General features: G+C 50.1%; 3 protein-coding genes across 3 annotated transcripts in view; 1 reads left to right on the plus strand and 2 right to left on the minus strand.

Moving 5' to 3' along the window:
- The first annotated feature begins 2,529 nt into the window (after positions 1-2,529).
- LOC150010681 (pancreatic lipase-related protein 2-like) lies at positions 2,530-22,568 on the plus strand. Its single transcript, XM_090278661.1, has 13 exons — positions 2,530-2,610; positions 2,884-2,932; positions 5,182-5,336; positions 7,159-7,284; positions 9,481-9,615; positions 10,335-10,446; positions 11,307-11,426; positions 12,655-12,774; positions 15,845-15,963; positions 16,518-16,647; positions 18,722-18,833; positions 19,937-20,104; positions 22,446-22,568. The coding sequence occupies exons 2-13, from the start codon at positions 2,884-2,886 to the stop codon at positions 22,507-22,509; spliced, it is 1,410 nt and encodes a 469-aa protein (XP_090134787.1). The 5' UTR covers positions 2,530-2,610; the 3' UTR covers positions 22,510-22,568.
- An 11,330-nt stretch (positions 22,569-33,898) lies between these two features.
- On the minus strand, positions 33,899-39,154 carry SPMIP5 (sperm microtubule inner protein 5). Its single transcript, XM_090279563.1, has 5 exons — positions 39,112-39,154; positions 36,555-36,785; positions 34,713-34,899; positions 34,163-34,263; positions 33,899-34,041 (listed from the first exon to the last, which is right to left on the minus strand). The coding sequence occupies exons 1-5, from the start codon at positions 39,152-39,154 to the stop codon at positions 33,899-33,901; spliced, it is 705 nt and encodes a 234-aa protein (XP_090135689.1).
- Positions 39,155-44,462: 5,308 nt separating this feature from the next.
- The window catches only part of HSPA12A (heat shock protein family A (Hsp70) member 12A), a 27,628-nt gene continuing 2,042 nt past the window's right edge, over positions 44,463-70,048 (minus strand). Inside the window, exons 2-10 of the mRNA XM_090278662.1 lie at positions 69,265-69,451; positions 67,126-67,230; positions 63,054-63,170; positions 54,502-54,673; positions 50,875-50,961; positions 50,185-50,289; positions 49,000-49,258; positions 47,094-47,197; positions 44,463-46,226 (exon numbers count right to left, since the gene is read on the minus strand). Of these exons, the coding sequence (XP_090134788.1) occupies positions 45,589-46,226; positions 47,094-47,197; positions 49,000-49,258; positions 50,185-50,289; positions 50,875-50,961; positions 54,502-54,673; positions 63,054-63,170; positions 67,126-67,230; positions 69,265-69,451 (1,774 nt within the window). The 3' untranslated portion in view covers positions 44,463-45,588. The remainder of the gene's footprint in view (positions 46,227-47,093; positions 47,198-48,999; positions 49,259-50,184; positions 50,290-50,874; positions 50,962-54,501; positions 54,674-63,053; positions 63,171-67,125; positions 67,231-69,264; positions 69,452-70,048) is intronic.

Here is a 70,048-nt window from a genome sequence, read left to right on the forward strand (position 1 = left end):
CCAGAGAGGGGAGGAATGCTGAGCTGGCCCTGTCATGGGCTGGCAGACGGGCGACAGCCTGGTGCCTGCTCTGGGCCACCATCCCAAAGAGCCAGGCAGGCTCAGGACTGGTTGGGACTGGTGACTGTGGCAGGGGTGCCCAGCACTCGTTGGGGGGCAGCTTGATGCAGGAATAATGTTCCTAAATCAGTGGCCTAGATTCCACCCAGGTCACAGGTCATCAACCTGAGACTTACAGGAGAGAGCAGCAGCACAGGAGTAGGAGGTGGAGCCCGAAGGTCAAAGGCTCCTCTTCCATTTGCCCTTTAACTGCGCGCCTTAACCTCTCAGGGCCCAGTTGTTTGGGCTGTAACGTGGGAATAAACAAGGTCTCTATTTGTTGAGCATCTTACAGCTCTAAGAGCCATGATTTGATCGCTGTCATTTCCTCCCAGGACAGCTTTTGACCTGAACGCCACCTAATTCCTTTCCGGTGCTCAGCTCTCTCTCTCTCATGGCCAACACCTGTTCTTGAGATTACATCCCCCAGATGTGTTTGTTCAGTTTCTTTCTCACGACCTTGTGACTTGTCACCTCCTGGGTGAGTTCTCATCCTCTTTGAAGGGGGGGGGGGGGTTGTATGGTGTGCTCCTGCAGGGTGACTCTTGCTTAAATAGAAAGGTAGAGTCTTTTCTTAGGTTCAGGGTTCCAGCGTTTCTTGTGGGATCCCAGATTTGGAAAGGACCTTCAAAGTAGATCACCTAATCAGCCCTCACCTGAGGCTTGGCTTCTGCCTGCCCCCTCAAGGCGCGATGCCATCCATGTAAGGCAGGGGCTCACTTCCCACCAGCAAAGCCTATTGGGAAAAAATTCTATTTTCCAACGATTCTAATCCCTGGAAAGTTTTCCCTACATTGAACCAATCTGCCCCAATACGTCCCTCGAGGAGAGGGGTGACCACAGTCTGACCTTGGCATTTAGAACAAAGCCTGGTGACCTGGAAATAATAAGAATTAAGCTAGCACCCTCCTCCAGCTGTGCCCTCTGGGGGTGGTTGTGGACCAGATAAAATGTCACTCGGGTGAGCAGTTCCCTGATTCCTTGACTAATCTGCGGCTGGAACCAGGAGGGCATGAGTGATGGACTCACTGATTATTTAAAGGTAACTTATTAAATCTTGGGCAAAAACTTCAACCGCAGCACAGAATGGGTTGGCTGCTACTGGTGGGGTTGCAAAACCAAAATCCCAACAACTACACAGCCTGAAACCCTTTCCTAATAAGGAAAGAAATGCTCATTAGGAATGCGGAGTTAGGAAAGGAAGGTGCCCAAAGCCTAGCTAATCCCCACCCCCCCAGATAGACTACAGACCTCAGAAACACACCCTCTCTCAGAGGGAGTCCAGTGACCAGCTGTACCTATCAGGGGCCCCAGTGGCAAAGAGATGGTCCCCTCAAAGGCCTTATCCAAGGGACTCTTTACAGAGGCGTGGTCAGGGTTAAGGGAACCCACCAAGGGTCCTGGAGTACCCAGGGATTAGCTAGCAGCTCTGACATCCCCATGGCCTGAAGCCTGGAGGGAGGGAGCTGTCAGAAGAATCTGGAAGGAGCTGCAGCCTTGGGGGAGCTACCTGAGAGAAGCTGCCGTGCTCAGGAGGGAAGTGCAGACATTGCCCAACCGCAGCACAGAAGGGAGGGAGTCTGGGCAGAAATACTCTAACCAGTCCCTCCTCCCCTCCGATCTCCTGGAGTCGCTGAACCCAACCGTAAGGCCAAGGGTGAGTAGCACAGGGAGGCCACAGAATCATCCTCCAGGACACAGGAGCAGAAGGCAGGAGAGATCTGGAAGTTGTCCAGCTCACCAACCCCAGCTCCTTATCATGGCCTTTAGGGCGCAGTGTTACTGGGACCTTGTCCCCTTCCCTCTCTCCCCTTCACCTGGTGCTCAGAGCCCAGGCCGTCCGCTCAGCGGTAAAGGAAAGAAGCCACCTCCACCTTCTTATCTCCGGGCCGAGGTCCAGTCAGTGCAGCTCAGAAATCCTTTGAAAACAAACTATATTTTTTTCTAAGCAAACCTATATTCAAACGGTGTTTATTCTGTTCTCTCCCTGTCATCAGAGTTGCTTTGTTTTTATTCTCTGGCCGGGTTCTTTGGAGGGCTGCTCTCCACCCCCACCCCCACCCCACCCCCGAAGTAGAGGAGACAAGCGTCGTCCTAAGCAGGCACGTCCCAGGAGCAGCAGACCTTCAGACGCCCCATTTCTGCCAGTCCCTGCAGGGCAACAAGACGGGCTTGGGAGCGTGTTTCCGAAGCGATTGTGAACGGGTTTGATGCTGCCCTGGGGAACACAATCTTTTGGCAACTGAACCTGTAACTGCAGATTAACAGGGGCCTTGCTTATCCCCAAAGTCCGTTTTTCTTTCCTCTAACCGCACTTGGTAAACAGCCCTGCTCCCGGGCTGAGCTGGCTGTATGTGTTTATGATAACCTAGGTTCAAAGCGCACATATCTGTCCTCCGTGTCCTTTCCTCTGAGGAGTCCAAAGGATAAAGCCTGGTTATAAAAGGCCCCGGCCGGCCTGCGGGCTGAGTGGAGGCCTGGTGTCGCACAGTGAGTCTCAGCTCTGCACAGGTAGGGAGCTCGGCGGGACAGGGGCTGCCCCAAAGCGGGGAAGCCACGCACCGGGGAGACCCCGAGCTGGGGTCCTACAGAGGTGTCCCCCGACTACCTGTGTGTGAGGAGGGCCTTGGCCTCAGGGTCCCCACCTTGAGGGAAAGTCCGATGGGACCCAGGTGCTGAGCTGCTCTTGCACTCACTGTCCCCAGGGTGCTCCGGGCCACCTGCCCTGTCGGGCTCAGTGGCTGTCCTCACTGTGTGTTTGTGCCTGTGCTTTCATCCATGCAGATGCTGCCCTCCTGGATCGTCGGCCTTCTCCTGCTGGCCACAGTCAGAGGTGAGGATGCTGTCACTGTCCCCTCGGGGAGAGAGTGACCATGCCGGGCTGGCCTTTGGGTGGGGCAGTTAGAGGCATCATCAGCATCATTATCATCGTGACTAATAGCATTGGCATTATCTCAAGAAAAACAACAATCGCCACCATTCAGGGAGTGTTGGCACCGTGGCAGACACAGGGCAATGTGCTGGACACAGATGCACCCAGTCATCCATCGGTCCCGTTCCTCCTGCAAAGGCACTAGTGGCTGTGAGGGGGCAGCGGAGGTGGCATGCTGCTGGGCCTGGCAGGTGGAAGGTGGTGCTCTCGGCAGGCCCCCAATGCCCTCAGTCCCTTGAGCGGACAAGTACGTGTCACCCGGAGAACTCCTATCCCGCCGGGCCTGCCACATGTCCTGCCCCCTCCCCCTTCCCATCATTCCCCTCACAGTTACCATCTCTCTCTCTCAAGCTCCAGCCTGAATCGCCCCTCGGCACCCTTCTGCTGGGCTTCCCTCTGCACCACGGGCCCTCCCTCCTGTCTCCTTGGCTTGTCCTCAGCCCAGTCTTGGCCTTCCCTTCCATCCTGGCCATGTAGCAAGACTGGGGTCCTGAGAGCAGAGCCCACATGGGTCTGGCTGCTCCTCGGGCCTTTCTGACCCCCCATGGTCTCCTTTGCTCGTCTGCTGCCTCCCCCTGCCTTAAACGTGGGCATCCCCCAAAGGTGACTCCCAGGCACCCCCCTCATCCTCCTTTGCCTCTGGGCTTCCCCTTTGCCCCGCCCACCCCCCCATCCCAGGCAGCCCCACCAGGGACTCCCACTGCGTCTCAGACTCCCTTGTCCAGGCTTTGGCACCACTGCCCACCCTCCTCCCCCCGCCACTTCCTTCCCACTGTCATCCAGGATGGAACCCCTCTTCGTACTCAGACCCGCCACCGCTGCACTGCCTGCCTCACGCCCCCCTCCCAGGCTCTCCTGCCTCTGAGCTGCTCACACTTGACTCTCCCAAAACACCCTCATGGGGCACAAGTCCCCACCCCACTCACCAGCTCAGCACCCCCCGGCACCTCACCGCCGTGGCCTTCAAGCACCTGCATGTGCCAGTCAAGGCCATCGTGGTCCCTTCCCTGTTAGATTTTCCTTCATGCAGGGCAGGGCTTGTCCTGATTTGTCTCTCTGCCTCCTCAGTGTCTAGTAAACTTTCCAATTAAGCTTCCCCAGTTCAGATCCTGGCTCCACCGCCGGCTGTGATCTTGGGCAGCTTATCCTGTCTCTCTGTGCCTTGGTGTTCCCATCTGTAAAATGGAAGCGATTCCTTACTCATGGGCTGTTTGGGGGCTTAAAAGGGACCATACCCGTAAAGCACTAGTGTGGTATCTGGCACAGGGTAAACAACAAGTGTCAACTATTAGTTTTTGAGCAAATGGCCAACATCTGGCACCACCAGTTTAGGAGCTGGAGAAGCCTGAGAGAGAAGACCCCATTGAAATCCTCTGGGTGATCACGTCACCCCTCAGTGGCCACTACCTGTGAAAACATTTCTGCTGCAGGCTAGAGAAAGGACCCTCAGACTTGGATCAGGTGGTCTGGGTCTTCAGTTTCATGTATTGAGCCCCTACTATATACAGAATGATGTGACAATAAATCATCCCTGGTTAGGAAATGTACCTTTTCAAAAACCAACAGGGAAAATGTGAAATGACAGAGAATAAGCTGGGAGACAATGTGAGTAAAAGCGTGACCTGAAAACATGCAAATTGGACAATACCCATGAATGGCTGCTGTGTACATGGGCTGTGCTGGGTGCGGGACAGATGTCAGGACACACCAAGCGGCGTCACAGGCACTTGATAAATACTTGATGCTGGATGAATGCATGTGAAGGGGTTCTACATGGGGCTTCCTCGAAGGGGTGGTTTTAGTCCAGAAGAGTCCCAGGAATGCTCAGCCATTCCCCCACTGGCCTGATGGGGAGGGTTAATTAAACAGCATTAAACATGTGGTTCCCAGCACCCTACCCCCAGACCCTCTGACTCAGAATCTCTTAGGAAGGGGCTGGGAATGTGTACCTGCGACACACATGTTCAGCCCCAGCCCCGAGGTGATTCTTGTCACCATGACACTTGGGGAACGCTGAGAGCAAGGGAAAGCCCAGCATTGGCCTCTGCTGGCACCGGGCTGCACCCTAACGCATCGTCCTAGGGCTGAGGTGACACGGCTCCTTTTCCAGAGCCTCACCAGTGCCATGCCTGCTGCTCTTCCTGTCCCAGGAAAGGAGATCTGCTATGGACCCCTCGGCTGCTTCTCCGATGAAAAACCATGGGCCGGGATCCTTCAGCGGCCCTTAAAGTTATTTCCCTGGTCTCCCAAGGACATCAACACCCAGTTTTTGCTGTTCACAAATGAGAATCCGAACAACTACCAAGTAAGAGCGAGCAGAAAGTGACTGCAGGGTTGGGGGAGGTGGCCACCCATCCTGGAGCCTTTGCGCAGTTGTCTAAGGAGCACTATGCTGCCATGGAACATTCCAGGGGCTGCTCCCTCAACAGGATCAGCCGCCGTTGCTCTCAGGGCCAGAAACTCCCGGTGAGATCTGTGGATGCCCAGCTCAGGAACTCACACATTCCACACACCTGTGCACAGAGCTTGTTGCATTAGAACCTTGATCCTGGGAGGAAGGGGCTGTGAGCAGCATGTGTGGAGGAAATCCAGGCCTGATGGGTCTGTCTTCTTCCTGCACTTGGCAGTGGAAGGAGAGAAGCTGCTCAGGGAATGAGCGTGGGGGGATGTAAATCCTTGCTGAGGAGCTAGACGACGGGTGGAGGAGAGGGGACATTTAACCACAAGAGCAAAAAGGTAGGGACCCTGGGAGCCATCTCTAGTTGCCAGAAGGCCTGCCAGGTGGACTCAGGACAGACTTCTTCCAGGTGCGTAGAAGGGACCTGGCTGGTGAAAGGGGCCTGTACAGACCCTGGCATGTGGGAGTCGGTTCTAATGTCCTACAGGCTTGTGCTTCTCCTCTCGGCTCCACTGAGTGGCATTCCCCCACCCACCCCCACCCCCGCTGCCCTTCACCTTTTCTGCTCCAGGGCCTTCCCCTACCATCTATAGGCCCCTTCTCAGGACGACATGTTAAATACATAAACTCAAATACATTGGGTTACAAAGGAAGCCAGTTCAATTGAAAAACAACTATCAGAACATTAGAAAAGATAAAATGTGATATAGTCATATAAGTGCTGCTTTATTATTATCTCACTAAATAACAAGACCTAGGGGTTGATCTAATAACTACTGTCACTTAAAATGGTAATGAGAATCAATGATTTTTTTAAATTTCTTTTTTAATTGTTGTTCTATTACAGTTGTCTCCTTTTCCCCTTTGCTCTCCCCTGCCCCGCCCACCTCCCCTCTCTCCCACAGTCAATCCCCACCCTGTTGTCCCTGTACAGGGGTCATTTATACATGTTCCTTGACTAGGCCCTTCCCCTTCTTTCCCCCTTTTCCCCCCGCCCCTCTCCCCCCTGGTCACTGTCAGTCTGTTCCTTGTTTACATGCCTCTGGTTCTATTGCGCTCATTTGTTTGCTTTGTTCATTCGTTTTCTGGATTAAGTGAGATTATATGATATTTGTCTTTTGCCATCTGGCTTATTTCACTTAGCATAATACTCTCAAGTTCCATCCATCCTATAGCAAAAGGTAGGAGTTCCTTCTTTCTCTCTGCTGCATAGTACTCCACTGTGTAAATGTACCACAGCTTTTTGACCCACTGATGGGCACTTGGGCTGCTTCCAGCACTTGGCTATTGTAAACAGTGCTGCTATCAACATAGGAGTGCCTAGGTTCTCTTGAGTTGGTGTTTCAGGATTCTTTGGGTATAATCCTAGCAATGGAATTGCTGGATCAAAAGGCAGTTCCATTTTTAGTTTTTTGAGAATCAATAACTTTTAAGATGTCTGCAACAACTGTAATGTGACATGAAAATATCTGTGACTTCTATTGGTGACAGTGTTGCTACAACCACTGCGGCTTGTTGCCCAATTTCATAATTAACAGAAATGCCAGAAAGTCCATGAACTTGGACTTTCTGGATTCTATCCCCAAACCCCAGGTTGGGCACTCCTGTTTTAGCCTGACCCAGCTTCAAGGGAGTTGAACCTGTGACCTCAGTCATACGAAAAATGACTCCAATAGGTTTATGGCTTGAAAGGGCCAACATCCAAATTCATCTTTTCTACTTCAACCAGCGGATCTCCTCTACGGACCTATCTACCATTGAGGCTTCGAACTTCCGACTGGACCGGAAGACACGCTTTATCATCCATGGCTTCATAGACAAGGGAGAGGAGAACTGGCTGACTGACATGTGCAAGGTAGGGGCCCACCTGCCTCACCTGAACACTCCCTGGTGAGACCAGCACCCAGCACACAGATTCAAACATGGCAGCTTCACTCCCCTGAGACTGGGCAAGGAGATACTCCAGAGACAGGTGGCACTTTTCTAAAAACACCCAGGAAATCCTGGGTGCTCACGAGCATCCATTGTCAAGTTCTCCCACCCATCAACTTCTAGCCAACCATCTTCTCTTGAGGCTGAAGAGACCCAGAGTCCAATCCAAAGGTCCCAGAAGCCCTGACTGCATGGTTCAGTGGGTTGAAGCATCCCATGCACCAAAAGGTGGCAGGTTCGATTCCTGGTCAGGGCACATACCCAGGTTGCAGGTTTGATTTCCAGTCAGGGTGCATGCAAGAAGCAGCCAATCATTTTTTAAAAATATTTTATTTATTTATTTTTAGAGCGAGGGCAAGTGAGGGAGAAAGAGGGGGAGACAAACATCAATGTGCAGTTGCCTCTTGCACACCCCCAACTGGGGACCTGGCCCACAATCCAAGCCTGTGCCCTGACTGGGAATTGAACCAGCAATCCTTTGGTTTGCAGTCCAGCACTCAATCCACTGAGCCACACTGGCCAGGGCCCAATCAATTTTTCCTTCTTACATTGATGTTTCTCTTCTCTCTTTCTCTCTCTCTCCCTCCCTCTTCCTCCTCTCTCTCTCAAATCAATAAACATATTCTCAGGTGAGAATTTTAAAAAATTTTCCAGAAGCAGAGACTACATCAAATTACCTGACATTTGTCTCTGATGGTTTATATAAATTCCTATATAACATTTTAAAAAAATTAAACTTTACCCTCTAAAGCCCTGATGTCTCAGAACTTTCTGTGATGGTGGAAATGTTTTGTGTCTTCACTGTCCAGGTCAAGAGCCACTAGCCAACTGTGCTTACTGAGCACTTGCCATGCAGCAAGTGTGACCAAAGAATTGAATTTTACATTTTATTAACTTTAATTAATTTTAAATAGCCACATGTGGCTAGTGGCCACGGTATTGGACAGCGCAGTTTTAAAGTTACCAAGAACATTAGTAATGAATTATTATCTGTAACATCTACTTTCCGAGCACTTTCTATGAGCGTGACACTTCCAATCAGTATTGTTCCCATTTTATAGATGAGGAAGTTAAGGCACCAAAAAATTCAATACTTGCCAGAGCTGAATCCAGAGGTAGAATGCAAAACCAGGTCTTCTGTCCATAAGATACCACAGTCTTTGTGTCTGCAGAGTTCATCTGTGGGAGGTACTCATGGGCATGACTTTTACCTTAGTCTGCACTGGGGTAGACCTCAAGTAGCTTCTTCCCATGGGTCATCTGAGGTTAGTGTGTTCACATGCACCCCCAAGTCCCAGAAGGAATCCATGTGAACCTGGAGCTGGGAGAGCCACGGGGGTGTGGTCCTTCACAATGCCCTGGCCTCCAACTAACCCCCCCCCGCCTCAATCCAAAGTGTGGTCTGGGGCACCCCCAAATGAACACAGGATCTGGAGTGGCCCTCTCTGACATTTATTTGGTCTCCTCAGGGGACCAGTATCTGTGCCTGAGCAGTACACTGTGGCCACACCACAGAATATACAGGATGCATGCATCCAGGAGCGCTGTAGCCTCTCTCAGCCTAAATCTTATCCGGTCCCTCAATACCTTGTATCTCCCACTGACACATTGCTGGGAACATAAAAGCAGCTTCCCTGCAGCTTCAACTACCTAGTACAAGAGTCAGGAAACTTCCACAAAGGGCCGGGTAGTAAATATCTTAGCATTTGCGGGTCATATAGTTTCAACTCAACTCTGTCGTACGTAGCTCAGAAACAGAGAGAGAGAATACGTACACAGATGGATGTGGCTGTGTTCCAATAAAACTTTATTTATAAGAGCAGGTGGGTTTGGCCCTCTGGTAATAGTTTGCTAAGCCCTGATCTAGTAAGTGATCTTTTTGATGTGGCTATGTCATTAGCCATGGGGGAGACCTTAGACAAGTCATTTACTCTATTCCAAGCCTCTGGGTCCCCATGAGTTGAGTGGGGATAAGATGCCCTGTTCCTCGTGATGTGGTGAGGATGAAGACAAGCTCTCACACCAGCTAGGTGCTTGATGGGCGTGAATTCCTATCTCTGGAGTGTACAACCTGTGCCTCTTAATATATTGGTTTCTCCCTCTTGTTTTTCTCCCCCAGAAAATGTTTAAAGTGGAGGAGGTGAACTGCGTCTGTGTGGATTGGAGACGTGGGGCCAGGACAGATTATACCCAAGCCGTCCATAACATCCGAGTCGTGGGAGCGGAGTTAGCTTTCTTAATACAAGGGCTTTCGGTAACACCCTGCCTGACCCACGTCCTGTAGGGCCCTCCCCAGAGAGGGGGGTAGGCAAGCACTCGGAGCACCCAGAGGCAGCCTGGGGACCAGTGGGCAGGGGCTATGCCTGGAAGCCTGGAAGCACAAAGGGGCTTTTCCTAAAATGAAGCCACAACCTTCTGCCCTCCCTAGATCTGGGGCAAATCTGGTGCCTGGGGCAAATGAACCACTTTGAGCCTCAGTTTCCCCCTTTGGAAACAAACTTTCCTTGCAGGCCGTTCTGGGGATTCTAGAGCAGGCTGGGCTCTCCAACAGTTCTCGGCGCAGAAGATGAGTCTTTATTCTCGGATAAGGGAAAGCCCCCGGCAGCCTCCTGGGAGGCCTGTCCGGAGCACCCAGAGCTGGGCCCCACTGCCCACGCTGTGGCAGACAGGCCCAAGCCCTGCGGGGAGGCGGGGAAGGCCCGCGGTGGGCGAGCACGGAAGCAGGTAGCGCGCTGTGCAGGCTCCGCTCAGGCGGCCTGCAGTTGACGCGGTGGCCGCTGGTCAGCACTGTTGGCCCGCGCACCAGCCAGCGCGGGGACTCGGAGACGGCGGCGGCCACGGGGCCAGGTCGCGCTGTCCTAGGCGGTCCTGGAGCCCGGGGTCGTTCCTCCCGAAACCTGCCCCCATCCCCGATCGGCGGCCTAGCGCATTCCCACCCCAGCGTGGGGGACCTGACGCGCCATCCTTCCGCAGACCGAGATGGGTTACGGCCTGGAGAACGTGCACATCATCGGCCACAGCCTGGGCGCGCACGCAGCCGCGGAGGCGGGCAGGAGGCTGGGGGGCCACGTGGGCAGGATCACAGGTAGGGGCCCCGGCGGTCCTGCGCGGGCGGGCGGTGGAAGCCCAGACACGTGCACTTCCCACGGCCAAGGGCGCCCCTACTGGTCCTCCGGGAACTGATTTTAGGGGCTGCCAGACTTAGAGTAAAAATTAATTGCCCATATATTTTCATGTGAATTACAAAATACGTGTATATGATTGTAGATAAAAAAGGAAAAAATATAACTAGCACATTAAACCCATAACTTCAGGATTAATATCGCTCGAGTACTGGCAGACTTAAAAAATTAAGTGGTTTTTTACCACAAATACTGTCTGCTGTGTCAAACAGAGGCAGAAAAGGGAAGTGCCTAGCTGACTTGCCATAGGAGGTACTCGGTAAATACTGAGAATGCATGAATGAATGAATGAATGAATCACTAGGCCAAATGAAAGCACACAGACATAGCCACGTTTGTACATAACTGTGCAGTTAATGAATGTCCCCTTTGCTCAGGGCGCTGTACTAGGCATTGGGTGAAGGATGAGGGGATTAACAGTTTATGTTTATGGAGAACTTTTTCTGTTTGCAAAGTTCGTTCTCTTACGTCTTTGCATGGGGTTTTCACAATAACCCCGTAAGGCAGGCTGCTCTTATTCCCACTTTCTGGATGAGGAAACCTGAAGCTCAGGGAGGACAGATGTTTGACCTTGAGTGGAACCTGGGCTAGAAGAATACAGGTCACTACGGCCTGTGTACCATTTTCCCTCCACCCTCTGCTTCTCTGAAGATGAGCTGGGCACAGCCCTGCTTCAGGCAGAAATCCCCGTGGATTTTGTGGGTGCAGGGGTTAGAGCCTGGTTTCTTAGACTGTGGCCTCACTGTCCACCTCCCCTGCTCAGGACTGGACCCCGCAGAACCATGCTTCCAGGGTACGCCCGAGGAGATCCGCCTGGACCCATCTGACGCCATGTTTGTGGATGTGATTCACACAGATGCTTCGCCCATAGTCCCTTCCCTGGGTGAGCTGTTCTCTCCACCTCTTGGGGACCAGGGCTGGAACTGGTGAGAGTAGGTCAGGGTGCTCCCACCCGCCTCCACACACACATATTGCAAGGGTGGTATGCAAAATGGTTAATACAGGAATAGCTTAGACACCAGCCGGTCAAAGTGGGTGCCGGCCACAAATAAGCAGCCAGTATCATGCCAGTGGTCTCACCTGTAGCCCGTGGAAGGTTGTTGCTCAGTCTTCAAATCCTGTGCCCTTCCCTAGTCTGCCACTTACCCAGAGTGGCAGATGCATTTATTATTGATGCTTGACCTATGCTTGCAAAATGCAAAGTTAATCTTTGAATTATTTACTTACTTCTTTTGTGAAAGCTTTGGTTATAGTTTGTGTCATTGGAGATTAAATATATTCCTTTATTTAATTCTAAAACAGAATGGGTGAATTGCTTTTGTTGTTTTTGTTGTTTTAGTTTAAATAAATTAAAATTTTTAAATAAATCAATAAAATAATGTAAAAGTAAATAATAAATAAAGTCAATGTTCTTTTTTCAATATTTTCTTATATAACCACTCATGAAACATGACAATAAAGAATGTTTTTAATAGTGATGATAATTACCATATGCTACATCCAACATTTTGTATATATTAGCTCATTAATCTTAGTATTGCCTACAGAGTGGGCAATATTATTATTATTTCATAGCTGAGGCAACTGAGGCTCAAAAAGCTTCAGTAATTACCCAAGATCACAGAGTGTGTAAATAGGTCCAGGATGTGATCAAAGGTCTGTGCGCTTAAAAAGCCAAAGTGCATCCAGCAATTATGCTGGGCTCTCAGTATAACAATGTAATGTTATGTGGTCTCAATACAACAATATAACATAGAACTCAAATTTTTAAAATGAATAAAGTAATAGAAGTTGGACCAGGCCTGATATGTGTCTGCTGATGCATAATGGGATCAGGGTATATCACTGTTGTTCAGGGCCCCCCAGATGGATGGACAGACAGAGACACATACAGATATGCATGTGTGCGTGCTCACTTCCTCTGCTCTCTCCTCCCTTCCTGTCTTGCCAAGGGTGCACCTTTGAGACTGTTCTGTGAAGCCAGACAGGGTGGCTATGCTGTGGGGAGAATTTGCCCAGAAGACTCTTCCACTGGTTGGAAGGAGTTGGACAATCTCTATGGCCAGGACCTCGCCTTGAGAACACTTACCTCTCTGCTTCTAATGTTTCAGGTTTTGGAATGAGCCAAAAGGTGGGCCATCTGGATTTCTATCCAAACGGAGGAAAGCAGATGCCTGGGTGTCAGAAAAATATCCTTTCAACCATTGTTGATATAAACGGACTATGGGAAGGTATGTAAATTGGGAAAGCAGCTGCTCCACTTGGGGAGAAAGCGGGACGCGGGGTCTGGCCCTCGTAGTACCGAGTCTGCCACAACTGCTCCTTCTGTCCCAGGCGTTTTCACGGTGTCATGAGATCGTTACTCTGGTTGTCCCCATTTTATAGATGAAGAAACTACTGGATGAGAAAAGTTATAAAACTGCCCAAGGCCACCTTATATTGAAGCCCAATTTCTGGCTGCAAAGCCCCGACCTCATACCCCAGCCTGCGTCACGCCCCCCTTAACGGGAGGCTGAGAAATGAGCTGAGCAGGCACATTGGCACATACTCAGCTCTAGCCTTGGCCCCCCCTCCCCCCATCCTACCTTCACTGCGTGCTTCTTAAAGGGCACATGCCAAGATTTGGAGGGCTTTGATTTTCTCGCCCTTTGCTGCTGTCAGGTGCTGGGACGGGAAAGGGACTGGGCCGGTAAGAAGACCAAGTGGGGGTGTGCTCTGTGGGTTTGGGAAGCACATGCCTGGCGGGGGAGGCCTGGAGGTCTGGGCAACAAGCCTTGTGTGTATTGATGTCATAAACATCCAAACCTGTAGAGAATTGTTATGAGTTTATTTGAGCCAAACTGACAACAATTGCTGGGAAGTACAGTCTCAATGGACTGAGAAAATGCCCTGGAGAGTGGTGGTTTTTCAGCTTATTTTATACATTAGAATCAAAGGAGGAAGACATAAGGGGTTACATGAAATCTGTCGGTGGTAGATTAAGGGGGCAGGAGGAAGCAAACGGGGAAATCTCTAGAGCTGGATAAAAAGTAAAACAGCGAAACACATACTTCTTTTACATTGGTGGGTACAGAACAGTTGATGATCGACATTTACAGCACATGGGGCTGGTATTCGGGGAACAAGGTAACAATCAGGGGTTCTGTGGTCTGGCGCTCTTATGGTGGGGGATGCTCTGAGAGGTCTAGAAAAGATTGTCCTGACATTTTAAAGGTATGTTATCTTAGATGCAAAAAGAAAATAGTTTCACTTAAGGTAAAGATTGACCTTTGCCAGGAAAGCCACAGGCCTGGGACGTGACCACCCACATGAGCTGCTTTTAGTTAGGAAGTTTTATGTTCAGACCATCCTATGTGGCTACTGTCGGCCTCCGAGTTTGTAAGGCCCGCCACAAAGGTCTCCCCTGAGCTTGTCAGGTTCAGTATGTGGCCCCTTTGCCGTCCACATGTGTGTGTCATTAATCTGAGAGAGCGGGCTCAGCACCCCTAAAATATTAGGTGAATGAAAGCAACATCTCCATTAGCTGCCCTTGTCTGGCCTTTGCCCTGTTCCTTTGGCCTGTCCCTTGAGTCCAGGCTTCATCTCCTCCCTGAAAAAGGAGGCTTCGAGTCTGTGATCATTTCGTTTTAGTATTTAATTTTCTGAGCTGGGAGTTCCCCGAGACCAGGGAATATATCCTGTGCATCCCAGACACCCTAAAACCCTGCTCAGGGCCTGGCCCAAGGCAAGTGCTCAGTACAATTCAGTCAGCTGAGCTGAGTGGACTTCTGTGGCGTTTTGATATTCCATGTGCTTAATGTGAAAGAATAGAGTCGATAAAGCAAGAGCCAGCATCCGCCAGTGGCAAATGAAGCCTTTGACCTCCTCTCTGCGCAGCACCAGGTAACCCCAGGGCTGTTCCGCTGCCCGAAGGAACACCAGAGTCACAATGAGGGCTGCCCCCTCTCAGAAGCAACTGAGGGGGACACACATAATAGAAAAGAGCCCAGGTTTAATTAAAGAGGCAATTTAGAGTGAACAAGCCCATGCACACTGAGTGTGCTTCTATTATGTGGGCCTCTGAGTCACCCGGGCACAGGGCGCTGCGGAACAATGAAATCCACTAGCTCTGCTATTATGGGATCCCTGGGCAGCAATTTTGGATGAAAGAAACAATTAAGTTTGAAACAGGTTGTATCCTCGGTAATGAGCGTTGGTGTGGGGCACGAACCGGCTTGGCTGGAAGTCGCTGGACTGTGGGGCAGGCAGAGCTGTGGGCTGTGGCAAGCTAATCCCCCAGCACAAAGGGGCCCTGTCTTTTCTCCATGGGTGGTGGATGAAGCCCACCAGACCCCCCAGAAGTGGCCCCCAGGTATGTCTGGGGTCACTGTGGATCACGCCATGAAAAGTTCTGTACCAAGTAGCTGGAGAAACAAAACAAACAATTTTGCAAATGAGGACTTTGGTTTAAAGAAAAAGGTGGTAAATAAAATGCAGTGAAAGAGTGGCCAGACAGCCATGATGACCTTGATCTCCACTGCTTTTACCTTGTGCCTGGAACTGTAAGGAGGAGGAATGTCTCAGCCCGAGCCCATAGGCCAGAAAAGCTTGGTTCATGCAAAAGGCCTGCGGGTGAGGTCTGCAGTTCTCCCACTGTGGCCCTCCAGCGGAACGTGGGTGGCCTTCACAGTGACGGGTTTTAAAATGGGAATGTACAGCTATCATTTAAGCATGAAAACGTTTTTATGTAGAAGTCAAAATGCTGACTTCTGATGAAAAATCAGAAGACGAAACAATTTGGGCCTTAACATTCAACAACAGGCTGACCAATGGAGGAGTCCTTTTTCAAACTATTGCTATTCTCTCTCCTTCTCTTTCTCTCTCTCTCTCCCTCCCTCCCTCCCTCCCCCTTCCCTCTCTCTCTCCTCTCTGTACATAATTTTTCTCACCCCACCCCGGCCCTCATCATTCACTTATGCCTGATGCCTGGCCCCTGGAGGGTTGGACAAACATGCTAGGTAGACCTTGTCACTCCCCAGCACTTGCCTAAGCCTGAGTAGGTCCTCCTCCTCAGCAAATGGGAGCATGGTGGGGAGACAAAAGTGACTCTAGCCAAACGCCATTGTTAAACAAGTCCCTGAATTTCCTACTTGTCCCTATCTATGTCCGAGTCAACGACAGAAACTTTAAATGGTAACCAAGGCATTCAGGAGTGCCGACCCTCATCTGTGAAATGTGGTGGCGATTCCATACTCGGACAGAGTGGGTCAAGCTTCACACGTGAAATGCTCCTGTGAGCTCCTATGGCTTTTGCTTCCCCAGGAACCCGAGACTTTGTAGCCTGCAATCACCTGAGAAGCTACAAGTATTACGCAAGCAGCATCCTCAACCCCAACGGCTTCCTGGGCTACCCGTGTGCATCCTACGATGAGTTTCAGGAGGTAGGTCACACCAGGAACCTGGGGGAGATGTTGCTGGTGGCTCTGTTGTTGTTGGTTTTACCCCTGTGGCTTGGAACAGCACAGAGATGTAACTCCACAGCTAATAAGAGCAGGTACTGATAATGCTGAGTCTCATGGAGCATTCTTCCCTCCAGAAGCAGGGTGGGCAGGAGGCAGATGGCACAGACGTGACTGTGCTGGGCCGCTCCTAGATCCCCAACTTCCCATTCTGAGAAATTCTCGAAGGATGCATGGATGGCATGGGGAAGATGAATGCGTGAATGCATTATTCAGTGGAGGGAGGGTAGGATGGGTGGATGGATGGATGGATGAATGGATGGATGGAAAGATGGATGGATGGATGTGTGTGTGGATAGATGGACAGATGGGTGGATGGAAAGGTGGTGAGGTAGATGAGAGGCTGGATGAGGGATGGGTGGATGGATGGATGGATGGATAGATTGATGGATGGGAAGATGAACTGATCAGTTGGGTTAATGAGTGATTGAGTCAAAGGTCTACCACTCACAGAGAAATTATCTTTTTTCCACTAGAGTAACTGTTTCCCTTGTCCAGCTGGTGGATGTCCCAAAATGGGGCACTATGCTGACCAATTTCAGGAGAAAACCAGTGCTGTGGGACAAACGTTTTTCCTGAACACAGGAGAGAGTGGTAATTTTACCAGTAAGTTTCCATGTTACCCATTGAAAAGTTGTGAATAATTTTACAAGGTATATCAACCTTATTGGTTAGGACCCCTGGTAGCAATTGACAGAAACTCAAGTCCAACCAGCTTAAGCTATAATGGAAGGACAGTAGAATGGCACTTGTCCTGGGTCTCGTGTTCAGCGAGTGGCCCAGCCTGGGTCACACATCCACCCTATCCTGTGGCAGGAAGGATGGATGGATCCATTAACAGAAGAAGGCAAGATGGGCCAAAGTCACTGTAACTCAAAAGGTCACCCCATGATTATCCACCACCCTCGTCCCCCCATATACACAACAGGAGCATGCTGTGTTTTTGTTGTTGTTTTGTTACTTAAAAAGTAGAAGATAGTAAAATCAGCAAGATTCATGTGTTATAAGTAATATTACATGGTGCTGAATAGAAGAGCAGTTATTTTCCAAGGGAGTTTTAAATTTTAAAAATCATATGACCCTTTACAAAACACTTTTTACACACAGTATATCATGTAATCTTCATAATAGTCACATGGAAGATAACAGTTTGGAGGCATCTATGAAGGCTTACATACATTTTGCTTTAACCCAGACCATACCTTAGGAAAATCCTTGCATGTGTGTAGAAGGTATGCTGAAGGGTGTTCGTTGCAGCCTTATTTTTAATGCCAGAAGACTACAGGAAGAAATCTAGATGTCTACCAATTGTTAAACAACCAAATGCTGCATATAACCATTAAAAGAAGGAGAGAGAAAACCTCTAAGGTCTATTAAGTGAAAAAGCAAATAGCAAAACAACATGTACTATATCATATACCAGTCAGGGTCCCTACAGGAGACAAGACTCATCCAATTGCTTCCCATGAGGAGCCCTCATGGCAGGGCCTGCTTTTGGAGGCGTGAACAGGGCGAAAAGAACAAACCAGGGATGCTGAGGCACCCAGGATCTAGTGGCCATGGGGCCCCCGGAATGGGGTGCCATTGGAGAGGAAGCAAGTTACTGCCAGACACCTGGTACTCGAACAAGGATGGTGCCAGGGAACAAATACCCCCCATCCCCCTCCTCCTTCCTTCTGACCCCCCATGCAAGCCTCTTATGGGCTGAACCCAACAGAAAGCCCATGGCGAGGATCGCCGGTGAGGCCCATCTTCTGGAGCACGGGACCGGACAGAGAAGGGCAGCGAATCTGTCTGGCATGGGGATGGGGAAGAGAACAGATATAATAGTGCGTGCTATCTACAGAAGGGAGAGAAGCCTGTAGTTTTTATATATTCGTATATGTGTGTGTAAATGCTCATAGAACGCTCTAGGTTGGGGTACTCCAACCTTGGCTCTGTTGACATTGGGGATTGGGTGATTTGTTATTGCAGGGTGAGGGGTGCTGTCCAGTGCATTGCAGTACGTTTAGCAAATCCATGACCTCTACCCGACAGATGCCACTAGCCCTCCACCCACCCATCCCATCCCCCTGGTGTGACAATCGACAATGTCTCCGGACAGTGCCCAATGTCTTTGAGAAGTAAAATTGCCCCCTGGACTTATTAAGTATAGAGACCAAACTGGTGATTTCAGGGAAGCTCCTGAGACAGAGGACAGGCAGACGCGGTACTGATGAAGGGTTTATTTTATTATTTTAAAATGTATCTGGGTTGATTTTCCACGGAGAATATGTCTGCTGCATGGGAAAATAACAAACATTAACATTAAAAATAGAGAAGAGTCAGTGATTTATCCAAATGTCGGAGCCACAGACATCTCCCTGTCCCTGTGGCCCTTCCGGTGGAGTGATGTGCGTGTACCACGGGTACATACGTGGAGTAACCAGCTGCCCTCCATCCATCAGCACACACACACGGCAGGATTGGCAAGAGATAGCGCTGAACCGTAATGTTTACCTCCTCCCAAGTCCCTCACTGCCCCCTGGGACCCTGACTTCATTGAAGGAAACACTTGGTCACATTCCCCCTTCACTCACACTCACAGGGATTCAGAGCTTCAAACAGGAATGGCTTCCATGGGGCCACTTTATCCAACAAGGTCAGTCATTGAACGGGTTGTACTTCTTTCTGTGAACAGGTTGGAGATACAGGGTGTCCGTCACGCTGGCTGGGAAAAAGAAAGTGAGCGGGTACATCAGGATCGCTTTATATGGCAGTAATGGAAACTCAAAGCAGTATGAAATTTTCAAGTAAGTTTAATAGTAAAGTGAAATGACCATGTCCTCCATAACATATTATTCATATGGGTATAAACTGCTTCATAAATCCAGCCATCTATTATACAGAGCCATGGAATCCTAGACTGTTAGCTCTGGAAGGAAGCCTTAGCATCTAGTTCAGTCATCCCATATGAGAAGAATGAGGCCCAGACAAGAATTCACTATTTCATTTTGGTTTTCTTCACTTTTATTTATTGGTTTTGAGAGAGGAAAGGAGGGAGAGAGAGAGAGAGAGAGAGATACCAAGATTTCAATTTGTTGTTCCACTTATTTTACACATCCATTGATTGATTCTTTTATGTGCCCTGACCAGGGATGGAACCTGCCACCTTGGCGTATTGGGATGATGCTCTAACCAACTGAGCTACTCAGCCAGGGCCAGAACTCACTATGTGAAATGCTAACTCCTTTTGCATTGTCAATCATTGCTTCCTTCCTGCTTAGGTTTTATGACTATCACAGTTGTGTTAGACAAGGCACATTTATATGGCCACTCCTCCCCATCCAGCACACACCCTCCATCCCCCACACCGCTGCACGTGAAGCCTGAAGCCAGCTTCTTGTTGCTGCGGCAGCCTCAGCACCCAGCTTCTGAGGGGCATACGAGCTGCTTGGTAAAACCGTGTTTGGTGAATGCATAATTGTGCTGTAAAATTAGATTCCATTTTTTGCACTAACTTTGCATAATAATTTTCATGTTAAGTTAAAGCACTTTGACAACCTCTTATGCGACATGTGAGATGCCCACAAATGACCTCTGCTGAACCACACGCATCCTTAAGCGTAAGACGTAATGAGTCCGGCAGTGAACTTAGAGTTCACATCCCACCCCAAAGATTTGACTACCCTCAGGGTACCAATTAAGACAGTGGAAATGTAGAGTCCAGTATCTTTTAAAGGTGTGTTCTTCACAAATACATCTGTGTTTTAGCAGTCCCCGGAGGTGATGAAGTCATTCAAGGTATTTGCAGAAAACCCACACCAGCGGCCACTGTTTGGAGACACAACAGGGGACTGTCATTGCAGGTGTTCGTATAGCCAACGGATGTAACATTTTATGTCTCTGTGTTTAGAGGATCCCTCAAACCAGATGCCAGCCATACACGTGACGTTGATGTGAACCTCAATGTTGGAAAAATCCAGAAGGTTAAGTTCCTCTGGAACAACCACGTGATAAATCCCTTCCGGCCCAAACTGGGGGCTTCCCAAATCACAGTGCAGTGTGGTGAAGATGGGACTGAGTGCGTATCTTTTATCCCCCTAAGTCTTGTTTCTATATTTTCCTCTCAGTCTATCTATGCGTACATACAACATACATGCATACATGCATGCATACATTCAGTCACCCAGCCGCCCATCTATGTATCCATCTACCCATGCATTCATTCATCCCCTTCTTCTCATCCACTTAACCACTCACCTTCCCACTTAGCCACCCAGCCATTCATTTACCCCACTATCCATCTCAGCTGCCCATCTGATTTACTTTGAAAAATCAAACATCATTTTCCTTAAGCCAGACACAACTTGGCAGGAGCAAGGCATCAGTTCTAAGGCATAGATTCAAGAAACAAGCAACTCTGATTTTTTTTTTTTTCCTTGCACAAGGAAACCACCCGGGCAGTAGTGGTAGGAAATCTCTGAGTTAATTTCCATTGGGGTGCATCTATTAACACAGATTGTTTTGTTTGGAGACTCTGGCATGAGAGGAATATAGACTGTGTTAGGATCTAGCTCCCCGTGGCAGCTCTTCTGTTTCTGAAGGAATAGAATCTCCCTTGGTAAGAGGGAAAGAACATAGCAGTGTTCAAAATGTGGGAAGAAAGAAGGCTACCTTCAAAGAAGGTAACAGGAAATAACGGGATGTTAGCATCTGAAGGAAACTTGGAGATCCCCTTTCAAATGCTCTCCTTTTAAGATAAGGAGAATGAGATTCAGAGAGTCAAGTGACTTGTCTAAGACCACCCAGGGAAGCGAGAGGAATATTGAGCTTCAGATTGTTTTCAAAAACACACGCCAACCCCTTGCTCAGCTGTGTGACTTAGCTGTGCTGACTATTCATGGTCATATTCCCGATCCCCAGGCCCATCGTTGGAAGGATCAGACGTCACTGCGGCTGTGCCATTGCTTTGTAGACTCAGGAGCAGAGCCTGAGAGTGAGGCACAACCAGCCCTCTGAACTCCCATCCAGCCCTCTTTCCATTGTGCCTGTCCAGCTCACACAGCCAGCGGTGCAGTGAGGAGTCCCTTAGGCCTGGCTGTGGGCTGCATTGTGGCAATGTCTGGACCTCACCGTCTTTAGGTGGGGGTGGGGGTGGAGTTACTGTTTTCACATAGAGTACAACCCACACACTATCTACCCCAAACACCAAAGTCTCCACCCACCTAAGGGCTTCCTGGTTAAGGAGCTACATCCTGAAGCTGAGCCCTAAGGGAGGCTTGCTTAGCCAACGATCTGCTTATAGCCAAAGACACCTACAAGGAAAGGAGGGGCCAGAGTGCCCTGCACCTCATGGCTGGGTGGTGGTCCCGACCTGACAAGCTCCACCTTCTTCAGGAGCGACATCCCTTTATGATCTTTTTTTTTCCCCCAACATCTTTATTGAGATATAGTTTTATACCACATGTTCACCCATTTAAAGTGTGTACTTTGGTGACTTTTAGTGTATTTCCAGAGTTGTGTAATCATTACTACAGTCAATTTGTAGAACATTTCACTGTCCCCTCCAAAACGACCCGTACCCATCAGCCATCACTCCTTGATCCCCAATTCCTTTTCTCCCACCCTAGGCAACCTGTCTTCTATTTCTGTAGATTTTCCTGTTCTGGACATTGCATATAAGTGGAGTCATATGACTTATAGTCCTTTCTGTCTGGCTTCTTTCACATAACATGATGTTTTCAAGATTCATCCATGTTGTAACATGTATCAGTACTTTATTTCTTTTGATTGCCAAGTAACATTCTATTATATGGCTACACCACATTTTATTTATCCATTTACCAGTTGATGCACATTAGGGTGATTTCCACTTTGGGGCTGTTATCAATAATGCTGCTGTGAATATTTATGTACAAGTTTTTGTGTGGACGTATGTTTTACTTTCTCTTGGGTATGTACCTAGGAGTGGAATTGCTAGGTTGTGCAGAAGCTCTATGTTCAACCTCTAGAAGAACTGCCTGGCTGTTTCCCTGTGGCTGCAGCATTTTCCACTCCCAGAAGCAATGTATGAGACAGGGCTTTAACTTGGGAAGGTCCCCTCTGGACAAGCTAGGGCTGCCCTGGCCCCTGAATTCATTGCCAGACCCAAAGCTGCAGGCTCACTGGAGACACCTTGGGTTTTGTAAATCCTTGATCTGACACAGCTGATTCCTTCTCAGCTTGTTAAAAGGTCACGGGAGGGGAGAACATTCTTTAAGGGGTTTTGCTTAGCGAGCATCACCTGGGCTCTGCCTGACGCAAGGAGAGCCTTTCAGTCAAAAAGACCTGAATTCCAGGGGCTGGCTAAATGCTGTTTACTTGTCTCAGGCCACATGTCCACAAGCTAACCAGCCTCATGCCGAACTTGTTTTCCTCCACAGGTATCATTTTTGTAGTCGTGACACCGTGAGAGAAGACGTTTTACAGTCTCTTTACCCTTGTTAAAAACGGGGTGCCCTCTTGTATCTTTGTGGTAATAAATTTTCAATGCTCTTGGGTTGACACTGAGGTGTGAATTTGACCTTCTCCATGTTCCGAAGTCACGTTCAGAAATGATTTTCGGGACCGGAGCCCCACTGGCTACAAGTAATGCCTGAAACCTCCCCCCACTGTCCTTTGCCTCCTTCTCTCTGAGAGCACTTTGTGTGGCCTGTTCTGATGAAGCCCATGAGGTTCCGTCCTGTTTGAGAAGCTCATCATTACTTCCACGTGCTGCCCACCCAGCTTTTACCATCCTAGGGTAGGGGGCTGACCCCACAGAACAGCAGCCAGTGCGTGCGGGTACCACTGAGCCCTTGCTATTGACATTAGACCAGCCTGTGTCGTGGAGGAAGGGCAGCTTAAACACAAAGCTAATAATACATGCACTTGGCACAAAATGCCAGTGATCCAGACGAGCGTTCTTCCACAAGGTACGTCATCCTCCATCCTGGCCCCCAGGTCTCTCAGCCCCCAGCCCACCGCCAAGGGACAGCTTGAGTTTTTCTCCAGAAATAGTCTACATACACATATGTGTGTGTGCATCTCACACAGCCAGCCCCACGCCGCCCCCTTTTTAAACAAATGGTAGCCGGCAACGCACACCATCCTTACCTTGCTTTTCACATTATCAATAAACTGGGTATTATCCTGTAACGGTACAGAAAGAGCTGCTTCGTTCTTCATAGAGCTTCGCAGATGCCACTGGCAGGCACATGGGCTGTGCCGATGGGCAGGTAAGCAGCCTCCAAAATGTTCCTACGGCAAATATGCACGCGTCTACTATCCTTTCACGGTGTGTGTGGAGCGTGGGCCTAGCCTGGCATCCGTCCACCCCAGCCTGGCCTCCCACCGACCCCGGCCGGCCGAGCAGGAGCGGAGCATTCACTGTTTATTTCTTAAAATCCAGAAATGGCTCCACTTAGCAAGTCCATGAAAGGCGTCGTGACAGCTGTGGCTGGAGCTGAGGGAAACCGGGGTTGACTCACCCACCGAGATCCCAAGAATGAGGGCGGGAGGTGCTCCCCTTCCCTTCAAGGGGACACCTCTGCTTCCTAGCAGGACGAAGAGCTGGAGCTCCATACCTTGGGATTTTTCTTTCATTCTTTTTCCCTTGTGTTTTCTACAATTCTTTTCCCTGAAGCACTGTATGGCATTTAAAATCTTGGCCTGGTGCAGTGAAATAGGTCCTTGCCCGAGAACTTCTCTGAGACTTCCTCGATCTCAGTAAAATTGCAGCCCTAGCTGCGTAACAGAATTCAGTGTGGGGCTTGAAAGAAAACCCCATGTCTGCGCTGTACCCTGAACCAATCGGAATTTCCAGGGTGCAGCCCAGCACCAGTATTTTTTAAAAATCTACGGGAGGTGTACAGCCAAGGTTGAGACCACCATGTGTGTTTTCCTTCTAAGCGTTTACATGACACTTTCTAATCCTAACTCTTCCTCATTCTCATCGTGTGGCATATAGGCTGGCCTCCACAGTGGGGTGAGGCTGACCTTGAACCCCGGCTTCCCCTTTTTACCTGTGCTACCGGGGCTGGCTACGTCACGTCTCCAACCTCCACACTTACCCCAAACTAAGGGTGGCCATGCCGATTAAATATGATAAAGATGCAAAGCGCTAATACAGTCCCTGTAACAGGACAAACAGCCCAGAAGTGAAGCAGGAAGGACGGGCGAGCCAGCGTTATTTTTTGAGAGTCACAGAGTCACCAACAACCAAGATTAAAGACAAGTGCAGCCTCAGAGATGGTATTTGAAGTGGACTTGACCTAGGACTGGTATTCAGGATACATGAAAGGAAGAAGAACCCAACAGAAAACTGGGCAAAGGGACATGCGCAGGCAAGGCACAAAGAGAAAAGTGAATAATAAATGAGATTCCCCTTCCCTAGTAATCAGGGGACTATAAACAAAAACAGCAACATGACATTCATACCCTTCAGATTGTCCAAAGTGTAACTTTAATGATAAAAAAATGAACAAAGGTCCATATGTAGCAGCGTGAGCAGATCCCCCAAATATCCTGTCCAGGGGAAAAGCAAGTGTCGGGAAGGCACCAGTTAGATACAGAAAATACTATTCGTATACACTTTTATTCACAAAATGCTGCAACTCACAGCCTGTGTCATATAAAATATCAAAACATAGACATGCAGAATCGTTCTTCATCAGGAATGCTATATGTTTTTCATCACAAAAGGATTTGGAGGGAATATGACCGAAGTTCATCTTTGCTCATTGAAGGTGGTGGATACAGTGGTGTGTGTCAATGCTGTTTTTATGTAGTTTTAGTGGTTTATACAAATTGGAGAAGAAAAGGAGGGGGTTCACACCATCCTGGATGCAGGACCCATGGCCGGTAGGAAGGACCGCTGGCGGGAGGTGACTGCATGGGTACCTCTGACCCCAAGATGCTCTCACGTCCATATTTGGATTCAAACTTGATTTATCTGTCCCTGTTGCCAGACACACAGCAAGAGCCTCCCTCTTTCTCCTGGGGACCTGTGTCTGTCCCATCAAAAACCTTCCTCTTCAGTCTGTGACAGTCTTGCCCCTTGTCATGCTGTCATCCCTGTACCAAATGGCACTACCCAGGGCCTGGGCAGCCCCCTGCTGGAGCCAGCTGAGACTACAGTGGCGTAGACAGCTTTGCGTCTTAGCATTTACCTGCCCACGCACAAACCATGTAATTCCACGCTATCTCGCTGAATCAAGACGCTGGCGGCGACATCGGGGTGACAGAAAGCCTGGGGTTAAAAACCAGGCACCTCTAGCGTACCTCCTCAGCCTCCCGTAGGGGAGACATAATGAATACTTTACAAAGCTATTCCATAACATGTTATGTTAAATGAACAACAAATTAGTTTTCCTTTTACTGGCTTGAAATGCTAAGAGTGCCATTTATTCCTGACCTTCAGGAATATGAGATACTTTAAATGACAACATCAAAAGAGCGCTCGTTAAAAACGCAGGCTACTTTGGACGGCATATTATTGCTTATAAGTATAGCATGTGCCAGTGTCGCCCACTTCAGCCTCCCATTTGTGTCTCCCTGGTATACATTCCGGTTGGCATTTATTGTTCTCCTGCATACGTTGTCAAATTCCTTAATGACGGCTCTGATGAAGGTGTAGAGCTCGGTATATATAAATTACATCTGCTACCATATAATCAGTGTTATCTATTAGAATGCTATTTATGACAAACCGTGTTCCAAATAAAAATCGAATTGATTTTTCTGTTATTTGAAGAGGGTGCCGCGCACAGCAAGCCTTTGATTGAATCTTAAACACTTTAATGCTCGAGTTTTGTTGGAGGCAGATCAGAAACGGAGTTCGCACCATTCACAAAGCTAAAACAATTTGTAAGACGACAAAATCACATTTCAAAAACATCTTTATTTTCAAGCCCAGGGAATGAATTTGGTAAAAGCTATCGTTACAGGGACGCAAGGTAACCAACAGAACGGTGCAGGCACTTCATTTCTATGCATCCATTTTCATCCAAATTAGATTTTAACTTTAATGCAGGGTGTGACAAGCCTCTACCAGGCCTTTGTTTCTGCCTTTCCTCCCGAGCCACTGCAGGCTTTTTGTCAGCCAGTCTGAGCTCCATGTCACCCCATCCCTCTCTCAGCAGTGGGTTGGGCTACATGCTCCGTGTTCTGGGTGCGTGGGGATTCTGTTTCGCAGCCCCCTCCAAAGGGCTCTCTCTCAGGAAGGCACCTGCTTGACTCCTATTGCTTACAATACAAATCACTTGCGGCCAGATCATGGCCAGCATCATCCCTGTGGGTTAATTTGTGGTTTGGAGCAGGGATTGGGGAATTAGGGCTCAATAGGCCACCTGTTTGGGTAGCAGCCCTTCAGCTAAGAATGGATTTCACATTTTTAATGTTTTTTTTTAATTCAAAACAATATTTTATGATACGTGAAAATGATATTAAATTAAAATTTCAGCGCTATAAATAAAGTTTTATTGGAACACAGCCATACTAATTAATTTACATACGTATCGTCTTTTCTGCTAAAACTGCAGAATTGAGTAGTTGCCATAGAGACCATCTGGCTCATGAAGCCTAAAATATTTGCTATCTGCCTTTTGCAGAAAAATTTCCAACCCCTGATTTAGAAGGTAGGGCCATAGTAATTGATATCCTATTAAAAGGGTTGTCACTTTCAAATAAAAGGCTGATCCAGCACAATAAATCTAGTAAAAAGGTTTTCTACACATATTGCTAGAAAGCCCTTGGAATGTTTATAAGTAGATAAAATTAGGACAAAGGGACAATCAAAACAACCCCAACATTTGCAAAGCTGTAGACGTGATAAATGTGCACACAAATTATAAATCAGAAATGCCCTTAGACAAATAGGTTTAAAAATAATTTAATCAGCCCCCCCCCCAAAGTGGGTTTTGTTTAAGCAAATAAAAGTGCTTTTAGATAAACTGGAGCTGGGGTCTGGGACTTCGGGGAGCAGGGAGAGACGGGGAGAGCTGCCCTTGGCGTCGCCTTCGTGAGAACTCGTACCATAAACAGGCCCGTAGGACACGGAGGCTGGGTGCCCAGCTCCTCTAGGCCATGGAGTGCCTGGTGCCCTTTCCTGGTGATACCCCAGGCTGGTCAGGAAAGATGGGGTACACACTGCCTCTCAGCCTTTGGAGAATCCAGACAAACCTTGTTTGCATCTAAATATGGGCATGGACTTTTTGTTGGGAACATATCAGTCTCCTTGGGGGGGGGGGGGGCACCTGTATTTTTCCTGACTTTCAAAGACTGGCGGAGACTGGTGAACCCCACCCTGCCCTTGAGCCCAGCCCTATCAGCTGCTGAGGAGACAGCAGATAGGGGTTCCACCTGCCAGGGCCACCTCACCTAATGGCAGCTCCCACTTGTGGTGTGCTCCCTCTAGGCTGGGCACCAGGGGAAACTTTGGATGTTTAGAGAAGAGAGAGTAATGTGCTTAAGGAACCCAGAAGCCTTCTGGGAAAGAAGAAACCAAGACCCCAACTCAGAAGTCTGGGGTTGGGTCTGATGGGCAAGGCCTAGGAGCAAGGCAGAGAGGTGCAGACGTCTGGTCTTGAGCCTTAAATGAACTTTTAATTTTCACCTTTTTATAGTTCCTTTCTTGTGCTGTTATCTGTGCTCACAAGGAAGCAGAAGGCCTGTGAGTTTTACGTTAGCGAAATGCTGGGCCGAGCTCTTCATGTGTGTGACCCCATTTCATCCCCCCAAACAGCCTCATGAGGAAGGTGTTAGTGTTGTGCAACAGAAAACTGCGCCTTCGAGTGCTTGTTTCCCATGAAGACCATTCGGCAGGTACGGGGCACAGACCAATGGGACGAACCCCAAGCCCGGCTCTCAGCCCCCGTGGCTGTGTCTTTCTGGTTTTATCACACTCATTCCACTTCTGTGTTTCTCGTGTGTCCTCTCCTCTCTTTCCTTTCTTTAATCGGTTCGACACTGAAACTGTGACTGAATTTGGAGTCGTTTGTGTTCCTGTTACAACGACCACAGAGGAGGTTCATGAGACATGGCAGTGTGTGTGACGGTTAAGTGTGCAGATTCTGGCCTTGGGGTGCCTGGGTTCAAATCCTGGCTTTGAAGACTTTGACTGGAATGTCATGCCCAAAGGAGACATGCTTGGGTTCTGGTTGTTACCAAAAAGCCCTGAAAAACTAGGATTGACTTTCAAAGGTAACAAAGCCCATGAGAAAAAGGCCTGGCACCTTGGTTGGTTGTGCGGTCCATGGTGCTCTCTCCAGGGAAGGAACGAAGGTTGCTTTCCTGAAAGATGGTTATAAGGGACCTTAAGGCACAATGGAAAACCAGAAGGACTTGGAAAAGACAGGTGTTTATAGGCAAGGCTGAATGCCAGGTATGTGGCTCAGCTTCTGTGCCCCGAAGGGCAGACTAAAGGTCACCCTAAATGCTCCTTGTGTAAGTTCCAGCAAAGCAGACTTAAAGATCATATGTGATCATTTGCTGTTCTTATTGTGTTTATGCAAATGAAAGTGATAAATTTAAACTGGACTTAATGCAGTCCCTTTAATGACAAGGAGGGTAATCTTAAGGAGAAAAACTGTGAATCAAGGAAAATCACAATGCTCAGTGGTAGACTATAAAGTAGTGCAGCTAACTGTCTTTAAAGTTTCTTTTTATTTAAAGTTTGTTTTCATTTGAAAGTTAAACTAGGTCTGTGGCATCATCAAAGATGCTTAATTTACAGGCAAGAAGAATGTCAAATGCCTTCCAACTAGACAATCTAGCAGATTTAGAGACTGGTTTGTGGGTAATGTTGCATAAATTAACATGTGTTTTCTGTTTTCAAAGGGCATAAGCCTACGATCTCATTACCTGCGTGATTGTTTGTACGTATAGGCCTCACTTAATCCTGTCTGCAGCACTGCCTCCTGAGACTCAACGGTTTGGCTGAACTAAGTGGCTGGGTTGGTGAAGAATGGGGTGGTCTGTGGGCTTCACCTTAAAACAGGTTTCTCTTTTCTATCCTAATGGCTTAGACAGAAAGGGCCCACAGGTCTGAGAGGGGGGAAATTCTAAAACATTCCCCTCAGCCCAAACTAAGTATAGTGGACAAAAGGGTTTTGGACAGGTGTGACGTGCCTGGCACACCTTCCTCCAAAGAAGTCCTTTTTTCCCCTAATTTGGGACATTGAAAAATTAATCCCTGCCTTTTGTCATCTAGGGGTTATGGGTTGAATGATGCCTTCTAACCCTGTTGCCAAATCTGTTGCCCCGAAGATACAACAAGGATGCCAGCCTGTTAAACCAAGCACACCATGTCCCGGGGACAGCCAGCTGACCTGGAGTCTGCACGATCCTTCCCCATGTGGGAAGGCCACCCTCCCCTCCACACCCCCACTCTCATTAGGGATTTTTGGACCCAAGGGTAGGTAGGACAGCGACCATGTCCAGCTTGAAGCAGCTAAAGGAGCACGAGACCTTTGCCCATTGTCCTTTATGATTATAAAGAGTCTTAAGTATAAGGGGGGGGGTTGTTATTTTTTATTGTTATAAAAAATTAGTTAATTAATTTTTTTAAAGAATAATATAGGAAAGGGTAAAGCTGGAGAACTTGTATGCAAGACCCATGGACATGACCTAGGGGGTGTGGGATTGCTGGGGGAAGGGGGGTACTGGCCAGAGGGGAGCAAAGCAGACAAAATTGGAACTATTGTAACAATATAATCAATAAAATATACTTTGAAAAAAAATCCTGGCTTTGCTAGTTACAGCCTGTGTGGTCCTGAACAAAGTACTTAACCTCTGTGTGCCTCAGTTTGCTCCCCTGTAAAGTTAAAGTATTTATACTAATGAAGTAATCAATTCTGGGTACAGGGCTTAGGCCAGAGACTGACACTAGCAAGCTGCTGTTCTCATTGTTCGCTCATTACACCTGTTCTGCCTGCCTCGCAGCGGGGAATCCTGGGAAAACAGCAGCAGTGAAAAGAGCACTCAGTTAGGTCCCAGGAGCCCTGGGTTCTGAACCCGTCTCTGCTACCAGTCCCTACCCCTCACCCAGGTCAGCTATCACAATGTTCCTGGGTCTCTTTACCCCAAAGGTAATTGATAATAAAATTTACTGAGCTTGTGCGGGCTAGGTTTACCTGCCCAATCTCTTACCTTCCTACACACGCTGCTGGGTAGGCTCTTTCATCATCTTCTTTTAACAAACTAAAATTTGAAGCTCAGAGACGTTAAGGAAATATCCAGAGTCACACAGCCCTGCAAAAGCAAGAGCTGAGATCTGAACGTGGGGAGCCTGACTCCTGGCCACAGGCTTTGTAGCTGGTGCTGGAGCAAAGGGAGAGCCATGACTGAGAGCCTGTTCAGAACCAGCTGGTCACCCTCCTGGATGGGAGTGGGGACAGGGAAACTATGCATCCCCACCCCACAGCCACCATGGAGGTCAGACTATCCCAACAAGAGGCCCTGATCACAAAGGCAAACTTACAAGTCCGCACCCTCTGCTTCTTCAGCCTTTCCAGACTCAGGGAATTTTGTCTGATCAGGTAATGGAATTGTTGTCAGTGGCAAGAATGAGCTCATTAAGGATGCAGCTTGTGCTAATAATGATAATTTTCTGAGCAGTAACATCACCTCTCTACCTCCCCCGACAGACGACGCTCTAGAAATTATAGGCTAGGGAGAAACAAAAAGGATAAAGATTAAGGAAAGAATAGTGATGCGGAATGGCTTCAACAAAAGGAGTTACAGATTTGCACAGTGAACTTGATGATCTTAATCTTGAAGTTGCAGAGAATTAGATACTATTAAACAATTATTTTAAATTGCCTTTATTCAATTTTGTTACCTCTGTGATGGGGTGGTTGTTTTTTTGTTTGTGTTTTACAGTTCAAGCTGTTTTTTTAAAGGTCGGTGCCGAATGAAATCGTCAGGGACTTAAATTTGGATGCGTGATGTTATGCCAAGGATGAGGTCAACGTGAGGGCAGTTTCAAGGAGCTGTTTTGGCCCTGGCTCCCCTTAATTTCATGGGCAAAGATCTCCATGACCTTGAGCCCAGAGCAGTCACCCATAAGCTCTGTGGTTTGGGAGAGGGGACCAGCCAGCTTCAACTCCCACGTGGTTCATTTCTGAGGGGCCTTCAGAGGTGATGCGGCTGGACCCCTCCGGCCCAGGCACGTGAGGGATCTATCTCCTGGTTTCCTTTCTGGGACTTTGTGAGGTCACTTTCCGGAGCTTCAACAAAACTGAGAAAATCCCAACTGTTCTCTGGGCCCTTTGAAGAGAATGCCAGCCAGCTACCTTGTACTGAAATGTAACATTTTCTTCTAACGTACAATCACTAAAAGATTAACATGTCTTCTAATCAATTCAAGTAAGGATGCTTAAAATAACGTCTCTTCCTGATTACATCAACAATAGCTGTTGGCTGTGGACAATTGGGGAAAAGAACACAAACAAGAAAATAAAAATGATGAATAGCACCATCATCTAAATAACCACTGTTAGCATTATGGGTTAGCTCCCTCTACCCCCTCCCCTCTCTCTTTAAAAAAAAAAACAAAAACAGGATTTTGTGTGTGTGTGTGTGTATGTGTGTGTGTACACAAGGGTTTGCTGTTATTATGCCTGCTTTTTTTTTTTGCATGTATTATATCAAATATTTTTCCACTACAGTGTTCTTCTATCACATTATTTTTTAATAATCAAATCACTGTAATCCCAGGTCCCATGGGGTTTGGGCTGTTGTTCTGTTTTGTATGACATTCATTCTACACATCCTTGGCTGTTTCCCTGAACCATGTCTGGTGAAACCTTGGGCCTCTTCTCAGAACAGTGTTTTTAAATGTAAAGTAAAACCCTGACTGGTATGGCTTGATGGGTTGGGCATCATCCCGCAGACCAAAAGGTCGCCAGTTCAATTCCTGGCCAAGGCACATGCCTGGGTTGTGGGCTGTGTCCCCAGTTGGGGACACGCATTGGGAGGGAACCGGTTGATGTTTCTCTCACACATCGATGTCTCTCTCCTTCTCTTTCTCCCTCCCTTCCCCTCTCTCTAAAAATAAATAAAATCTTTAAAAAAATAAATGTAAAATACAGGAGATTGCAGAGGAAACTAATTATATTGAAATAGTATCAAAATAGTAGAAAGAATAAATATATGAAATAGCATGTTTCTTTATACCTATATTGAATAACAATATGTTAGAGAGTATAGTGGCTCTAATAACTGCAATAGTTACAAAGTAATTCCAGCTGTTTGTAACAAATGTCTTAGGACGTGAAAAGACCTGTGATTTCTTTTGGGCCGAGGCAGCGATTTTCGACCTTTTCCATTTCCTGGCACACATAAACTAATTAGTAACATTCTGCAGCACACCAAAAAACATATCATATTTTTTTGCCAATCTGATCATAAATAGGTATAATTTCGAGTCATTTACACCAGACAGCTATTGCTGTGTTGGCTGTTGTCTTTAAAAAAAAAACTTGAAAATCTAAGGGGAAAGGGGTCAGTGCCCCTGACTAAACAGTCAGGTATTGTAGGTTTTAAAAATTCTTGTGGCACACGGGCTGAAAATCGTGGGGCTAAGGAGACAGGTACAGCTGTAGTGTGTCCCCTACCTCCATAAATGAAGGCAATACTGAGCTCCATTGCAGGTTAGTGAGAACAAAGATGTAACTTTTTTTCCTCATCAAGTTCTTTTTTCTCATCAAAGACATGACTCCTGGTTTCTCCCACGGCACCGTGGGGGTCCAGGGAGCCCCGGTGAGAACTCCTGCCGTGGACAGACCCCCGGGCATAGCTCACTAAACCTCTGGCTCCGCACGTTTCCGGGTCTCCGATGCCGATGGCCTCCCGTCCCAGCAGCTGTTTTGACTTCCTCCGCGTGTCAATGGCTCCTGAGTGAGGTCAGAGAGAGCACCTGTCAGTGGCAAGAGGATGTTAGCCAGTGTTATGTGTTGAATTGTGTCCCCCCGAGAAAGGTATGATGAAGCCCTAATCCCTGGAACCTCAGAATGTGACTTATTTGGAAACAGGGTTGTTGCAGAGGTAATTAGCTAGGCTTAAATGTGGTCGTACTGGAGAAGGGCAGACCCTGATCCAATGTGACCAGCGTCCTTATAAGAAGACAGCCATGTGAAGACACGAAGACACTGGGACGCCATGTGATGACAAAGACAGGCTGGAGCTATGCACCGAGGAACACCGAGGACTGCCGGCAAGCCCTCTGGAGCAGGGAAGACGCAAGGGGAGATTCTCCCTTAAGGTTTCAGAGGGAGCACAGTCCTGATAACTCCTTCCATTTGGAGGCTTCCAGAAACATCTGTTTTCTTACGCCACCCAGTCTGTGGTGCTCTGTTACGCCACCCCTAGGAAATTAACCCGGCTGCTGTCTGCCAGCCGGTCTCTCCTGGGCACCGGGATTCTGAAACACCAGGGTTGGGGTGGGCTGCATGTCTGTTGATGGTGTCGGGGCTACCATGTCAGGGCCCAGTATGGCTTGTGAGGACCACCAGGGTAGAGGGCTGGGCAGGGCTTCAATCACAGCCTGGTCCAGGTGCACCTCAGGGTTAGGAAGAGATGGGCCCCACCTGGCTCTTCATAACCTGGAAAAAAACCACCGAAGCCCCTAGCATGCTGAGAAGTAACCTCTTTATTCCCACAGGACAATCACAGGCCTTTCTCATACATGGCACACTATTGCCAACCAGTCAGGTTGCTGGGGTCCGTGAAAAAAACTCTTTAAGTTAGAAGACTTCTCTAGTGCCTCTTGGGGTGTGGATGAAGGGCTGACTCCCTTGGGAGAATGTCAAGCTTCTGAGCGCTCCCTAGATCAGCTCTCCTGGGGAGGCTGTCTGCGTTAGCCTTCTGCATACTTGGAGGACAGTGGCTCCAGATAAATCTTCCTGTTGCACGACACATTTTGTCCCTGAGCACAGCCACATGTCACCAGAGGTCTGGGGTCCTCCATCAGGGGTTTTCTAAGGAAGGGACAGCTTCCACCTGGAAGAGAAACCATCCCCGTGAGCCGTGGTCAGGTGCTCCTGTGATGCAGAGAGGCCATGCAAATGTTTTCTCCCCTTTCTAAGAATAGTGGGAAGGGAGGGGAAGAGTCCTGCCTCACCTGGAACAGAGAGATCCGGGTATTTCGGCAGCAACCCTTCATGCTGCAAAACTTCTGGAGAAGGAGCTGGAGGAGGTTGCGTGGACCTAGCTCCATATATTCTAAAGAAAGAACAGAAGTCTTTCAGAGTTACTCCTTTTATTAATATTTTCAAAAGTTCTAACCCCTACCATTTATCCTAAAGGTAAGGATTATCATCTCTGTTTTACAGAAGGGAAAGCCCTCCCTCAGCACCCTGGGGCCTTAAGTTGCTCCCAGGGTGGTGGCTCTGTTGGTTTTTACTGTCAGCCTCTCCCTATAAACCAGCAAAGGCCACAAGCAGGACTCGGGAGAATGCTGAGCACTGGTGGGGGGGTTGGGGGTGGTGAGAGTTGGGGGGCAGAGGACACAGGGTAGCCGGCTACTAGGCAGGACCTGCAGTAACAAACGAAGCCCCATGTACAATAAATCAGACACAGAAGTAGTCCTGGGGCTGGGATGGGGGCAGCTGGGAGACTCAGGCCCAGACCTTCCCCTTGTTACCTGTGGTTACGCCCCGAGCCAGACTTACTCCTCGTATGGTTTCAGGCGTGACCTCTTGGCTTGCTCCACAATATCCAGGAAGTCCCTGTAGCAGTCTCTGGCCATGACGGTGTACCGGGTGGCACAGCCTAACTCGTTGACCCTGGCTCTCGGCAGGTAGCCCCCCCAGCCAGGGATCGGGGGCTCCTGGAGAGGTTTCTTTATGTATTTGAGTTCTGTAAAGAGACACCGCGTTTCCTGAGGGTTTTGAGAAGCCCCACCATGGGCAGTGCTCCCAGGTCAGCTGGCATCCCAGCGGTTAGCTCTGGTGCTGCCCAGGCCTGTGGACGTCCTAACCACAGCTGCCACTGGCTGGCTGATGCTCCGTGACGGGCACCTTGGCAGGGGCTATACATATAGCCTCCGACTTCATTCCCTTGCAAACTGGAAGAAGTTGTTACTGTTATTACCCCCATTTTATAGAGGAGGAGACTGAGACTTTAGAGGTAAAGAGAAACTTGGCCAAGGTCACACAGCAAGAAAGTGGTAGGGCTCAGATTCAAACCCACATCCGTCTGATACTTAAGTCCTTGCTCTGAAACAGATCCTGCTGCTTTCTCAGATGAAAAGCTTCAGACATGGCTCTTTGACAGTTTACATAAGGGAATCAAAAGAAGCACCTGCCCTGATCAGCATGGATCAGTAGGTTGGGCGTCATCCTGCAAAGCAAAGGATCACCAGTTCGATTCCTGGTCAGGGCGCATGCCTGGGTTGCGGGTTTGGTCCCCAAACAGGGCATGTGTGAGAGGCAACTGATGGATGTTTCTCTCTCACATCAATGTTTCTCTCCTTTTCTTTCTCCCTCCCTTCCCCTCTCTCTAAAAATAAATAAAATTAAGAAAGAGAGAAGCATCCAGACTGGGAGAAAGCACTGGGAACCTGTCTGCAGGTCATAAGCGACTCTGGCCAGCTGGCTGACCTTGGGCAATTTCACATTTATGAGATGAAAGATTACTGCCCCATCTGCCTCCTCCAGTTGCTGTAAAAATCAAATTAGGCCACTGAGTCCCACAACCTCAGAGCTGGAAGGCAGCCTAGGGAGCATCTTGTCCATCCTTCCCTTGCGGTGGATGAAGGAGTTAGAGCCCAGAGAGGGGAAGCAACCTTCCCTAGGTCACACAGCAAGAAGTTGCAGAGCTGGGCTAAATCCCAAACCCTTAGGCAAATATTCTTTACAATATCTTAGAAAAATTAAAAGGACAAGAAAGGTGTCCTTGAAAGTCCCCACACAATTACAGTAATAACATGAAAGGCAATCAGTCCGTTACTTTTCCTATAAGCCTTTAGACCAGAAAAACAGTCCAGGGCAAATCACTGTTGTGATTATTAATATTACATAGTTATATTATCAGTTATTTTTGTGGTTGTTACTCAGGGCAAAACCCCATCCTGTCCAGCTAGTACCTGGAGGAGCTGGGTTCCAACATAGGTGTGACCTCAGACAGGGACATTCCCTCTCGAAGCCTCACTCCCCCATCTCTAAAATGGGAATGACAGTGTCTCCCTCACAGGATAGTTGTGAGTGGTTGATGAAGAAATGGTGCCCGGCACAGAGAAAGCAGAGAGGCAGCCGCTGTCTGAACATTTCACGGTGACTTACCAGGGGCTCTCAGTTCCTGTCATCCTGTCCCCTGACCTGTGTCCCTCTCCCCCTGGAAATGTTTCTCATTTTAAGGAACTGGGCCTTTCCCTTTTCACTGCCCCCTGGGGATGTGGAACAGTGCTGGATTCTGAGTCCTCTGTGGTGACAGCTCCATGGGCCTGCCAAACCCTGCTAGGCCCTGCCCTTGGGCCTGGGGGGTGAAGGGGGCTGCTTTCAGGGAGCTGGTACCCAGATTCAAGGGGTGGTGATGCCGATCATACTGGTGCGGCGCCCGCAGGACCGTCTCCTCGGAGCAGATGGGCTTCAGTCTCCGCGCTGGGGCCACGGAACAGCGCAATTCCTCCTGCTGGTCTTTGTAGCGCTGCGTTTTCTCCTGGAAGGCTTGCAGACACTGGGACATGTTGTCCTTGCTGGAGGTGTCCTCGCAGCTCAGGTACGGGATGAAGCCCGCAAGAGCCGACGGAATCGCAGCCTTCAGCAAGGACTGAGAACCTGCCGAAACGCCCCAGAATCTCAGCTCATGACGTGGCATTTCTTCCCTGGCCAACAATGCTGCGTTTTTCCAAAGGCCATTAATACAAGCGGGGCTGATGTTTCCACGGTGGCGGGCCCTCCCAAGGCCAGGAGAAAAATGACCTTGGAGCCGGGCAGGGAAGACCCGTTTCAACAAAGGCGATGACAGTAATGTTCTTTGATAGCGAAGCCCCTGATGTCAGCCTGAACGGTAAAATAGGGAAAGCGTGTAATGGGCCAAAATGATAGACTGAGGAGTAATTGAAATTATTCATCTTTTTAGAGAGAAAGCTTATTTTCCTTGACACTTCCCAAATGCAATTTGGGATCTTTTTTGTCGGACCATCGGGAAATTGCGGGCTTATTAAAAGCAGAGACCTATTATACAAAATGGTAAATTCATTATCTGCGAGATCGAGCCCTGGAACAATTTTTCACCGTTTCCCAGCAAAATAACAGATAATCATCACCATTAGTGTAGGTAAAACACAACCATCTACTTAAACTGGGTGCCAAAATCCTAAGTACTGTCATATTGTCACAATGAAACCACTTCTAAAAAAAGAACAGACGAGAAAAAACTGGTTAAGAAGTTGCGTTTAAACTGCAAAATAAATAAGCTCACTCTCATAACTGAAGCCCAACATTTTTGCCCCTGTCCCCAGGTAAGGAGCACCCGGCTTCGGAGTTGAAAGCAGCAATCTCTGCCCCCGTACACCTTGCAGGGAGCCACCACTCAGAAGAACCTAATTACGAGACTGACCTTGAAGTCCTCTGCCCACCAGCCAGTCTCCCCAACCCTTGGGCCATGAAAGCCTACCCTGATGTCACGGGGGAGACGGTAGAAAGCCAGGGGCCTTGCCACAGCGGTTTCTCCTCCATCAGAGGCGACTTTGATGAGCACAGATTCTATAAAATCGCACAGATGTACACACACAGGAACACAAGCTACCTTTAGTGAGTCTTGCTAAGCGCCAAGACATTTTAAACAGGCTGCGTATGCTGGCTCCTTTAATCCCCACCACAATCTTATTTTAAAAATTCATTATTACCCCATGCAGTTGGTTGAACTGTGTCCCCCAAATACATTTAGACAAGTTCTCACCCCTGGTACCTATAAATGTGACCTTATCTGGAAATAGGGTCTTTCTTTGCTGATGTAATTATGGATCTGGAAATAAGATCATCCTGGATTTAGGGTAGACCCTACATTCAATGCCTGGTGTCCTTATAACAGGAAGGGACGGGAAGATTTGAGACACAAAGACACAGATGACACAGGGAAGAAGGTCACTTGTAGAGTCATGTGGAGATGGAAGCAGAGACCTCAGGGATGCTCCCACAAGCCAAGGAATGCCTGGGGCCACTGGAAGCTGGAAGAGGTGGGGGAGGGTCCTTCCCTGGAGCCTTCAGAGGGGTCACGGCCCAGCCGACACCTTGATTTCAGACTTCTAGCCTCCAGAACTGTGAGACAGCAAATACACCCATTTTATAGGAGTTTGTGCTTACCGTAGAGAGGTAAGGAACTTATTTACAATCACACAGGCAATGGTCAGGCAGAAACTAGAGCCTCAGTTTGTTTGAACCCAGAACCTGTTCTCTTAATCAACCAGTAGGACCAGGAGGCAGCTGGGCAACCTTGGGATGTGGCCCCTGCATCTCCCCTCCTACGAACACCTGTATGTGAGAGCTGAGGACTGATTGGGGTCACCAGATTTGTCACAGAGTTGTGTCTCAGTAAGTTCTCGGTAGCCCAGAAGCCTCTACGTAGGGTAACCAATTGTCTAGGTGCCAAGGTCTAAGGCATTAATTAGCTGGAACACAGGACTTTCAGTGCTAAAACTGGGACCATTCTGGGCAAAGCAGGGCAGTTGGTCACCCTCCCCCTAAGGGACACAGGAAGGAATGGGGCCATAAGCACAGTTCTATTATCAAATGTGAGAAAGCCCAATATGGGAAGAAGGACAGGGCCATACGCATAGCACTGTGTGTAGCCTGGCCCAAATGCATTCAGTGGACATTCCTGCAGTGCTGCCTGCAGACCAGGTCACGTCCTGAGTTATATCTTTCCATTTATCAGAACCCAGTTATCAACCGCCTTCAGCCATGGGGTGCTCTTAGCAAGTATCTCAAAAGCTAAAGTGCCTGTACTGGCCCAGTCGGCCAGACAGACATGGGCAGTGGGCCAGAGCAGGGCCAGGAACCGGGACTATGGCTCTCGGGGCAGGCCCATCCGTGCAGGGCACGGCGCCACTTACCGCTGTAGCCTGGTGTGTGATTGGCGGCTGTCTCATGAAGGGCTTGGAAGACTCCATGCTTTTGCCCTCAGCTGATAACGGGAAGAGGGAATGAGGTTCTCACCAAATGCCCCTGCTTTAAGAACGCACTTCACGTGAGCGAGAGCCCTTGGCAGTCGCGTGACCTTGCCAGGGGGTTGGGATGGAGGGGCAGTGTCACCTTCTTACACAAAACCAGATGTGGCTGGTTTCCGTGACCAAACCAAGGGGCCTTCCCCTCTTACGTGAACATAGGCAACAGATATACATATCACCACCTACCAGGGTCTCCCCCTGTCCTGGGGGCCTCCCCCCATTCTGCCAACCTTCCATCTATCCCCCATCTGACAGTCGTGAACTGTACACACACTGTGGCCACCAACTGTGACAGACCTTAGGAATCAGAGATGAGCAAGACCCAGGGGCCCCCAGGTAAGGCGTAAGAACACTGGGGGAGGGGCTATTGAGACACCCTCACCCCAGAGCTTTTTCTGATTCAGGGGGACTCAGGTCTCGACGGTGGCTTTTGCTGCCCACACCAGCCCTCTCAGGATATCTGGCAGGGTCTGGAGGTATTCTGGGTTATCACAACTGGGGGATGGGGTGTTACTGGTACCCAGTGAACAGAGGCCAAGGATGCTGCTCAACATCCTGCAAAGCACAGGACATCCCCACAACTAAGAATGACACTGAGCTCTGCCTAAAGGGATCGGAAACCCCAAAAGGCTGGCATGGAGTCCAAGGTGGGTGAGCAGAGGGTGGAGGGGTCTGCTGTCACACCAGTTTGTGTGGATGCTGTCTCCAGAGCCAGATCCCTTTCCTCTTCAGGGGTGGCCTGTGGTCCCCTCCCCCGGGTGGGCCGGGTGCAGCATCTCACAGGTGCTGATGCTGCCAGCCCCCACCCCGGGGGCTCATCTCTTAAAAGTGAAGTCCTTCGGCCAGGACAGATGGCCTGGAGGGGGAGGGGAGGGCCACAGACAGGGTGAGTAGGCAGTGATGGGAACTTTTAAAGCAGTCCAGACATTTATAGACTGTACTAGGGGCCATGGCTGGCTGCAGGGCTGCGTTCTTATTAAATCCTCACAGCTACACTAAGGGTTAGTTCCTAATCAGGACCCATTTGATTGAGGGAAAAACACACACAGAGGTTCAGTAACTTGTTTGAGGGTTGTCACGTCCAAGGAGGTATGAACGGACTACCTCCAAACTCTGAGGGGCGGGATTTTGTTGCCCCAAAGTGAGCCGCTGGAGAGGGGGCCGTGCCCAGCGGGGAGGGATATGGCAGGCTGGGCAGCAGCGGACCCCACCCCCAAAGCCTGCCTGGAGGAGGTGGAATGGAGGAAATTAGATTAGATGTGCTAGAGGGTTGAGGTTGAGGGCCGGGCAATGAGCTTTGGAAGCATGGTACTTACGCCCCCCACCTCCTCCTCCCGACCCCCTCCGGAGTCGCTCACCTGGGCGGGCCAGGATCACAGCCTAGCGGAGCCGCCTACCTAAGCCTGGCCTCCGCCCCGCCTCCCGGCCTTTGTGAGCTCACCACCCGCCCCCGCGCGGAGTGGGTGGGGAGAAAGGGGAGGATGGAGCTCCCCGGGCTGCTCCTTCCCCCTTCCTCACCGACCGCAGCGTCTCCCGGGGGCAGGTGAACGAACCCCAGTGAGTTTGGGGGCGCCTCCCCTCCATGCCTCGCTCAGGAGTAGACCCACAAATAATCTGGTCTCCCAAACTGACCTCCTTTCTCGGTCTCCCCCAGCCGGGACCCTCTGGGTTTTGGAATTCGGGGTAGGTCAAACTGCCTTTTAGTGATGTGGGCCCTAGGGCAGACTGGGTTGGGTCCCCGAGGTCCCTGGGCGGGGGGGGGATCGGCGGGAACATCGCCCCTCCCTTGTGCTGAGTGGGGGCCAAACTCAGCGCCCCGTGAGAGACTGGTCAGTGCGGGCAGCAGCCCGGACGAAGGGAGGGAAGGAGGCCCGGGTCCTGGGCAGCTCTCAAATACAGGTGCTTCCCTCGGGCTTCTCCAATGAGCCTCTAGCCTCGTGTCTGTTTGGAAAGATGGCTTTCCAGCTGGCCGGACACATACCAGGGCAGTAACTGGCGGGGCACCGAAATGAAGGGATGCCTGGCGGAGTGGGGCTGTAGTCCTTTCCAACCAGCCTCAGCGTATGGGCACCAAGGCGGGGCCTGAGCCTTCATCTCCCTGCGTGGACACGGAGATGCCCCTGCGTGACAGCGGGGAGGAGGGGCCGCGGGGCCTTTACGCAGCACTGGCCCCAGCGCCTCCATGCACAGAGAAGGAAGTGGCCGCGTGACACTACTTTCCAATAGGCCTGTATTTGTTTACTGCACCTCCCAGCCTTCCCTACCTCACACTATCCAGAAGCTTCCAGAGCCAACTCTGGAGGGCGATCCAGACCTAGAGCCTGGAATCAACTCAGGGGTCTAGATACAGCAGCCAATCTGGTGCGCCCGCTGGGATGTCCGGAGCAACGCACCCATCCCGGACTTTGTGCCTTTTTTTAAACAACCTTCATTTGGGCTCAGCGGCGTTGTGGGTGGCCGCCCTGGCTAATCTGCGTTTTCTCTGGTTAGACCACTTTCTTCCGGCTTGGAGGGAAAGGGGGCTCATAGGCCTCAACAAAGCCTTCCTCCCCTGCAAACAGGGGCCAGTCTTGTTGGAATGAAAAGTGAATAAAGCTTGCAACACCGAGGCTAGGACCTGGAAAATCAATCTCCACCTGACACAGGAAGCAGGAGGAGGTCGGTAATGAGGCGTGTAAAATTCCATTTACACATTCAGAGCGGAAAAGAAAAAAAGAATTCTGGGCCGCATGAGATCCAGAGTTTTGTTTTATTAGACATCCGTGAAGGCAGAGTTTGCAGATACAACCTTGTCAAGTCGTGAGTTGCTGCAAAGTTCTGTGAAGTTTGAACGAGACCCATTTTAGAATAAAGTTCCTTATCCCAAGCAGATGAGAGGTGTAACATAATGGCCAACAACTTTTATAGTAGTCATCCAGTTAAGCCATTTCCCAGCATAAATATGCAGCTTAATCACAGCTATTTCATCTCTACAATGTGAGGTTCGATCGTCGACTAATAATGCATTTTGACTCCTGCTTATATTGGTGCATGCGATTCTTTGCCACCCTGGCAATTAACCAGACCTGGACTCTAAAAGCTAGACTTGATCTAAATACCATTCTAAGGATAGGGCAGGTTCTATAATCTGGACGCATCTTAGCCATCCCTTTGCAAAAATGCTTGTGTGTCTCCTCCTCGTTCTTGTAAGTTATCTGTCATTCAGCAGTTGTTACTGCCTGCCGTGTACAGAAAGGGCAGTTACAAAGGAAATCCTTTGACAGTTCTGCTTCCAGCTAAGTAATGTGTCAAGACAACAGGCCTTTTAGAAACTTGCTAAGATTAGAAAATGTGTCCGAGTGGACTTATCCAGGGCTCTTACTCTACAATATTTCTGTGGGGAGAAGGGGGAGGAGGCACAGATCTGGGGATTCCCTTGAAGGAGTTCCACTATTGGGCTGCATCTCTGGGGCTGGAAGAAAGTCCAGTAAAAGTATCACTGCCCCTCCATCCTCTATTTGCCAACACTACAGACTTCAGCCAGCTCATTTGAAGAGAAATACAGAGCAGACAAGGAGACAACCTTAATGCAAGTTGGGAAAGGCCTTCCGTTAGCTGAAAAAAAAAGAGGGACTTGACCATATCACCCACACTTACATTTAACCAGCAGAAAAGCGGGGTCTGTGCCCCACCCGATTCCTTCCTTTGACCTTCATGTACTGAAAGCGTCACACGCGATGGACCACACTTTGCCCTCGGAGCCACTGCCCGGCCCCACAAGGAGAAGGGACAGGCCTGTAGGGATGCAAAGAGTTTTCGTAGGTTTTTCTGCACACAGACATTCTGCTTATAGAACCAGAATGTTCAGCTCTCAAAGACTGGACAGGAGAGTGGATACATTATTATGATGTTCCTTTAAATAGAAACTGTGGCCCTTTGGTAAGGATGTGGGTGTAGAAAGGGCCAATGAAGCTGCTGGCCCGGGCGGCCCATTCGTTCAGAACACTCTGGCCCTCTGCTCCTGTGTCTGCCGCTCAGTGTTGCACCCGTTGTCCACAGCTTAGTCTTGGTACAAATCGGTTAGCATAATTAAGAAATGAAACCGTGAAAAACTAAAGGCAGCAACAAAATTCCGAGGGCATTTTTCTTTTTTGTTTTTTAAACGAGAAAAGCACATTGTAGAAATAAAGAATCTGTACAATATTCTAATACTGTATGTACATAAAATTATATTACTCAGAACTAACTAGAAAAGTCTTATTTGTAGAGTATGGCTGGCAACCCGGGACCCACAACGTGTAGCCTTTGAAGCAGAGCAGGCAGTGAGAAAACCCTGGCAATCATCCCTGGGGGCCTGGACGAGCCGCCCAGGGACGGCTGTGTGACTAGCATCCCCCAGTTCTGTGGGCGGTGGTTTCACATTCTAGTAGGGAATTCTGCAGTAGGTGAGGTGACAGAGAAGACACGGAGAAATGACATCAGAAATGCTCTTGCAGGCCTGCATACCGGCTGCGATGATGGGGGCGGGGGGGGCAGAGTCCAGTGCGCCTCTGGAGTTGGCTTGCTCTTCCTCCCTTCGTTTACTGCCCATGCCCCCAGCGACTGGAAATCGAGTGACCTACAGCAGGTGGAAGGACAGCTTGAAACAGATCACATGGGCTGGGAGTCAGAGTCTTGGTTCTTTTCCCTCACTTGGTCCCTGAATGTCGGAGAAGACTGCCTTTGCAAGTAGGGACCGCAGACCGCACCAGTTGGTTCCTCAGGCAGTCCCTTTCTTAGGGCACCTTCCTTCCATCTTCTTCCTCCCCAGACCCTTCCTGGGAGGGTTGGAAGTGCCATCTCAGCTGGGACCCCAGCCCCACTCACAAGAAGGCAAGTGTGGGAACAGGGCTCCTCTTGTAAATCCCCTCCGTAAGGGACCCCGAACAGGAAGCTAGACTGGCCTGCGCTTCAGCTTCCTACAAATCCTAACGCGAGTGTTTTTCAGATTTTAGCTACACCACAGTCTCCTGCAGTGTCTACTAAAAACTGCAGATTCTGGTCCCCTTCTCCCAGACTGGACTTCAGTTTGTAAAAGGGATAGGATCCAGGAACCTGTATTTTTGTGTGTTTGTTTTGTTTTCAAATTTAAGTATACTTGGTATATAATACTATGTTATAACAGTTCCAGGTATATAATATAGTGATTTGACATTTCCAGGAACCTGTCTTAAGCAGCACCCTCATGTGGGTAACCTACAAATCTGCTTTGAAAAAAAAACAAAACAAAAAAAAAACCTGGCTTAATTCATCAAGCATAGATTTAAGAATTCCTTTTGGACAAAATTTAAAAACTGACCATTTTAAGACAACATTTCATAGACCAGATGCACTGCCAGTGTGCTACTGATGTATTTCTTTGAAAAAGTGGGACTAGCCAAAACTTTCAGGGGGATGAGGGTAAGCTGAGAGGAAGAAGTTAATTTAAAATATGCACATTTTTCAAGGTGAGGGGTTGTTCCAGATTCCTGGGCTTGGTGATGTGAACGAGGCAAAATGCAGCCTCGTTTTCTCCAAAAGCCCTACTAAGGGTGACTAGAATTACTTAACGAATTCAGGAGCCAGGAGCTGGCATTCTGATGCCTAAAATTACACAGCATGTGATTTGGGATATGCCAGTAGCTCTTTAACATCCATTTCCATTGAAGCGAGTTTTTACCTGCTGAGAAGTTGAGGTCCCAGCTCTCCTACTCACACGAATCCTAGTGGTCTAGCCAGGGCTACAGTTACTCTTCACAAAACCTATTGGGAATTTAAATCATGAGAACCTAAGATAGTGCCCAGCGTAGGCAGCCTTCTCCCACCAGCTAAAAACGCTCCAACTTCAATCTGAACCTGCATTTCTAATCACACGACGAGGAAAAGCAATGAACTGCAGATGGGTGGCATTTTATATTGACTGCCATCCAAAAAAAAATAAAAATGTAACAAGAAAAGCCTCAGAAAGATGAAGACCCTCCTCCTGGCTCGAGGCTCTCCTTTCCAGCCTGGAAGGACAGCAGGAGAGCGTCCTGAGTTCCACCTATCGGAGGTGTGTTCAAAGCCAGCTGTCGCTGGGCGGAGATGCAGCGGTTCCCTTGCTGGGTGGGTGTCTCACCACGGGGACCTCTGAAAACCAGCTGCTCTTTTAGGATCTTTGCGTTTCTTATTCCCAAACCTCAATCTTCATATCCTGACAACTTCTCTGTCTCCAGCGTGCCCTCCAAAGTCCCTCATTATTTTTAGCCCCGGTCTCATCTTCCCTGCTGAAATTCAGGTGTGCAATGTCAAGGGTCAAGGGCAGGGAAAGAAGAGTCAGGGCTGAGGTCAGCAGATGCAGGTGAGCTGAGTCCAAGGGGGCAGGTGGTGGGAAGGGCCAGTTAGTAATTTAAGAAGTCGATCCCAACCTTGACACTCTTTGAGGTGGCGATATCGATGGCCGTGGCCTTGATCTCAGTGTCCCCAAACTGCATGAGGGTCTGGATCTCCCTCCGGGCAGGCACGGCGGTCCCACTGGTCCCCGTGAGATCCAAGCGGAGCGTGCCGCACTTCTTCACCCCGGGGTCGGTGATGAAGCTCACGCTGTCACGCTCAGAGCTGTAGATGTTGATGACAATGACGAGCTGGGAGGGCTTGGCGGGGGTGTAGCTGCGCTTGACCAGCTCCCCCAGGGCCACCGACTGGTCGGCAGAGATGAACTTGTCGAAGACGTCGGTGCACCAGCGCGTGCCGTCCTTCACCAGCAGCTTCTCGGGAGGGTGCTTGCCCTCCACGTAGCGGTTCAGCACGCCCACCCCGTAGGTGAGCGGGGACCGGCGCACCTTGATGACGGCGGGGTCCAGGCCGAAGAGGACAGCACCCTTGAGGATGGTGAGGCCCACGTCCTGGGGGATGATGATGCGGCACTTGTCCCCGAAGGCATCCTGGACGGCCTGCTGCAGGAGGGGGGCCTCGGCAAAGCCGCCCACCAGGAAGAGAAACTTGACAGTGGACACCTCGGGCTTCTGAAACAGATCCCCTGAAAGGCAAGAGGGAGGGACAACATCCTGTCAGCAAAGCCAGCGGCCAGAGGGGACTGGGTGGCCTGAGAGCGTGAGGACAGACACAAACACGTGGGCCAGCGGAGGGCAGGCTTGGCTTGACCAGGATTTTTGTAGAGCTGGTCTTTTCAAGAAAGGGATTTACTTGCACACCAATGCACTCAGGAATAAAAGCCAGAGCTATTGCTAAGCAGAAGCTCATTTTAACAGAGAGATAGTGATCATGTTGAGTAGTAATTATTAGGCATCAAGGAAAACTAATATTTGCAAACCTGTAGTTCTATGATGTAAGTTAAGACAGGCAGGCGGTTTGAATATTATTCTTTGGTTTTCGTAAAAATTCCAACCCCAGGGGTAGTGATTTGGTAGGTGGGGACAGCAAGTGCTGGGGGGCTGGATATTGGATGCTGAAAAAGGTCCCTGGTGAATCTCCTGTGTGTCCCTGGATGAGGCCACTGAGACAGCCGACAGCACAGCTGGACTGTCTCCCCTCCTGTGGGGACCTTTCTTTGGTTCGCACGACAGTTCCTCCCCCCCTGCAAAGGTCACGGTTCCTAATTTTTGCACATCGAGCAGACGATCCATTCTGCAGCACCTGTGGCCGGAGGGTAACATTGCTACAGAGCTCCTGGCGCTCTGACCGGGGAAGCCAAAGGGAAAGCCACATGAGGACAGACCCTTGGCTGCTTTCAGCAGCTACGGGGTGTGCCCAGCAGCTGCCCACGCCCACGCTCCAAGCCCCTCGGTCTGCCCACCTGACTTCCCACGCGTGGTGGGCGATGCCGGGAAGCTAGCCCCCACCCCTGGCTCTGCCCCGGAGCAGCCGAGCCCTGGCTGAGACTTACGGAGATGCTCGATGATGCTGTCGATGGTGGGCTTGAAGAGGGCATTCATGGCATCTGGGCTCATCCTCAGCATCCCCTGCGAGGACCACTTCACAAAATCCACACTGTGGGCCACGGCACAGAGAGAATCAGGTGGTGAGTGTATACGCTGCACCGACGGGCACAGGCAGGACAGACGTGGGCCCTGGCAGACCAGCTGTCATATCCAAGGGCAGAAAGGGCTTTAAAGTCCTTGGAAATACTCTAAATTGCCAGACCTCAACTCTTAGAAGGCCCAAAGCTAAGACATTGCCTCTCTGGTTCCTCTGTGCCATCCACAGTGGCCAACCTTCCCCTGGGAGAGTGGAAGCCAACGTCTAGTGCAGAAGAAGGCAGGAGATAAAGGGATCTCTCTCATTCAATGGCCGCATTTTGATTCAACAAGGGCTGGATGTGAGTCCATTCGAGGCTCAAACGATGGGTCCACCTGCTGCTACGTAAGGCTACCTGTGTGCTCAGGTGCAGCTCTGCAGGCACCTGTCCATGACAACCGAAGCCTAATCCTATCGGGGTCCCTCACCATCTCTGTCAAAGGGGCAGCAGGTCCACAGCCGCGGCACAGAGCAGGGAGAACGCTGGACAGGGAGGTGAGGTTGCTGGGCTCCCGTCCGCACACCCCCCCCCCCCCCCCGCACTTAGTCGCTACAGGCCTTTGGACAGGCATTCTCTGTAAGCCTCAGGCTTTTCATCTGCAAATCAAGGACAACCCTGCTAGCCTTAGCGCTCACAGGCATTGTGTGAAGGTCCGGTTGAATGCCCTGTCCGAGAAAACATTTTGGAAACTTTCTAGTACTGACGGAAAGCCAGGGACGGTTGAGTGCAGTGTGTACACCGCCTGTGCTCAAGTTTAAAGGAACCAGACAAACGGGGTCTCTGTTCCTGAAGCAAAGGCCGTGCCAGCTGCCTCCCAGTGTCACATTCTAGATGCTGCCATGTCTCACAGGCCGGGAATTCTGTCCAGCATCTAGGCCACGGGACAACGTGGCATGGTGTGGCGTGACCCAATGGCTGGCTGCAGCCAGTCTCCCCAGTGAGAGCTGACGGGCCCCAGAACTATGCAGACAGAACTCGAGAATCAACGAGAAGCAGGTGCTTTCTGCAGGGGACCTGGGGCAGAGAGAACATTAGCCCAGGAAGCGTCAGGCTAGGACCCTGCTCCAAGGGCACCGAGACCTGGGGTCAAGTCCCCTTTATTAGATAAATGACCAATCACAGGTGTGGCAGGGAATGTACGAGATGAGACTGGAGCAACTTCACTGACTACAAGGCGGAGACCGTTAGAGACCACAAAGGTCATGCCAAGGGGACTCGGGAGCCAACCCGAAGAAACTCCCATGAACCAGGATGGGAGCTTTGAGCATCATTAAGGATATAACTGCCTGGTTTACAATACAGCAGTCCCTCTCCATATCGCGGTTCACTTATCACGGCCTCACTGTATTGCGGGATTTTTAAAAAATATTATATTTAATTACTTATCACGGATTTTTCACTATATCATGGGATTTTGCGGTACTGTATATGTATGTTGTTAAAGTTACATAGGTTTAAGAGTGTAGAATAAAGGTAAGGTTCCTACTTCATGGGCGGGGGGTGGGGGGTCCTGGAACGTAATACCCGTGATAAGTGAGGGAATACTGTACGTCAAATACACTTAAATCCATGAATTCTTAATGATACTGTCCCTGTGCCCCCACCAAAAAAAAAAAAAAAAGAATTCATTTGTCACTTTAGAGGATGCTTTTTAAACAAAAGTCTTATAAATGGAAAGAAAGACCCCCAGCGTTTGTCTGTCCTTCCCACGCAATACCCTCCAGCCCCATTGCACTCCCCGGCGAGCCCTGAGCCAAGGGCGCGTCCCACTCACTTGCTCTTCCTCAAAGCGTGCTCCACGCTGTGCCCACGGAACTTCTTGTAGTAATCAATGAAGGAGAAGGGCAGGGTGATGTTCAGCGGGTTAGTTCTGTCCGGGGCGGCCGCCCTTTTGCGAGACTCAAACGCAATCATTAAGTCGACCCAGGCCGCAGGGCGCTTGATTTTGAATTGTTCGATGAAATCCTCTCCAAATATTTTACAAAGAAGTTTTTCAAATTCATAATCTACTCCCAAGGATCCATAGGGTCCACCTGAGTTAAGAATAAAACGGAGTCCACCATGTTAAAAACGGTGAGAAATGGAACCCAGACCCTGAGAGACGGCCCGCCCTGTTCTTCTCTGAAACACAAAGGAGCACAAACTCGGGCCCCTGATCTGCAGCTATGTGTCCACTTAGGTTCTTCTCATTCCCCATGGACGAACCTCCCTGAAGAAATCACTCGTCAGTCATCTGTTTAAAATCAACTACATTTTAAATAACGTCAGTACATGTAAGTAACTAGGAGCGCCACGGTCTTCCCAGCCCAGCCATCCAAGGACAGGCTCTGGAAAACAGGCAGGCCTCGCTTCGTCCCTGTGGTCTGCGAATGACTCACCGTTCCCACTCGACCAAGGGGAAGTACCTATTCTTCAGTCTGGCAATCTTGACCCAAGCCCAGGTGTCCCGGGACCTTCCTAGAAAGTTTAGCTATAGCACTAAATCATAAAGTGGCATCGGGTTTCAGTCCCGTCCTTCCACAACTCTCAGAAGCAAACTTTCTTGGCCGGGAGCGGAAACAGGCTCACTTTATGCCGAAACCCAAGCATTGGTGGTCTGTGTTTTAGAGAAGACTTCATTGCACTCTGCTTTGCCATTTTATTATTTTTTTATTTTTATTTTTTATTTTACATCACTGTGTGGTTGCCTCTCACTCGCGTCCCCAACTGGGGACCTGACGTGCAACCTAGTCATGTGCCCTGACTGGGAATCGAACCAGCGACACTTGGCTCACAGGCCAACGCTCAATCCACTGAGCCACAGCAGCCAGGGCTTGCTTTGCCATTTTAAATAAGCCTCGGTCCCTTCTCCTGCCTACCATCCCACATGCTGGTGGCGCGGGGACAATGACACGCTGAGAGAAACCTGAAATGCGTGACGCGCCTCAGGCAGGAGAAAACCAGCCCCGCAGGGGCTCACCTGTGGCTTTATACAGTTCCTTAAGGTGTCCCTCTGGTAACCGTATCTGATGGACCGTCAGGTCGACGGTGCCACCGCCACTGTCCACAACCACATATTTGTCACCTGGTAAAAAAACAAAAACAAAAAAACACAGCCATCATTTACACAGACCACTTGCCAACCCATCCTGAAACAAGCTGGTGGGTGATAATGACTTTATACCCAACACTTCTCGTTAGTAGAGCGGGCTTGCTAATGAGCTGCACAGCGAGTTATTCATGGCTAGAGAGAAGGCAGTGACGTCAGCCAGAGTGCCCGTTAGCATGGGTGATAAAGACCCCAGGTGCATGGATCGTTTAAAATGAAGCATTCATGTCACATGCTGCCGCATGCCTGACATGTCCAAGCGGACAACTTCCTGCCAAGTTATGGCGCCGCGGAGCGACCTGCTATTTAACAGAAGACTTATTCTGGAACTGGTGAATTCCAATCCCTACCTTTCTTCTGAAGACTCTACATGGTTTTAAAACATGCAAAATTATAGCTCCAAAAAGAGGTCTCCCTGGGTGAGGAGTCTTTAAAACCAACTGATCTTGAACATTTTCCAAAAGCGCAAAAGGAACAGAGAGGAATGCATTTTGCCAGCAGCTCACACACAGACATACACGAAACAACCCAGCAAGGGCAAAGGACGTTCAAGGACGCTACCTTCCTCCAGCTCGGACCAGATCTCTCCTATGACATTCTCCACCAAAAAGGTCCGACTCTGCCGATTACGCCGCACGTGTTCCTTTGCTAGTGGCCGACGGAAAGAAAATGAGGACAGGTAAGAAAGTATGAAGAAGCGGGTGGGCAGTCACCTGCAGTCAGTGGAGGCCGCAGCATGAGGAGGTTTAGGGACAGAACATTTAGTGAAACGTGAGCAGAATTACAGAAAGACAGCACCAGGAATTACAAAACTAGTTCTTCCAGAGCAGGCAGCCATTGCCACCAGCCTTCATGTATTCCGTACGGCAGCTTCAGCCTGGACCCTGCTGAAAAGCCCCCCTGGATGAGAACTGCATCCTCCAGTGACATTTGGGGAGGAATGGGTTAATAAAATAGGCCAATTTCTTCGCTTTGCTGTCCCAGGGAGGAAGCTGCCTGCCAAGCAGCCTTCAGTGCTCTTGGGTAAATAATTTCACCTCAAGAAACTCCGATACAAGGAAAGTGGGGCATGTTTTCCTAATCTGGATCCCAGATAAATTGGACGGGAGCCATTTGCTGACCTTTTCGGAGCCAATATGCTCGCTGGCCACCAGGTGGCGCGTTGGAAACGAGCAAAGCTCAGGATCACCTTTTTTCCCTGAGCACCGAGGAACAACAGGCTGTGTGGCTCCAGGTACTTAGTGGCAGGGGCACCACGCATGGAGGGTGTCATCTCCCACTGGCCTCCCGACAGCCCTGGGAGGCAGGCAGGGCACCAATCACGGTCCCATGTTGGGATGAGAAAAACAGGTCAGGGATGTTAAGGGGCTTGCCGTTCCCACATCGTCTTGCAGCCTGAAATTAACCAGGCGACCAGGGACCCTCATGCCTCTGAGCGTTCCAATTCCCAGTGACGTCTGAGAAAGCAGAATACAGGTGTGAAGAAAGGATACCTGGGAGGCAGCAGGGCATCGCCAAGGTGGGAATCTGGGCAACTCAGCCCCTTGGCCTCAGCTTCCTTGCCCATAAGATAGGGGGGATAACACTGGGCCTAAGTGCTTCACCAGCAGCGCAGGGACTGGCTCGGATTTGTCCTCAGCAGCCAGTGTGACACCTGGCTCACAGGTGATAATGAAAGTAAAGCACCATGCCTGGGCCCTGGTGCCTGACACATGACCGCTGCCACGCGCGATTCAGAACTGCCACCTACTTCACAGACGAAGGCTCTGTCCACGGCGCTGCTGCTCTTCCCTCGACTGTCCCTAAGCAGGTGCTGCAGACTTTGGCCTGCCCTACAAATCTGTCTGCTGCTGTTTATCCCACAGAGGACCCTTGACCCGCTAGCCTTTCAGCAGGGAGCAGTGTTTGCAAAACAGCATCTTCTCTGGGGATTAGAATGGCAAGCGCTGGGCCAGCTCTACGTCCCCCAGGCCCTGGTTTATGGTGGAGAGGCGTCCCTGATTAAAGAGGTCCTGCAGGCCTGGGAGGGACCCCCGGTCTCGGGGCTTCTCTCCTGTTCCCAGGACCAGACGAGTGTCTACTGCAGATCTTGTAATGGGCATCTGGTTTCCTAAAACAACATAGATAACTAAGAAAATGGCAGTCATGAAAAACAGTCAAACAAAACATGTTCTGAGCTCTCAAAAAAATTATCCCATGTTTCAGGCAAATTAAGCTCATTTTGTGAAAACTGTATCCTTTACTGGTCTCATCAACTCCTCCTGGAGTGAAAAAACGAACGACAGCAAACCCCGCGGTGCCGGGGGCAGAGTGCTGGCTCCACTGTCCTCCGAGGTGTCCACGGGGAGTCCACCGCGAGGGGCCCCAAGGCAGGGGACGGCCTGGGGGAGGGTGTCAGGGCCGCAATGCCACCCCGGGTGCTCCCAATGACGTGCTCGGCCAGGCTTCCCTGGACAGCACCCCATCCTTCTGGGAGAGAGGTTCTAACTGCACCCCAAGGCTGAGCCAGAACGCTGCCTCTCTGCCCCCAGACGGGGGCTGGCCAGCACTGTGAAGATTTAAAAACCCTAAAGGCGCTCGGAGCACAGGAGACAACAGCAAAGTCCACAAGGCACAGGACGCAGGCACAGAGCGGTGGTGGGGGGACAGGGGATGTGACAGGAAAGGAAAGCAAAACGGAGCTGCTCTCCCCTCAAACGTGTTATAATGAGGAAGATGTAGGAAGAGAGCTAACTAGCATTGCTATTCTTATGCGCTGCTTTTTCTGAACAACTAAGTAAGAACCATCAAGTAAAATGAAATGCCTAGTTTTCTTTTTTTCAATTAAGACAATGAAGGTGGAAATTTAAATAAATGTCATCCTGAGGATTTAAGTCAATATAGCCGACTGAGTTAGCAGCAGGCTAACCTTGGCGCGTGCTGAGGCCACCCATCGCTAGGAAAAGGTAAGTCAAGCATTCAGATTGAAAGGGAAGCCTGTTTGCACACCTTCCGGGTGAATCAGATCTGAAGGGCAAACACACAGCCCTGGCAGGCCGAGGCAACGACTTGGTGACAAGTGAACTTTGTGCCACTGTCTTGTGGCTGAGGCTCCCCGGCTCCCCAGTCTTAAGTGGCAATGCAGAGTGGTGGCCTCCAGGCAGAGTTACCCTGTGAAGAGGACAGGAGAGGCCTGGAGGGGGCAGCCCAGTATCTTCTGGGCAGCAATATGCACCTGCTAAGGGCAGCCCTGGGTCCTGGGGTCTCAGGTGTGCCTCCGGTGTAGGGACCAAGGAAAACTTGGGAACAAGGCTATCAGGGGAACAGCCCGTGACAGTCCTTGCTCATGTCATCCCTCTTCTCCTGGGCCTGCCCTTCTTGGGTTGGTGATGGGTGGGTTTTTGTCCGCGAGGCCATCATCACCTGGGGACAAATCTCAGAGCTGTGTGCCATCCCACACATTCTGATTAGATTCCAAAGTCACTCATAATGGTGGCTTTGACCCTGATCTAAGGTGTCTGCAAACTCTGGTTCTGGACAGACCCACAGAGTCCTGGGTACCAGGGATAACAGTTCTGGGAACCAAGACTGTGACCAACTTACATACAGGTAAGTAAGAAAAAGTTCCTTAAGATTCCCCCTTGAGTTCCTGAGTCTCCTTAGGCAAGTGACCTTTTCCACAGCTAAGTGAGTGACCAGCTGGGTCAGGAGACACTAGCCCTTTTCATCTATAGTTTAAGCCCTCGCCAGGTTTATAGCTAAGACACATAATGAGCTCATCACACACAAAGTGGCCTCAGTGAGTGAGTCAGCAATAAATCAACGGTCTTAATGGAGGAATTAATAACAGGCAAATGGGATTAGATCAAGAATCAGTTAACAGACAAGAAAGATGAAGAGCTTAGTAAAATGCAAGGCCAAGGACTGCTCTCAGGCCCCCTTCAAGTTATGGAAAGAAGTGTCCTCCCCACTTCCTAAGGCATGTGGGTGGGTGATGAACCAGGGTACCCACTGCCAAGTTTACAGGGCCCCTTGGAGAGGCCAGGTAAAGGGGGGCTGAGCACAGAGATGCTCAATGCCAACCTCTTTGGGAGCATGTTGATTCTTCATTACAGCACTGAGTGCATTTAAATAATAGAGGCCCAGACGCATGCAGGGCGGGAGGGGAGAGAGCAGGGAGGGGGAGGGGGAGAGAGAGAGCAGAGGTACCCTGTGCAAACCCAGCTCCTACTGTGTCTCTGGAGCTGTACCCATTGACCGCGGCCCTGCCGCTCAGCTCGATCATCTGGTGCAACCGCAGCTTCCGGCAGTAGATGGAGGCCGCTTCGGGCTCCAGGGCGATGATGAGCTGCTCCGCGTTCTCAGGGGAGGCCAGGCCTGCCTGGAAGACAAGAAGCAGAGGCTGTGACCCGGGCTCCCTCGGCAGGACTGCTCCAAGGACACCCGCGCCCGGGGCTGACATCGCCAAGAGACACTCACGCTCTATGGTTTGAGAAATTCCCTCCACAGGCCTCTGCAGAGCTTGAAACTGGTGGTGACCGGGTGCTGGGTTCTAAGCCAGGTACCCAAACACTGCAGAGTGGCCAAAGAAAACGTGTAAGCACCCTTGGGAAATGCCAGACTCTGGGCCACGGGGCCTCTTGCGTCGGGGGCTTGCTCCGCCCAGAACTGAGAAGCATGAGGGAGAAAGGCCCCACAATTCCGAAAAGCATTATAGGAGGGAAGGCAGATGGCCTGTTTCTGCTTATGGCAGGCCAAACAGTCTGACGCGTCAGAGCGTGCCCTGACCTTCGCTGGCCCAGGACACACACGGCCCATCCCCGGGCCTCAGCCAGGCTGCATCTGCTTCTGCTGTATGGGAATCTGACCAGGGCCCCAGGAGCAAGCCCCTCCTGGAACCCACACAGCAGCCCCTTTTCTGGAGTACGGGTGGAAAGGTAACTGTCAGTCATCTTATCCTTTAACAGCAGCATTGCTTCTGCTGTGACCTCTGGCTCGTTCCAGGCACGTTCCTCCAGACCTTCAGAGGGCCAGCCTGGGGGGCTCTGGAATCGCCCTTCTGAGAGGGCTCGGAGAGATGGCCTGGAGTGACCTCTACCAGGGCTCTGCCCACCTCTCGTGGCCTTGAACTTGAGCACCAGGTCTCTCTTTCTTGTTGAAGCTGCTCGAGCCCACGCGGTTTCCTTGGCTGCCAGCATGATCAAAAAGGGAGGCATGCTTTGTTCCTGTCACTGCAGGGTGTGTTTGTTGTCTTTGGTCCTGTTTCCTAGGGAACCTCAGATGCTGTCCTGGTGCCACACCCACTTGGTAGAAGGCCCCCAGTTCTACACCCAGCTCATGAGTTTAGTGACCTCATCCTGTAGGCCAGAGTGGGAGGTCTTCCTAATGTCACACATGCACAGTGACCTCTCACCAGGAGGAGCTGGCCTACAGTCACGGATGGAAGGGGCTTAGGAGGTGCAATTACTGGGTGGACGGCAAGTCCAGGTTATAAAACAAGAAATGCAAAGGACCTCCAGGACCTTCGTCCGTCCCCTTCACTTAATGCAGAAACCAAGGCTCAGAGAGGCAGGGTGACCAACTGTCCTGGGTCTCCTGGGCCATGGATGGGCCTTTCAGTGCCTTAACCCTTTGAGTGCCGACGTCACTGTGAGCGACGATGACAAATTTTCCCAAAAGTGCCAGTGTCGCTCCCAGCAACTCTTTTTTCGATGGCTATAAATGTAAATAACAATGGAATAATTCGTATTTTATGTTTTGTTCTCCTTTTTTATACATCAGGTTATATACTGATATAACTTCTCCTCATATTGATCCAAATTTTCAACTTTTACACTTGTTCAAATACTGGCATATTAATTCTGTTATAATTTTTACCTACATTTTAAACGGTCCTTTTAATTTCATTTATCTTTGCAATAATCGTCGAAACTCTGTGCGGTGTGCATGATAAGGAAGCTTTAGCCATTGTATTGTTTTTGCATTTCATTTTTGTTTATAAACTGTTTTTCACTGTTAAAATCTATTGATATATATCTCTAGTGTGAATGACGTTTGTGTTCATTTTTTTGTACATTATAAAGTTTTTTTTTTCCAAAAATGTATGTGCAATATTTGGCATACTTCTTGCTTGTTATCCATGTTGCTATGTGTTTTTTCAAATTATAATCATAGGTTTTATATTATGCCACATATTATACTTCAAAAGCCATATGGAAAGAAAGAATTTATTTTTTAAAAAATAATTATTATAATAAAATAATTTTAATGCAATAAATTTTTTGTTAAATTGCATCAAAGAACACTGCTTACAAAAGAAGAGTGTATTTATTATATGTCATGAAATTTTCAGCAAATTATTATGAATAATTTTTTATAGACATTTATCATAAACTCTGCATTTCTCAGCAAAGTAGCCTGGCATTTCTCACACGAATTTGAGCAATTGTGCATGGTACTCAAAGGGTTATAAGTTCAAAGGTATCCAACGGGCACAGGCCCAGATCTCACGCCTTGTAGACCAAGTCTTGACTCGGTTCTCAGCTCTCCTGGTCTGAGTGTGAGTCCAGTTCCTGGGGTCGGGCCCAGGCCTTCAGGAGGGGGGACCTGGACAAACCCCCCAGTCCCTCTACTGCTCCCCTGCCAACTGGCTTCAAGGTACAATCTCTACCCCTTTACTCTGGGACAGCACCTGATGACACACGGCCTATACGTGCCTATAAAATACCCCAAGTAAACCAATCAGCAGGCAGGGAACTGAATAGCTCCACTTTGCCCATCCCAAATGTCTAACGCAGGTGGTAAAACTTCTGGAAGAACGACTTTACAAAACCAGTAGAACCACACATCTGTCCTGCCCCATCCACAGGAAACCTGCCTCCTTAGTGTCTTGTACCCTTGGCTGTGGCCCATCAGCTCGGTCCCTGGGTCAAAGAGGCGGGGTCTGCCCATAGCTGACATGGGTCAATGGGCCACTGACACAGATGTGTGACGAGATCTCCCACTACTCCCTATTCAGGGATTAAAAGCTCCCTGCCCCCAGCCTCCCTGTCTCACAGGGTCACGAGCAGACACCCTTGGCACAAGGATAGCTGAGGTTACAGTACCCAAGGAAAGAGGACACGGGTTATACACTGGAAGCGCCACCAGAAATGGTGAGACCTCTGAACCCTCATCCCCAGGACCCGAGAAGAGGAAACCCCAAAATAAAACCAAGAGGAGTCCTTCCGAAAGGACTTTTCCATCTTTGTGAATATGTGAAGTCAAGGCGCTCCTAGAAGAGAAGCTACCAGGCCTGGCTTCCACAGCCCGGGGTGAGGAAGGAGAGACCAGCTACAGAGGGACAGCTCAGCCTAACCGCAGCAGACTCTCCTCCAAGTACAGAACGGAAAACAAACTTGGGGAAGAGGCAGGGTCCGCAGAGAGCCAGAGTGACACCCAGGGACTCAGAGTGAAGGAAGGAAAGCAAAGGCCCGTCCTGTCCACTCAAAAGGCACATCACTGTCACACATCCCACAGGGACGTCAGCCCATCAGGCAGCCCCCATGCGGCCAGGAAGAGCCACAGGGCCTGAGCCTGGCAGTGGGGAACAGACGGAAGGGAAAAAGGAAGAGCAGAAAGGAAATGGTGTTTCTTTCCACCCCTTGCCTGAAATTCTGAGCAGGAACTCGGATTTAGATGGGAAGTATCCATGCAGAAAAATCACATGAAGAAGACCAGAGAGTGAAGAGCCTTGAGTAAAATGACCGAGCTCCACGTGTCAGGGTGTACCCGATGTGGGACAGAGACAGCCCATAGGAGGGTGCTCCTGCATCCTGAAGACGTAAAAGACCCACAGGACCCGGGTACCTAAATCAGCGTGGCTGCACCCAGTAGGGGAGGCCTTCCGTCTGTCTTTCCCCAGCTGGGCTGGCCTCAGCTCCAGGCAAAGGCTGCAGCCCATTTCCACAGGGGGTTCCCCACGGTCCCTGGGAGAAGATGCAGACAGGGAACGAAAGTGAAGAGGACCCCAAGCCAGAGGGTAGGAAACAGTCAGGGCAGAGCGGGGCCAGGCAGTGCCTGAGACCCAGGACAGAGTAACCACACTCATCGGTTGGAGCCGGCCCACCGTGCTCCCAGCGAGAGTTACGCAGTGGCGTCTCCGCCAGCAGTTCCCATGGTGGCCACAGTGAGACGCTGAGGGACGGGCAAGAGGATGCAGCTGGCTCTGGGCAGATCCTGTCTCCCCAGGAGGGGTCTCAGGGCTGCTGTGGACTCCAGGAAAAGGAGGAAATACAAGAGAATCTGCCAGACTCAAAAACTCAGCAGCAGTCTTTATCTCTGGGCAGAAGGGTCTAGTGCCCGGAAGTGGGAGCTTTGTTTCTGCATAAACACTCGGAGGCTTCTCAGGAGAAGCCCCCTGGCCGGCCCGACAGCTGTCAGGAGACCCGGGCGCCATTTGCCTGGGATCAGGCCAGGGTCACCTGAAGCAGAAGGGCACTATCTTTGCTTTTGCCAATTCCGCCTCTGGACCTGGGATGTCGTGGCTGCTGTGCTGATGTGACCTCTCCCTCCGCTGGGGCCCATGTGACCATGTCTGCCCTCTCCTACAAGATGGTACGTTTTCTATGGTCAGCAGACAAGTCATCTTGCCCCATAGCACATAGCAGGCGCTCAGAAGGTAGCTGCTAAGTAAATGAAACAAGCGTCCCTCCCGTTAGAATAAAGTTCTGAAATGTCCTGGCGCTCATCTCTGAAAAACTGAACGAGAGTATGCATTCCACCCTACGTGACCCGGGGACTCTACAAACAGAAAGTGTCTGAACCAAGCACACACACTACACCATCAGACTCCTCCACGAATCTGGGGCAGCGTGGAGGAGCAGCAGGTGGGTAGCTTCAGGAAGGCCAAGGCCGTGGGCGTCGACACTGACTACACTGCTCCTCGGCCCTGCAGTCGGCTAGAAAAGCCCACCAGGGGCTGTGTTTACAGCTGAGAAAAATGACCAGACCGCAGAGCGCTCCGCTGGCCTGCCGTCAAGCTGCACAGGGCTCCAGCTGCACCGGCTCTGGCTGTCAGGCGGTTGTTTTTTGTGGGTTTTGTTTTGTTTTTCCCTGATAGGATTATTTTTCACTGCAATCTGGTCAGAAAGGGGGGCAAATGCAAGCTGCAAATCCATGTTAGATGAAATCATCCTATATAGGGGAACAGCATTTAACAGGTTTCTGGGACCTAACTAGAGTTATAGTTGAGGCAAAATGCCTCTGGAAATGAACTGGACTGCTTCCTCCATGAAGCCCTAAGCACTCAGTGGAACCACCTCCCATTCTGGGTCTCTTCTGAAGACCTTAGGAGAGGGATCAGCTGTTCTTTCTGCTACCATCTCTTCCCTGAATGCTCTGCAAGGGTCCAAAAGTGCCCTGAGGCTGCAAGTTATTTTTTAAAAAAAGAGAGAGAGAGAGATTTAACCTACTTCTTCAACAAGCACTTGGCACAAGCGGAGATTCTGGAGTTTCACAGATAAAACTGTATTTTGTGACGTGCTCTGCAGCCCTCCCTGGCAGTGACTCCCAGACCTCGGGGCCAAGCCCCAGACCCATCCGCTCCAGGCCTGCTTCTCCTGCGGGAGATGCTGCCGACGGCCTCATCTCCTGCTCTGCAGCCAGGCCTCTTCCTGCTCCACCAGGCGGGTGGAAGGAGAAGCTCAGACCCCGCAGGACTGTGCCATGAACTTGGGCCCAGGGAACCTCCAACAGGCCCAGACGGAAGAGCTCCATTTTTACAGGCAAGCAGGTTAGAGGCAACCAGCTTCCCTGACCGTCCTACCCCCTCCTTCCGGCTCTCCCACCTGCAGCCAGGCTGATGGGTAGCACTTCGGGTGGAAGGGCTAATGAGCACCCTTGGATCTCAGAAGCTGGGCCAAGAACTGTTTTTTGCTCAGGTTCTACAGTAGGTTTCTCCAGAGAAACTGAACCAGTAGGATGTAATAGGTATATAAAGAGATTAATGATAAGGAATTGGCTCAGATGATTATGAAGGCTGACAAGACCAGAGATGTGCAGTCAGCAAGCTGGAGGACCAGGACAGCCAAGAATGGTATAATTCCCTTGCCAGCAGGTTCAAGACCCAGGAAGAGCAGATGTTTCAGTTCAAGTCCAAAGGCAAAAAAAAACAGAACCAAAAACAACCAATGCCCCAGTTGAAAGGCAGGCAGACAGGAAGAATTCCATCTCATTCTGGAGGGGTTGCTTTTGTGCTACTCATGCCTTCACTGATTGGCTGAGGCCCACCCACATCAGGGAGAGCAATCTGCTTTGCTTAGGCAATTGATTTAAATGTTCATCCCACCCCAAAACACCCTCACAGATCCACTCAGGATGATGTTTGACCGACTACCTGAGTCCCCCTTGGCTCAGCTGAGCTTACACATGAAATTAACCATCACTGGTACACATCTTTCTTAGTGTGTATAATAAATGGGGGCGGCAGGGGGAGTTGGAGAGATGCTAATTTTGGTCACAAAATAGCAAGTCTCATTTCCATTTTGTCATGGGGGCTCTTCAAGGAAACGGGCTGATGAGACCACAGAGAAGTCAGCAAAGCAACTGCCCCGCACGTGCCCTCTCTCCCCTCCCAGAACGATGACAGACTTGAGCTGAGAACAGGGCCAGTCTCTGTCACACAGGATACGAACCCACAGCCTACACCGGTCCTGGCACACAGAGCACCCCGAGCATAGGTGTGTTTCATGAATAAATGGATGAGTGAGCAAACAGTGACTGAATGGCCCCTGCCGTCTTGAAATCCATTCAGTGACTGTACATAAACACAAGTATCAAGTCAGAATTACGAAGGGTCAAACCTTAAGCTGCACAATCATGGCACCAAACAAAAGACACCCAGTTCTAAGAAGACAGGCCTGTTTGCAGAGGGTTTCCGGGCTTCAGAAAGCACATTCCCTACGTCCATAAATGCCAACCACACCTGCCCTGCTCGGGGCCTGCTGACCCTTCTTCTCTCTGAGGGTCCATTTTGATTCAGCCAAACCCCAGAGGATGCCACGCCCCTCTGACTGGTTTCCTTCCTCCTCAGCTGCCCCAGTGTTAAGGGGCCTCTCCCTGTCTACACCTCCCGCACTGCAAACCCCACCACTACTCTTTCAGAGATGCTGTCCTTGGAAGAGCCAGTCCAGAGCTCCAACAGCCCTGAAAAATCTACCAGTCACTGCACCTCTTTTGCTTTTTCAAGCTAAAAATAAGAACTGACCCTTTTCCAGGTCACACATTTGTTGCTGAAGTCTTCCTGTGGGCTGGAAAATGACAGTCAAAACCATGAATCTTGGGTATCCTTCCTGGGAAAACAGTGAGACACTGGGCCATGTCTTCTGGGACAGTCGCTCCCAGGGTCCTGTCTATGGACACTGCCTAAGGGCTGAGACCACGGAAAAGGTCCAGCAGGCCGGGGCTTCTGTGGGCAGCTGAGGTGTGTCTGTCTTTCTTTAAAAGAAGCTGCCTCTTTTTGGAATTTCCACCCGCGTCCCTCACCCCGATGAAAACAAACCTATTTTTGGCAGCTGCACAGCCCGAGCCAGATTCTCACGCTGAACAGAGAAGGCGAGGGCAGAGGAGACAGTCTGGGACAGGGGCGGGAAGAGCCTCGGAAAGATGGGCACACTGCCCTTCCTTGAACCCTACCTGCCACCTGGAGTACAGTCCCAAGTGTCAAGTATGATTCAGGACACCGAGGTGCCCGCTTGATCACATCCCCAGACTCAGGGTGGACTCAGTGGGTGTTTTCAAAGGAAAGGTTCCTATACGTGGGCACAAACTCAATGTCAGAGGTACGTCCCCTGGGGAAGGTGGCTGTCTCCCAAGAGGTGTGGCAGTGGGCAGGAGGACATCTACGGCTTTGGTGGCTTCCCCGAGCCCGGCTCAGGGGGATGGCTCTGAATACTGACTTTCAGGACACAGAGTCGACCCAAGCCCCAGGGTGGGCTTTCATTAACCCAAGGAGATAAGCACACAGGAGCCAGCTCTGCCCTAGAATCAGAACAGGAGGCCAGTACAACCAGCCTTTCCGGCCGGTAAGTGAGACCCTCATGGGAACTCCATCGTGGCACGAGTTGTCTGCGAACAGTGTGAGGGCTGGCGGCCCTGAGGGTCTGCGGCACGCGAGGTGCCCACGAGGGACGGACTGGCCATCAGCCTCAGATCTCTGTCTCCACGGGGCCGCTGACTGCACACTCCTTACCATGCCACTGCCCTCATCCAGGGGTCTGCCACTTAACAGGTATGACAGCTCATGTGCAGTCCTATGTGTCCACAGGTGAAACAGGCAGAGGAGAATCGGATTCCCTTCATTTCCTGGCTGTATGTGCACAGCTTTCAGCCTTAGCCTGGTTCACACCAAGGGTCTTGTCTTGATTCCTTCCTTATTCAACTATTCTTGTTTTCCAAGCCTTTTACTTGAAATTCTCAATGGCATTCACCCATGAAGAAGTGTCTCTGAACCCCAGATTGAAATCCTTGCCCCAGGGGCTACAGTGGCAATGGGACCTGGAAATGTACAAAGCCAGCAAGAAAACAGAGCCCAGACCCTCCCTCCTTGTCAGTCTGAACCCTGCTCCTCCCCCAGGAAGAAGCTGAGGAATGGGAAGCCTCCTGGTCCCCCTGCCTATGGGAGCCCCCTGGCTGCCTGTAGAGGAAGCCCGTGCATGCTGGAGGACACCTGAGTGGGTGAGAGCCACCACCGTGGGCCCCTGTCTGCTCCCCCCTGCACTCACCTGGTAGGCAGCCTGCCTCATGAACTGCTTGGCGGGCTGTTTCCAGATGGCAGGCACCGTGATGACCCATCTGACATCAGAGTTCTCGAACTCCGAACCCGCCTGGTCGCTCAGCTCCTAAAGCCAAGCAAAGTGCAGCAGGTCAGGTGGACGTAGCTGGTCCTTCTGCGGCTTCGCTGAGAATCCAGGCTTCCTGGCTGTGAACTTAACTTCCACAGCCTCCAGAATCTGGCAGCTTTGGGGAGCAAAGGCCTGTGTTCTGCCCATTCAGCAAGCAGGGAGCTCTCAGCTCCTTTATTCACTGAATGTGACCACAGGTGAGAGGCGGGCAGGTCAGAGGCCTCTGGCCACTTCCTAGCCATGTGACTTAGGGCAAGTGACAACTCAGCCCTCAATTTCCTTATCTGTACAATGCAGATAATAATACCAAGCTCATATTGTTGTTAGAGGGATGGATAATTTTCTGAGAGTTCTATTTAGTAGGAATTTACTCTGTGTCAACCTTGTGAAGTAGTATGCATACCTCATCTCCATTAATCAATCTAGGATCCCATTAGGAAGGGATTGTAACTATGTCCCTGTTCTACAGACTGCGAACTAAGGCCTCCATATGTTGTCTTTTTGACGATTACATGGCTACAAAGTGGCAGAGCCAAAATATGGACTCAGACCTGGACTCAAACATTGACTCTAAAGGCCAACGGCTTAACTCAACTGTGACACGTGGCCTCATATCTAGAACGGTGTCTGGCCCACAGTAATGCTTAACAACTGGTGGGGCAGTTGTCCGAGGTGTCACCGCCACCTACCTCCCTTCAAGCCCAGCACATCAGGGGAGTTTTCCTGGCAGGACAGGAAGGATACGAACGACAGGACCTAAACAAGAACCTGCTGCCCTTAACGTTGGGTTAAGGTTAAACCACGTGGATAAATGGGATGGGTGGAAGCCTCAGAGGATTCCGCCACGTCCAGGTAGACAAAATACGTCTCTGACACAGCTCTGACTCAGTGTTTCTATCTGTAAAACGGAGAGAATAAAGCTCACCCACAGCCTTAGCGGCAAAATTAAACAAGAACACACATGGAATGTCTGACACAGAGGCGACGTCTGATAAATGCTGGTTCTTCCTTTTCCCCTCCCCTCCTGTTGCCAGAGTCACCAGACAAACCTGAAATCAAACCTAAACACACACTAGTGCACGTCTGCCTGGGAGCGGCTCTGGGATACCGTTCAGATGAACAGGCTGCTGATTTTTTTTTTTTCCTGATGGGTGTCATTTTCCCTATTGTTTCAAATAGTTATCTTGGGACTGACCCACCCTCTCTCTGAACTAACTTCCTTTTTAACCAGCAAACTTTTTTTCCCCCCAGGCCTTTACTTTTTTTTTTTTTTTTCATTTTTAATTGTGGCAAAATACCTATAACATAAAATTTACTATTTTTGAGTGTACAGTTCGGTAGTGTTAGGTATACTCGGTAAACTTTATTTTAAACATGTTTTTAAAAACATCTCTGCTTCGGGCCAATCTGGTGTTTTGTTTTTGTTTCTGTTTTATTTTTTTAATCGTGTACTGGCCTTTAAAAGCAGGTGAGAATGTGACCCGTGTTGGGAAAGTCTAAGCAACCCATTACCATCCAGGCTGTTTCCGACAATAAACAGGAAGAGGCTCACACCCTGAATGATGGGCTTCCATGGCTGTATGGAAAGCTGTGTGGATAAGCTGTTCACCAGCGGACGGAGAGAAAGGAACCTGACATTAAATGAACATCTCATTGTCAGGCACTCCTGCTCGCTTTCCTTCATGAGCGAGATAGGTCATGCATGGGATCTCTGAGACCTTCTGCGTTAGCTTATTCTGGTCCAACATGCAATAGTCCCCTCTGAATCCACTTGTCCCTCAAATACCAGCCAGCCCTCTTGTGGAGGGCCCCGACCCACCTCCTCCAGGGAGCCTTCTCTGTTCCTCCCAACACTGAAAACTCAGTTACCCCTGACAACACCGACCCATTGACTATTAACTACATGCTGCTTCACACTGTGCTTATTTCTACACTGCCAGACCTGAATGGGATGCAGCACATCCAAAGTACAAAAAGGGGGAGTCACGAGGATGGAGAGAGAAGCCACGTGGTCTGAAAGGGGGCAGACAGGAGTCGGCTAGAGGTCTAGTGTGTAAGGGGGAAGCCATGTGGTTGGAGAGAGTCCGCCACGAGGTCTGGAGTAAGAAAGAAGAGACCCGCTGGGAGACCTGCCTGGAGAACATGACTGCATGGCTGATGCGGCTGGAATTGCGGGGACCTGCCTAACCAAGCACAGATTTGTGGGAGAGGCCTGGGATGCTGAACTGTGACCAGGAGTATTTCTGCTTTTCTGAAAGACGGTACCCCTGACTGGCATATTCTGAAACTGGCCTGGTTTGGCAGGGGGAGGCAGGACTAAGTGTTTTGGGGTGTTTTAAAGGGAGTGGGACATAACAGTAGACCCCTACCATTATTCTGAATCTATAAAACTTTTAAATAAACTCTTTTCCTTTTTCCACCAAAAAAAAGGACTTGAATAAATGAAAGCAATATTATGTTCTTACTTGTTCTTGTCTCCCTGTAGCCCTATTTCTAGAATTCTACTCTAATTCTGTTCTAGTCTATTCCATCCTATTCTATTCCATTCTATTTCTAGAATTCACTAGATTTCTTCTCTTGATTATATAATACCAACTGCTTCTGAAGTTTCCAATAGCTTTTGCATAAAGCTCAATACACCAGGCTCTTTAATCACATGATTTGCACCCGCTCTGTGCCACACCCACGGGAGGGGACACTGAGTGGACAGCTATATTCTACTTAGAAATTATCCGTTTTCCATATCCTGGGCCATCACTGCACAAACCTGTGCAGGGGCGACCCCAGGGGCTGCTGACACAGCAGCTCCTCCCATGGTCCCGGGCTGGCGGTGGGGAGCGAGGGAGGAGGGACAGCAGCAGCCACTGACCGTGTGCTCGCTCTGTGCCGGGCCTGAGGAAGGCACCTCATGTCTGTTATTTCATTGGCTATCAAATGACCCACGAGGGACAGGTACCTGCCTCCCTCTTCAGGTTAGGAATGTGGGTACTGGAGAGACTGAGCACCTCGCCCAAGATCACACAGGTGCTACATGTGTCCCCTGCTTTTCCTTTCATTTTTTTTACTGAGATCTATTTCGCATACCATAAAAAGTCACCCTTGTAAAGGATGCAACTCAGTGGGTTTTGGAATATTCACAAGGTTTGTGCAAACATCATCAAATCTAATTTCATCACTTGTACCCATCAGCAGTCACTCCTTATTCCCACTCTCCCCAGCCCCTGGCAAACACTAATCTACGTTTTGTCTCCAAGAGTTGCTTATTCCGAATTTTTACGAACCAGGGGTATGGACTTGGGGGGGATTGCTGGGGGAGGGGGGTGCTGGGTGGAGGGGAACAAGGGGGAGAAAATTGGAACTGTTGTAACTGTAACAATATAATCAATAAAAAACATTAAAAAAAAAAAAAAAAAAAAAAAGAGTTGCTTATTCCGGGCATTGGGTATAAATGGGTCATACCATACGTGATCTTTTGTGTCTGGCTTCTTTCACTTAGCGTAATGATTTCAAGGTTCATCCAGGCTATAGCATGTATTAATACTTCATTCCTTTTGATGGCTGAATAATATTCCATTGTGTGGACAGATCCCATTTAGGTACCCATTTATCCAGTGACAGACGTGTGGGTTGCTTCCACACCTTAGTTACTATGAATAGTGCTGCTATACACACTCATGTATGAGTGTTTGCGTGAATAAGTGTTTTCATTTCTCATGGGCATACACCTAAGAGTGGAATTGCTGGGTCACATGATAATTCCGTTTATACTTCTGAGGACCTGCCAGACTGTTTTCCACAGTGGCTGCACAATTTTCCACCTCTCCCCCCAACCCCCACCCAGCAGTTAGGAGGGTGCATCCTGCTATCGAAATGCAAAGCCCACCCTCTCTCCCTCTAGGGCCCCCTAGGTGGCATGTGCACCCCCAACCACAGGCACTGCCACGGGTCCTACCTTGAGCGCCTGCTCCTTAAAGTACTGCAGGGCGTAGGCAAAGATTTCTAGGGCTTTGATCTTCTTGCCATTTGCTGCTGTCAGGTCTGTCTCCAAGGTGAGGTCCTGGCAGGAGGAGAGGAACGAAATGACAAGAAGACAGGGGAGAGAACTGCCTTCCAGCTTTGGAAATGGCTACATGGAGCTCTAGGGAAGCTGGTGAGCCAGACTTGGGTTTCCCACTGTGTGAGGGGCAGACAAGGACTGCGTGTCCCCCAAACAGGCCTGGAGGCACATTCCTGAACTGGGTAGGAGGCCCTGGCCACGCCCCTCAGCCCCGCCTCCACTTCTCCCTCCTTCCCCCCCCCCCCCACTCTCTCTCTCTCCTGGATCCTCTGTGGGAGGTTTCAGGGCAGCGACAGAGCCCAGGAAGAGGGAGAGGCAGCAGTCACCACTGCCAGTGCAGCTTACACACTATTTCCACTCAGAAGCCCCACAATAGAGGCTTACATGATCATGCCAACTCACTAACATGCATGAGGCTGAGCAGACATGAAGCTTTCATTCCCCAATGAGCTGCCAACCAAGCCACCAAAATAGAAGAGCTCCTATTTTAAGGCTTCGCTGCCTGATCCGCTGGGAGCCCAGCATCACTGCCTCCCTTGCTCTGCCAGAGGCTGAAGCAGATGCTGAGTGCCGTCCTTGGGTGGAGGATGCTCTCTGCGAGATGCTGTATGGACTGAGCTCATGAAAAATGACAGGAAACGCCCCCGCAGAGTGGGTACGGGCAGAGAAAGCCCCCTAGCATTCCGGAACCAACAGACTCATTACCACCAAGGGGGAAAAAAAAAAATCAGTGAGGTCTCCTATTGATCCCGGTTGGGTGATTAGGCTTTGCCTTTGGAGTGTGAAGGCGCATCAGGCTGCTAAACCAGCCCGGGGAAGCCTGTCAGTCATCCTGACCCATCAGTAGGGGCTCCCGCCTGCCAGCCAGCCACTTCCCACCCCTGATGCTCAGCAAAGACACCCCAGCTTTTCGGCGGCAGCTCCCAGACTCAGAAACGTGGCCGGGCACCAGGAAGCCACAGGCTCAGAATTTTAAAAACCCAAATTGAAATTCAGCACTGAGTCTCATTAGGTGAAATGGGAAAGATGCATTTCTAGCAGAAGCCTGTCTGCTTCACAGAGAGACAACCCCATCATCAGAGCACAGAGCCCTGGAAAGTAGGGGGCTGGTTGCTGGGTTTCCCCCTAATATGTGTTTCGTCATCTGCAAACATGTAACAGCGACGCATGAAAGCAACAGTAAGAGGAGCTAGCGAATGAAGTACCAGCATGGTTCTAGAGCTCTGCGTGTTTTGATGCCTTTTACCCATAGAAAATCCCCAGGAAGAAGGCCCTGTCAGTGCCTCCATTTCCCAGAGAAGGTAAAACAAGGCATGGAGAGGTTAGGGACTTGGATTAAGTATCTGGAAGGTGGCAGAGGCAGGATTTAAACGCAGGCTGTCCGTCCCTAGAGTCCTGTCTTAAACACTATCACCATCCTGAACCTCTAAGTACTGAGAATTAAGGAAATTTTCCATGAAGCTTGAAGGAGAAGCCCCATGTCCTAGACATCTCACAGAACTCGGGCACGTTGGGAGCAGATCTGCGGGGGGAGGAGGGCCTCCAGGTACTGGGCCCTTGATTTCCTGAGCTCCTCCTTTCCCAAGCAGGGGTATGAGCCAATCATTACTTCTAAACTGGTTAGTTAATAGCCACTGCCCTTATCCCCACAAAAGCCCCTGTCCTCCAGTCCCTCCTTCAGGGCTCCCTGATCTCCCAATAATCCAGCAACTGAGCAGGAGTCTCCTGGTATGAGATCCCCAGGCCCCAGGCCTATGCTCAGCCAGCGTCCACTCTGGTTGGTCAGTTTCCAAGGCAGACAAGTCATGAAGTACGTGGAACCCCTCCCCGCCGACGCGTGAAAGCGAAGGGGCCGTGCAGCCCACAAAGTTGCTGGGTGCTCCAGGTTATTTGTAAATCAGATAGACGGACAGGGATTTCTGGGTGGGAGAAGCCCGAGGGTCCCCTGGGCTGGAAAGACGCACTGTCACGAGCCTGGAGGAGCCCTGGCTCTCCGAGGCAGAGGAGCTGGGGGACAGGGAGAGGCTCGCTCACCCCCGTGGTGTGCAGCTTCATCTTGAACTTCTCCAGGTACAGCCACTGCTTGGCCTCGTTGGGGTCCAGGTCGTGGTAAAAGTCCCTGGCCGCATAGCCGAAGCTGTGGAACTTCCTCTCGGGAGTCAGCAAGATGGTGGTGGGAGTCTTCTGGTTGGACACCCCCGGGTCGCCTCCTTCCCATCGCCTGCCGCCGAGGAAAGGCAGAGGTTACAGCACCTTCTTTGGAAATCCCAGGGCACTGCCCCAGGGCCAGGGAAAGCAGAGGTGCCTGCTGGTGGGGCAGGGGAACAATGGCGGGCTCAGGAGTGACTGATGGGGGGCAGACCACTGGGTCCTGCAGGAAGAGAGGACAGCGCAGGCCGCTCAGGGGCGGGCACGCCCGGGGCATGAGTGTAAGGCTAGGGATGAACAGCGCAGACGAGAAGACTGTATCTGTACCCGGGAAGCGTGAGAAGCGAGTTCGGGAAGGTGGTGGGAACCAGACGGACGAGAACTGAGGGGTCAGAGGTGCAATCGGTGAGCAACGGGCAGCCGCTAAGGCTTCATTCAGAGCAGGGCCATGATCAACCAGAGCTGCTGTTGGCCAGAGGCGGCCAGACGAAAGGCGAGGAGATGGGAAGCTGGGAGGCTCAGGAGGCGGCTCAGGCCCCCTGTGGGAGCAGAGGTGAGAGACCTGGACACGGGGAGCAGGCCAGGGAAGAAAGAGGGGGAGGGGACGGGGGCGGGGACACACTGTCCGGAGGGAAAACCGGGCTGAATGGACACCGTGGCGAGCAGGAGC

The sequence above is a fragment of the Furipterus horrens genome, unplaced genomic scaffold (genome assembly GCF_987537825.1).
Source record: "Furipterus horrens unplaced genomic scaffold, mFurHor1.1.pri manual_scaffold_5, whole genome shotgun sequence".
Lineage (NCBI taxonomy): Eukaryota > Metazoa > Chordata > Mammalia > Chiroptera > Furipteridae > Furipterus > Furipterus horrens.

Coding starts and splice junctions, on each gene's coding strand:
- LOC150010681 (XM_090278661.1), top strand. CDS start 2,884: ATGCTGCCCTCCTGGATCGTCGGCCTTCTCCTGCTGGCCACAGTCAGA. Junction 2,933..5,181: donor CCTGCTGGCCACAGTCAGAG/GTGAGGATGCTG, acceptor TTCCTGTCCCAG/GAAAGGAGATCTGCTATGGA. Junction 5,337..7,158: donor AGAATCCGAACAACTACCAA/GTAAGAGCGAGC, acceptor TACTTCAACCAG/CGGATCTCCTCTACGGACCT.
- SPMIP5 (XM_090279563.1), bottom strand. CDS start 39,154: ATGGAGTCTTCCAAGCCCTTCATGAGACAGCCGCCAATCACAC. Junction 36,786..39,111: donor GAGACAGCCGCCAATCACAC/ACCAGGCTACAG, acceptor CTGCGATTCCGT/CGGCTCTTGCGGGCTTCATC. Junction 34,900..36,554: donor TCACCACCCCTTGAATCTGG/GTACCAGCTCCC, acceptor GTCTCTTTACAG/AACTCAAATACATAAAGAAA.